At 48.0% G+C, this 70620-nt stretch overlaps 5 protein-coding genes and 2 non-coding genes across 7 annotated transcripts; 2 read left to right on the top strand and 5 right to left on the bottom strand.

The window, feature by feature from the left end:
- Positions 1-31363: 31363 nt before the first annotated feature.
- Positions 31364-31562, top strand: LOC147961849 (U2 spliceosomal RNA). Its single transcript, XR_015612451.1, has one exon. It is a non-coding gene; the product is annotated as a U2 spliceosomal RNA (small nuclear RNA).
- Positions 31563-33281: 1719 nt separating this feature from the next.
- On the bottom strand, positions 33282-37049 carry LOC125530430 (uncharacterized). Its single transcript, XM_087535589.1, has 3 exons — positions 36451-37049; positions 36042-36262; positions 33282-34191 (listed from the first exon to the last, which is right to left on the bottom strand). Exons 1-3 carry the CDS (start codon positions 36914-36916, stop codon positions 33523-33525), a joined length of 1356 nt encoding a protein of 451 aa, XP_087391715.1. The 5' UTR covers positions 36917-37049; the 3' UTR covers positions 33282-33522.
- A 2258-nt stretch (positions 37050-39307) lies between these two features.
- On the top strand, positions 39308-39504 carry LOC125530431 (U2 spliceosomal RNA). Its single transcript, XR_007292922.1, has one exon. It is a non-coding gene; the product is annotated as a U2 spliceosomal RNA (small nuclear RNA).
- Positions 39505-39555: 51 nt separating this feature from the next.
- LOC125530429 (indole-3-glycerol phosphate synthase, chloroplastic) lies at positions 39556-43599 on the bottom strand. The gene is made up of 10 exons (XM_087537603.1): positions 43151-43599; positions 42840-43061; positions 41796-41972; positions 41633-41707; positions 41505-41549; positions 41242-41406; positions 41063-41141; positions 40825-40904; positions 40217-40285; positions 39556-39843 (listed from the first exon to the last, which is right to left on the bottom strand). The coding sequence occupies exons 1-10, from the start codon at positions 43289-43291 to the stop codon at positions 39760-39762; spliced, it is 1137 nt and encodes a 378-aa protein (XP_087393729.1). The 5' UTR covers positions 43292-43599; the 3' UTR covers positions 39556-39759.
- A 3422-nt stretch (positions 43600-47021) lies between these two features.
- On the bottom strand, positions 47022-47677 carry LOC125520644 (uncharacterized). The gene has a single exon (XM_048685606.2). The coding sequence runs from the start codon at positions 47577-47579 to the stop codon at positions 47250-47252; it is 330 nt and encodes a 109-aa protein (XP_048541563.1). The 5' UTR covers positions 47580-47677; the 3' UTR covers positions 47022-47249.
- A 3599-nt stretch (positions 47678-51276) lies between these two features.
- LOC147961850 (uncharacterized) lies at positions 51277-52638 on the bottom strand. Its single transcript, XM_087533967.1, has 2 exons — positions 52103-52638; positions 51277-51479 (listed from the first exon to the last, which is right to left on the bottom strand). Exons 1-2 carry the CDS (start codon positions 52572-52574, stop codon positions 51277-51279), a joined length of 675 nt encoding a protein of 224 aa, XP_087390093.1. The 5' UTR covers positions 52575-52638.
- Positions 52639-57420: 4782 nt separating this feature from the next.
- Positions 57421-58229, bottom strand: LOC125520809 (uncharacterized). The gene has a single exon (XM_048685836.2). It carries the CDS (start codon positions 57964-57966, stop codon positions 57634-57636), a length of 333 nt encoding a protein of 110 aa, XP_048541793.1. The 5' UTR covers positions 57967-58229; the 3' UTR covers positions 57421-57633.
- Positions 58230-70620: the final 12391 nt, after the last annotated feature.

Below are 70620 nucleotides of genomic sequence, written 5' to 3' on the forward strand. Positions count from 1 at the left end.
CGCTGCATCACAGTACGACCCCAGCTACACCTACGGGTATCCGCCAGGCCATCCCTGGCAATGAACCAACTTAGGCCAAAAGCCTAAGCTTGGGGGAGTACGTATTTCCCACCGACATTACATTTATGTTTACACACACTCATTGCTAGATGTCGGTGCTCATAATTTTTCACTGTAATATCCATGCTAGTTTATTTTCCTTTTTCTTGCTTTCTTCTTGTGTGTTTGTTAAACCTTAAAAAAACCAAAAAAATTAGTAGTAACTTTTAGTGAGTTTACTTTTCCTGCTGTAGTAGTAATAATTAAAAGAAAACCCAAAAAGATTTCCTGTTTTTATTTTGCTTGTTGGGAGATTTCCCGTGTAAATAGTTTTTATATATTTTCTTTGGGGGTCAATAGGAGAAGACCATGATTAAATTGTTGATGTGGCTCTTATATGCATTATTGTTGATTTAACCAAGAGCCCATATTGCCCTGTCTTCTCCAGTTTATTGAATGCTCGCAGATTCCAGCTTAGTCCAATGCACGTGCACTCTTATTATTATTCACTTTGTTCGATCGTGCAAATGAAAGGCAATTATGATAATATATGATGGATTGACTGAGATGAGAAAAACTGGTATGAACTCGACCTCTCTTGTTTTTGTAAATATGACGAGTTCATTGTTCTTGATTCAGCTTATTATGAATAAACATGTTTGCTATGACAATTAGAGATCATAGTTGCTCGTGCCATGCTTGATTAGCTATGAGTTATAATGATTTACCTTGCGTACCAACATGCTATTAAAATGGTTGTGATGTGGTATGATGGGGTGGTATCCTCCTTTGAATGATTTAAGTGACTTGACTTGGCACATGTTCACGCATGTAGTTGAAACAAAATCAACATAGCCTTCACGATATTTATGTTCATGGTGGATTATATCCTACTCATGCTTGCATCCAATGTTTATTAATTTTAATGCATGTTCATGACTGTTGTCGCTCCTAGTTGGTCGCTTCCTAGTCTTTTGCTAGCCTTCACTTGTACTAAGCGGGAATACTGCTTGTGCATCCAATCCCTGAAACCCCAAAGTTATTTCATATGGGTCCACTATACCTTCCTATATACGGTATCTACCTGCCGTTCCAAGTAAATTTGTATGTGCCAAACTCTAAACCTTCAAATAAACATTATGTTTTGTATGCTCGAATAGCTCATGTATCAACTAGGGCTGCCCTTATCTTCCATGTTAGGCGGGTTATTCTCAAGAGGAGTGGACTCCGCTCCTCATTCACGAGAAAATGGCTGGTCTCCGGGATGCCCAGTCCCATGCTTTATGCAAACTAAATCAAAATAATTGCAAACAAAACTCCCCCTGGGATTGTTGCTAGTTGGAGACACTCGCTGTTTCGAGCAAGTCAAGGATTGATGCTTGTTGGTGGAGCGGAAGTATAAACTTTACCATTCTGTTTGGGAACCGCCTATAATGTGTGTAGCATGGAAGATATCGCCATCTCTTAGTTGTTATGTTGACAATGAAAGTATGCCACTCAAAATATTATTTATCTCTATTTCAAAACCGAGCTCTGGCACCTCTACAAATCCTTGCTTCCCTCTACGAAGGGCCTATCTATTTACTTTTATGTTGAGTCATCACCCTCTTATTAAAAAGCACTAGATGGAGAGCACAGCTGTCATTTGCATTCATTACTATTAATTTATATTGGGTATGACTATGATTGGATCTCTTTTACCATGAATTACAATGTCTAGTCAGTCCTTGATCTTTAAAGGTGCTCTGCATTTATGTCTTGCGGTCTCAGAAAGGGCTAGCGAGATACCATCCTGTTATGTCATATTATGATTGTTTGGAGAAAGTGTTGACATCCGAGATTTATTATTATGACTCGCTAGTTGATTATGCTATTGATATGAGTAAACATGAGACTTGAGAGTTATTGCAAATGTGGTTAGTCATAATCTTTGCTGAAAATTTGAATGCTGGCTTTACATATTTACAACAACAAGAGCAAACAGAGTTTGTAAAAGTTTTTCTTTATCACTTTCAGTTTATCAACTGAATTGCTTGAGGACAAGCAAAGATTTAAGCTTGGGGGAGTTGATACGTCTCCGTCGTATCTACTTTTCCAAATACTTTGCCCTTGTTTTGGACTCGAACTTGCATGATTTGAATGGAACTAACCCGGACTGACGATGTTTTCAGCAGACTTTCCATGGTGTTATTTATGTGTGGAAACATAAGTTCTCGGAATGACCTGAAACTCCGCGGAACGTCTTTTCAGAAATAATAAAAATCCTTGCCAAAGATGAAGACCAGGGGGCCCACACCCTGTCCACGAGGGTGGGGGGCGCACCCTCCCCCCTAGGGCGCGCCCCCTACCTCGTGGGCCCCCTGGAGCTCCTCCGGCACCAACTCCAACTCTATATATTTGCTTTCGGAGAGAAAAAATCAAGGAGAAGAAATCATCGTGTTTTACAATACGGAGCCGCCGCCAAGCCCTAAAACCTCTCGGGAGGGCTGATTTGGAGTCCGCTCGGGGCTCCGGAGAGGGGGATTCGTCGCCGTCGTCATCATCAACCATCCTCCATCACCAATTTCATGATGCTCACCGCCGTGCGTGAGTAATTCCATCGTAGGCTTGCTGGACAGTGATGGGTTGGATGAGATCTATCATGTAATCGAGTTAGTTTTGTTAGGGTTTGATCCCTAGTATCCACTATGTTCTGAGATTGATGTTGCTATGACTTTGCTATGCTTAATGCTTGTCACTAGGGCCCAAGTGCCATGATTTCAGATCTGAACCTATTATGTTTTCATGAATATATGTGAGTTCTTGATCCTATCTTGCAAGTCTATAGTCACCTACTATGTGTTATAATCCGGCAACCCCGAAGTGACAATAATCGGGACCACTCCCGGTGATGACCATAGTTTGAGGAGTTCATGTATTCACTGTGTGCTAATGCTTTGTTCCGGTTCTCTATTAAAAGGAGACCTTAATATCCCTTAGTTTCCATTAGGACCCCGCTGCCACGGGAGGGTAGGACAAAAGATGTCATGCAAGTTCTTTTCCATAAGCATGTATGACTATATTCGGAATACATGCCTACATTACATTGATGAATTGGAGCTAGTTCTGTGTCACCCTATGTTATGATTGTTACATGATGAACCGCATCCGGCATAATTATACATCATTGATCCAATGCCTACGAGCTTTTCCTATATTGGTTCTCGCTTATTTACTTTTCCGTTGCTACTGTCACAATCACTACAAAACACCAAAAATATTACTTTTGCTTCTGTTACTTTTGTTACCATTACCACTACTATCATATTACTGTGCTACTAAATACTTTGCTGCAGATATTAAGTTATCCAGGTGTGGTTGAATTGACAACTCAACTGCTAATACTTGAGAATATTCTTTGGCTCCCCTTGTGTCGAATCAATAAATTTGGGTCCAATACTCTACCCTCGAAAACTGTTGTGATCCCCTATACTTGTGGGTTATCAGCCACCTTGGTGAGAACCTTGGTCATGGCGCCCTGGCAGAGCCTCCGGGCCTCGTCGGCCAGCGAGGCCGCCCGGTTGGCATGAAGCCGCTCCAAAGCGCCGACGACCCTCTCAAAGAACAGGGTCAGGCTGAAGTTGGCGCTCACGCTCCGCTCCGGGGCGTACCTCATGTCCGGCATCCCCATGGTGGCCAGCTGCGCGGTGGCCTGGTTGGCGACGGTGGCGAGGCGATCGAGCCAGCGGTTCTCGCCCTCCATGTGATCCATGAAGTTGAGGGCCTCGTTCTTCCACAGCTGCTTCTCGGTCTCCAGCTCCTTGGCCAGGGTCCCCTCCTGAGCTTTGGCCTTCGTGAGCATCCCCTCGAGGCCCTCTAGCTTCAGCGTGAGGTCCTTGATGGACTTGGTGGCCTCGGAGAGCTCCCCGGCCATGCTGATGGACGCGCCTTGCGCCTCCATCAGGGTGCCGTTGAGCGTGTTCTTCTCCTGGGACAGCTTCAGGACCTGCTCCTTCAGCCTGTCCCGCTCCACCTCCAGCTCCTTCACCTTGCCGGCATGAACCTGGGCCTGGGCATCGAGCGCCTCTTTGTGCCTCTACTCCAGCTCACTGGTCCGCTGCAAGACAAGCTTCCCCACCTCTTCATCCTTGCCGCGAAGTGTGGCGGCAAGCTTCTCCTCACACACAGCAAGGTCCTCCTCCTGGGAGTTTAGCGCGGCCTGGTGCTGGGTCCGGGCGGCTTCGGCTGCCGCGGCCAAGCCCTCCGCCGTCTCCTGGGCCTTCTCGATGTCAGCCAGCTTCATGGTGAGATCTACGTCATGCTTGGTCAGCTCGCCCTGGGCGGTCTTCAGCTCCTCATGAGCCTGGCAGAACCAGTCCTGCATCTCGGCAACGCGCTTCTGGAGGTCCGCCTCCGCCTTCTCCGCCACCGCCATCCTGGACTTAGCCTTGTCCAGGCGGGTGCGATGGAGCGCCTGGAGCTTCCGGAAGCTGGCGCCCATGGCGTCGAGGAGCCGCTCTTCCTGGGAGCCGTCGCCACCAGCGCTCGGCTCGTCAATGATCTTGAGCCCGGCGGCGGCGAGCACCTCATCGTCAAAAACCTCCCCCTCAACGAGAGCCCTGGTGCTCGACGCACCTGGGAGGTCAACGAAGAGATCGTCGCTCACCTTCAGGTACCTGCCGGAGCCGGAGGCAGCGGAGGAGGAGGTCTGGTCATCAACCACCTCCTCCTCGGCAGCGGCCTGCCCAGCCTCTCTGGCAGGCCCCTTGCTGGACTCCTTGGTGGTAGCCTTGCCGGCCTCCCGGGCAGGCCCTTTGGCGGCGTCCTTCGCGGCGCCCCTGGCAGCCTCCTCAGCAGCGGTCTTCTCGGCCTCCACCGTGGCGTCCTTGGCCACGTCCTCGATGACGGTGTCCAGGTCCTCCCGGTCCGCCGAGAGAGGATCTAGATATCAAGAAGAGGGTGTGGTAGAGCCAAGATCAAAGATTTAAACAGAAGAGAAAAAAGAGCAGGGACGAAGGGTGATGACTTACCAGTGCCAGGCTAGGAAGCAGAAGTCCCCTCCCCGCCAACATTTGGTGCCGAGGCGTAGCGCCAGCGCCCAAGTTCTCCTCCTCCTCCATGTGCGTGGGCTCGGTGCTTGGCGCCCTTACCGGGGACGCCCCTCGGGGCAGCATGGTCGATGGGGGCGGCGTGTTGGGAGTAGCCCTCTATGGCTCCCCCTGCTGCTGCTCTCCTCCTACATACCCGGCAAGGTCAGCACCAAAGCATCATACCCCTGACACATGTCGACGAGGGGAAAGTAATGAACTTACACTGGGGGCTGCGCAGGGGGGCTGCTGTTCGGGCTGCTCAGCACCACCAGTGGCGCCCTTGAAGTACCAGCCGGGGGCTGGCCGCCCGCCGAGGTCTTGACCCTCTTCACCCTCTGGGCCAGCGTCTCCGCGTCCCTGCAAAGACGAAGACAAGTGGCACCGATTGAGGAAACAGGGATGGCGAAAAGAAGAAAGATACTTACTCGTCGTCCACCTCCTCCTCTGTGGATTTCCTCTTCCTCCTCGGGCTGAGGGATCTGAAGACGAAGGTGGCCCCCGTGTCGGCGTCCACCGAAGGAGGGGAGGAGGGCGGAGTCTGCGCACGCTTGGACGAAGAGGAGGCAGATGCCTTCTTCCTCGCCGCCGCGGCCTTCACCACCTTCTTCACCGCCATGGCCCTTGTTTGACGCGCGGACTCCTCCGAGGAATTTGGCCGTCGTGCGGCCCTGACGGGTCGTACCGGCTCGCCAGAAGTGGCCCGCCGCAGGACCCGCCCTCTCCCCGTGGCCGGAGGGTCAACAGCCCCGGCCTCCTCCGACGACGACTCGTCGGCCGCATCCTCAACAAGAGGAGCCTCGGTGTCGGCGTTGCTGGCTTCCCCGGCGGCCGCCGCCCACCGGGCGAGCTCCTCCTCCTCCGCGCCCGTCGCGGCCTTGTCCTCCACACCACCAGCGCTGCCGGCCTCCTTAGCAAGCTGCGCCTCCCTCGCCCTGGCGGCGATGTAGTCCAGTTCCGCCTGGGTGGTGTCCTGGACGAGCAGCCGCTCGGCGTCGGTGTTGACGTATCCCTCGTGCAGAGTGTCGAAGAACTGCTGCATCTCAATGTCCTCCGGCTCCTTCCAGCTAGGGTCAGGGCCATGCACATTGCAATCCGGCATCATGGCGATGATCTCGGTCCGGCGAGAATTATTGCACAGCGGGACCACTCCCGCCGGCAACTTGAACAAGGGCCCCTTGAAGACCTTGCCGGCCTTCCCGGCGGCCCTCACGACCTTGCCTGTCCACTCTACCTCGCTGTCGCGGCCCACATCAAGCTGGAAGAATCGCTGGCAGAAATGGGCATGCCCCATCACTGTGAAATTGTGGTCGAGGCCGGGGCGAAGCCGCATGATGTCGGCGAGGTTCGTAAAGAGCCAAGCCGACCTCCCCTTGTTGTGCAGTGGAGCGATCCGGAGGCAGATAAAATCCGCCCCGATCATCTCGAGGGTGAGCCCGGCCTCGGTGAGCCGAAGGATCCTGGTGGTTTCAGTCGTGAGCTTCCCGTCGTCGGCATCCACGTCGCTCCAATCGCTTCTGCGGACCGGCGGCGCCTGGCGAACTTCGCAGAACGCCGGCGGGTCCTTCTCTTCAATCCAGCACCACCGGCCCCACCATTCTTCCCACCTCTCCTTCATGGCGCCGTCCGGGTACGCTCCCTTGGACCTTGGGATCCAGGTGATGCAACCAGAGATGGCACCTCCCATTTGGATCCAAGGGAAGAAGTAATGGCGGAAGATCGCCGTGTTGGGGTGCACCCCGGCGAAACCTTCACAGAGGTGCGCGAAAAGAGCCTGGCACGCCACCGCATTTGGGGTGAAATCCAAGAGGCGGAAGCCAAAGGTATGCATGATGTCGTTGAAGAAATCGAAGAAGGGAGGACAAAGCCCGCAGGAGAAATAGTCGACAAAGAAGGGGTACCGATTTGGGGCAGCCTCAGCGCAGTTGGCGGGGATGACGCGCGTGGCTGGGTGCCCCGTCTTCTCTCCCCCCGTCTTCACCCCCCACAGGGGCTTGAAGGCTTCCCGAAGCTCGAACACATCAAATGTTGAGGGGAAGATGGCGGACTGCGTCCGCTGCACCGCCAGCGCACTCTCCGGCGGCTCCGTCGCTCCGGCATCCTTGGCCACTCCCTTGCCCTTGGTGGATTTTGGCGCCATGGCGGCTGAGGGAAGGGGCGAGAGGCAGAGGACGGCAGGAACGCAACGACGGCGAGCAAGAGCGAAGCTTAGGGAGGAAGGATAAGGGGGCGGCTCTGAGATTGGAAGAAGGCACGGAAGGGGTAAAGTGAGCAGCGCGCCCGCGGTTATTCCTTTTTACGGGGATGGCGCAGGCCGCCTCCTTTCCCATTAACTGTGACGCATGCGTGCGGAAACCGCCCCACGCATGTCGCCCACGTCACGCGCACCCCTCCACGTCGCGCATTCAACGCGGATCGTGGGACGCGCAGCGCGTGAATAGTTTTACTACGGTAAAATCCGCCCCTCCTACCCGTGCACTGTTCAGGGCCTAGCCCAACAACGTGTGGCACTTATGTGTGGCCCAGGCCCGGGGGCTCCTCTTGGTGTACAAAAGTAGGGGCTCTCTCTTTTGACCCCTTTACTTGTGCACGGGCAGTCAGAGCCACGCACCGCGGCCACACGAAGCAGGGCAAGGGAGGGAAGCCGGAGAGAAACCGAAGCCCAAGACAGCCAAAGCAACGCCAAGGCCAAGGCCACAGAGAGCAGAGGGACGAAGCAGGTTTCCCCGGCAAGACCCTTGTTGGGTCAGCTCGTCCTACACTAGCAGAGCGCGCCACCCTTGAGCCCACGGTCTCCAACACCATCAACCATGTTGGGCCAGGGCTCGGGAGGCACCTCCATGGTGGCATGCAAATCTTTATGAAGACAAGGAGTGTCCAAGATCAAATGAGGATTAAAAGACAACGGTCCTCGGCAAGATCCTTGCCGAGGAGAGCCACAAGACCCCCGGCAAGATCCTTGCCAGGGACGACAGCGCGCCACGGCAAGACCCTTGCTGGGCCACCCCGCAAGGGCCTCGCCAAGGGCGCCAGCAGGGCCACCTCTAGGACCGCACCAACCAAATCTCCACCGCCGTTCGCATGCAGCTGCCAGCCTAACCAGCTGGGCAGGCACCTGCGTGGCAATGTGCAGCTCCCAGGCTAACTCAGCACACACCTGTGTGGCGGCATGCAGATCTTCGTGAAGGCTCCACCACCGCGCCACCTCAGCTGCCTGCCTGCCTACATGGAACCGCACGCATCGCTGGCCAGGGCGCGTGTCGAAGCGAGGAGGAACGGCGACGGACAGGACGGGCCTCGCTACCCGTCCCGATAAAGCAAGCGGACACCTCAGTGGTGCATTAAATGCGTCTTGTCCTGTAATACGAGCGATAAACTCGTAGCACTATGCGCCTTTCCACCTCCTGTGTGCCACTGTGGCAGCCCCTTTCGACTATAAAAGGAGGCCCATGGCATACTGGAGAGGGATTCGGCTCTTGGAAACCATGCATCCACCATAGCTAGTTCGAGAGCTCCAGAACTCTCTGAAATACAGCCACCAAAGCAGGACTAGGGTTTTACGCATCCTCGCGGCCCGAACCTGGGTAAACGACCCGTGTGCTGATTACTACTCCTGCTCTTCTTGCAACCCTGTGCCCCGACAACCGTAGTAGGGATTCTTGTGATCCCATAGGTGTAGTTCCACATCGACAGAATATAGTCGTCCAATATATTGATCTTTATGTCTCAACCATTTCGAGACTCCTCGTCATGTCCGTGATCATATCCAGGACTCCGAACTACCTTCAGTACATCAAAACACATAAACTCATAATACCGATCGTCACTGAACATTAAGCGTGCGGACCCTACAAGTTCGAGAACTATGTAGACATGACCGAGACATGTCTCCGGTCAATAACCAATAGCGGAACCTGGATGCTCATATTGGCTCCCACGTATTCTATGAAGATCTTTATCGGTCAAACAGCATAACAACATATGTTGTTCCCTTTGTCATCGGTATGTTACTTGCCCGAGATTCGATCGTCGGTATCTCAATACCTAGTTAAATCTCGTTATCGGCAAGTCTCTTTACTCGTTTCGTAATGCATCATCCTGCAACTAACTCATTAGTCACATTGCTTGCAAGGCTTATAGTGATGTGCATTACCGAGAGGGCCCAGAGATACCTCTCCAATAATCGGAGTGACAAATCCTAACTCAACAAACACCATCCGAGACACCTGTAGAGCACCTTTATAATCACCCAGTTACATTGTGACGTTTGGTAGCACACAAGGTGTTCCTCCGGCATTCGGGAGTTGCATAATCTCATAGTCATAGGAACATGTATAAGTCATGAAGAAAGCAATAGCAACATACTAAACGATCAAGTGCTAAGCTAACGGAATGGGTCAAGTCAATCACATCATTCTCTAATGATGTGATCCCGTTCATCAAATGACAACTCATGTCTATGGCTAGGAAACTTAACCATCTTTGATTACCGAGCTAGTCAAGTAGAGGCATACTAGTGACACTTTGTTTGTCTATGTATTCACACATGTACTAAGTTTCTGGTTAATACAATTCTAGCATGAATAATAAACATTTATCATGATATAAGGAAACATAAATAACAACTTTATTATTGCCTCTAGGGCATATTTCCTTCACAAGAGGAACCAGATGATGTGCCAGATGATGATCTCAGCCGGGTCATTGTTGATGCAAGGAGACTGTGCAAAACTGAAAAGGAGAAACTAAAGTTCGATCGCATGTTAGAGGATCACAAAAAAGGATTGTACCCCAATTGCGAAGATGGCAACACAAAGCTCGGTACCGTACTGGAATTGCTACAGTGGAAGGCAGAGAATGATGTGCCTGACAAAGGATTTGAGAAGCTACTGAAAATATTGAAGAAGAAGCTTCCAAAGGATAACGAATTGCCCGACAGTACGTACACAGCAAAAAAGGTCGTATGCCCTCTAGGATTGGAGGTGCAGAAGATACATGCATGCCCTAATGACTGCAGCCTCTACCGCGGTGCGTACGAGGATTTGAACGCATGCCCGGTATGCGGTGCATTGCAGTATAATATCAGACGAGATGACCCTGGTGATGTTGACGGCGAGCCCCCCAAGAAGAGGGTTCCTGCCCAGGTGATGTGGTATGCTCCTATAATACCACAGTTGAAACATCTGTTTAGAAACAAAGAGCATGCCAAGTTGATGCGATGGCACAAAGAGGACCGTAAGAAAGATGGGAAGTTGAGAGCACGTGCTGACGGGTCGCAGTGGAGAAAAATCGAGAGAAAGTACCGGGCTGAGTTTGCAGGTGACCCAAGGAACGCATGGTTTGGTTTAAGCGCTGATGGCATTAATCCTTTCGGGGAGCAGAGCAGCAATCACAGCACCTGGCCCGTGACTCTATGTATGTATAACCTTCCTCCTTTGATGTGCATGCAGCGGAAGTTCATTATGATGTCAGTTCTCATCCAAGGCCCTAAGCAACCCGGCAACGACATTGATGTGTACCTAAGGCCATTAGTTGAAGAACTTTTATAGCTGTGGAATGGAAAAGGTGTACGTGTGTGGGATGAGCATAGATAGGAGGAATTTGACCTGCATGCGACGCTGTTTGTAACCATCAATGATTGGCCTGCTCTCAGTAACCTTTCAGGACAGACAAACAAGGGATACCACGCATGCACGCACTTTTTAGATGACACCCAAAGCATATACCTGGACAAATGCAGGAAGAATGTGTACCTGGGACATCGTCGATTTCTTCCGACCAACCATCAATGTCGAAAGAAAGGCAAGCATTTCAAAGGTGAGGCAGATCACCGGAAGAAGCCCGCCATGCGTACTAGTGATCACGTACTTGTTATGGTCAATGATTTATAGGTAATCTTTGGAAAGGGTCCCAGCGGACTATCTGTTTCGAATGATGTTGAGGGACGCGCACCCATGTAGAAGAAGAAATCTATATTTTGGGACCTACCCTACTGGAAAGACCTAGTGGTCCGCTCTTCAATCTACATGATGCACGTGACGAAGAACCTTTGCGTGAACTTGCTAGGCTTCTTGGGCGTGTATGGAAACACAAAAGATACACCGGGGACACGGGAGGACCTGCAACATTGGCACGAAAAAGGCGGCATGCCTCCAAAGCAGTATGAAGGTCCTGCCAGCTACACTCTTACCAAAGAAGAGAAGGAAATCTTCTTTGAATGCCTGCTCAGTATGAAGGTCCCGTCTGGCTTCTCGTCGAATATAAAGGGACTAATAAATATTCCAGAGAAAAAATTCCAGAACCTAAAGTCTCATGACTGCCACGTGATTATGACGTAACTGCTTCCGGTTGCATTGAGGGGGCTTCCACCGGAAAACCTTCGATTAGCCATTGTGAAGCCATGTGCATTCCTCAATGCAATCTCTCAGAAGGTGATCGATCCAGAAATCATACCAAGGCTAAGGAGTGATGTGGCACAATGTCTTGTCAGTTTTGAGCTGGTGTTCCCACCATCCTTCTTCAATATCATGACGCACGTCCTAGTTCATCTAGTCGACGAGATTGTCGTTCTGGGCCCTGTATTTCTACAAAATATGTTCCTAAAGAAATATGTCCGTAACCGCGCTAGGCTAGAAGGAAGCATCTCCATGGGCCTTCAAATAGAGGATGTCATTGGGTTTTGTGTTGACTTCATTCCTGACCTTAAGAAGATTGGTCTTCCTCAATCATGCTATGAGGGGAGACTGACTGGAAAAGGCACGCTAGGAGGGAACTCAATAATATGCAGAGACATGCATTCTTGATCTCAAGCACACTACACAGTTCTACAGAACTCTACCTTGGTGACCCCGTATGTCGATGAACACAAGAACAGTCTGCGCTCCAAACACCTGGCGCAGTGTGACGACTGGATTACATGTGAACACATCAGGACTTTCGGCAGTTGGTTGGAAACACGTCTCAGAGGTGACAACACTGTTTCTGATGAGCTGTACTCATTGTCCAAGGGACCATCTTCGACTGTATTGACTTACAAAGGATACGAGATAAATGGGAATACATTTTACACGATCGCCCAAGATCAAAAGAGCACCAACCAAAACAGTGGTGTCTGCTTTGATGCAGCAACCAAGAGGGGAAAGGACACATATTATGGTTAAATAGTTGACATATGGGAACATGACTACGGACATGATTTTAAGGTCCCTTTGTTTAAGTGCAAATGGGTCAACCTGTCAGGAGGCGGGGTACAGGTAGACCCATAGTATGGAATGACAATAGTGGATCTGAGCAATCTTGGGTACACAGACGAACCATTCGTCCAAGCCAATGATGTCGCGCAGGTTTTCTATGTGAAGGACATGTCTACCAAACCGAGAAAAAGAAAAGATAAGGAAGTGAATACATCATACGATGAGCCAAAGCGCCACATAGTTCTTTCAGGAAAAAGAGACATCGTGGGATTGGGGGGCAAGACAGACATGTCTGAAGATTATGAAAAGTTTTATCAAATTCCTCCCTTCAAAGTCAAGGCTGACCCAAGCACCCTATTAAGCGATGACAAATATCCATGGTTACGGCGCAATAAGCAAAGGACAGAAGCAAATAAAAAGTGAAGACTTTCTCTCCACAACTATTATGATGATTCATTTGATCTAGAATATCACTGCAGTTACATGTGAAGAAATGAAATGCCTTTTGTAACAGACGAGTTTCTGTATGAAACCCTCATACTTTGAAAGAGATTGTCCGTTTTGTACACGAAGTGCATCCAGTTTTTGTCGTAACCCTCTCAACTTTTTAGCACATGCTATGTGGTGAAATGATGATACCATGCCAATTTTCAACCTCTTCAGGGTTCATTTGAAGTGCTTTTCAATTTCAGGGTCATATAGGTCAAAAAAATCAGTAAATGCATGAAAAATAACAAATGAAGTCAGAAAGGGTTGAAAATTGATGGTGCGGCTTTGAATGGTGCATTTTAAACACACAAAAAGTCTGGAGTTCAAAAAAGTTCAAAAAAAATGAAATCCCTTTATAACAGACAGTTTCCGTATGAAACCTTGATACTTCGAAAGAGATTGTCCATTTTGTACACGAAGTGCATCCAGTTTTTGTCGTAACCCTCTCAACTTTTCAGCACATGCTATGTGGGTGAAATGATGATACCATGCCAAATTTCAACCTCTTCAGAGTTCATCTGAAGTGCTTTTCAATTTCAGGGTCATTTAGCTCAAAGAATGAACTAATATAAAAAAAATGAACTAGAAAACTTTTATGAAACTTTAATAGCAAAAATAATAAACTAAAAGAATGAACTAGAAAACTTTAATGAAACTCTAGTAGAAAAAAGAATGAACTAGAAAACTTTAATGAAACTCTAATAGCTAAAGGAATCAACTAAAAAGCTTTTATAAACCTCTAGTATTATTGAAACTAAAATTATATAAAATTTATGCAACTAAAATTATCAAAGTATTTTCTGTTCAAAACATTAAAAGGAAAATGAATTTTCATAAAGAACTTTTTTGTTAGAAACTTTAATAGCAAAAAGAATTATCATAAAGATTTTTTTTGTTAGAAACTAAAATAACAAAAATTGTTTTTGAATATAAAGATAAAACATAGTAATATTAAATAGCAGGAAAAAGAATCACTCCAAAATCTATTTTTATAGTAAAGTTAATCACAAACTAGCGATTCACACAAATTTCAAAGAATTCAAATTTAAACTATTCAAATTTGAAAACTAATGGCACTAACAGAAAGTTTATAATTTTTCTGACCTAAAAGCAAAATAATTAAAAAATAAAGCAAAAAACAAAAGAAAATAAATAATGCAAAAAACAAAACAAAAATACTGGAAAAAATTAAAAAAATTATGCCTACTGGACCACCACGGCCAGAATACGACTAGAAACCCAACCTGCCTATTGGGCCAGGATTCAGGCCCGCAAAAGGCCCAGCAGGCCCACAGGCAGATACAGAGTGGTTAGGCCCGTAAGCCTGCTTTGGAGAGGAGCTCGAAGGCTCAGGCGCACCGTGCCTTATAAACAGGTGCGACACTCTCTCAACTAGCGAGGTGGGACTAAACTCCCACCACGCCGTTGTGCAAGGCCATTCGTCCCGGTTGGTGCCACGAACCGGGACCAATGCCCCCCTTTGGTCCCGGTTGGTGCCACCAACCGGACCAAAGGTCTATGTTTTCCGCCCTTTGGGCTGCTGAAAAGAGACCTTTGGTCCCGGTTCGTGGCACCAACCAGGACTAAAGGGGCATTGGTCCCGGTTGGTGCCACGAACCAGGACCAATGCTCTGGCTATATAAGCCAACACTTAGGATTTTTCAGTCCCAGTTCATCTTCCCCACCCGACGCCGCGCCGATCAGCACGACGCTGCCAGGCTGCCGGACCGCGCCGTCGCCCTCGCCCAGCCCTGCTCCTCGTCGCCGTCGCCGCCGAGCCCTACTCCACCGCGTTGTCGCCGACGTCGTCAAGCTGCTCCACCACGCCGTCGCCGCCGACGCCACCCCGACGCTGCCCGGCCTGCCCCTGCCCACCCCGCCACCCACGCCGCCCTGACGCCGTCCCGGCGCCGCCCGGCCCGCCCCGACACCTCCTCTGTGAGCACCGCGCCCCTGCCCTGCCCCGCCGCCGCCGCCACCATGTTGCTTTTTTTGTTATATATGCTTTCTTTTTATATGTATGTATGTATTTTTTGTATGTATGTATGTATTTTTTAAACTTTTTATATGTATGAAAAAGAGGAAGAAGGAAGAAGGAAGAAGGAAGAAGGGAAGAAAAAGGAGAGGAAAAAGGGGAGAAAAAAGAGAAGAAGAGGAGGAAAAAAATAAGAAGAGAAAGAAGGAGAAGAAGAGAAGAAGAGGAGAGGAAGAAGAGGAGAAAAAAATAAGAAGAGGAGGAAGAAGAAAAAGACAGGAGAAGAAGAAAAAAATAGATTCTTCTTCTCCTGTCTTTTTCTTCTTCTCCTCTTTTTTTTCTTCTTCTTCCCCTTCTTAATTTTTATCGGGAACGAGGGTGTCGAGGATCGCCGAGTGGTCGAGGGTCGGGAACTAGGGTATAGGGTCACCGAGGGTTCGAGGGTCGAGGGTCATCGAGGGGTCGACGGTCGAGGAACACCGAGGGGTCGAGGGTCGCTGAGGGGTCGAGGGTTGAGGGTCGTCGAGGGGTCGAGGATCAAGGAACGCCGAGGGGTCGAGGGTCACCTAGGGTTCAAAGGTCGAGGGTCGTCGAGGGGTCGAGGGTCGAGGATCACCAAGGGGTCGAGAGGTTGCCTTGTGTCAAAGTATTAAAGAAATCCATGGCTTCATCATTAGCCGGAAGTAACCGGGGCGCATGATGGTACGAAGTTCTCCAAAGTTATTTTGGAACGGAGTCCCGGATAGGATAATTCAGCTTTTGGTACGAATTTCAGCAAAGGTCTTCCAAATAGCGATATTCGGAAGGCTCTTGCTGAACTTTGTACCAAAAAGCGAATTATCCTATCTGGGACTCTGTTCCAAAATAACTTTGGAGAACTTTGTACCATCATGCGCCTGTTACTTTCGCCTAATGATGAAACCATGGTTTTGTTCAATCCTTTGACACTAGAAAAACGTGACATGAGGGGGTCGAGGGTCGGGAACTAGGGTAGAGGGTCGTGGATCGCCGAGCGGTCGAGGGTCGTGAACTAGGGTAGAGGGTTGAGGGTCGCCGAGGGGTCGAGGGTCGTCCAAGGGTCGAGGGTCCAGATTTATCAAGAATGCCCCCATTATGGATGTGCACAAGTTGATCCAATTTTTTTTCTGATCTCATCTATATATATATATATATATATATATATATTCTTCTATATGTCACATTGTCTGTCAAAGTATTGAAGAAATCCATGGCTTCATCATTTGCCAGAAGTAACAGGCGCATGATGCTACGAAGCTCTTCAAAGTTGTTTTGGAACTGAGTTCCTGATAGAATAATTAGCCTTTTGGTATGAATTTCAGCAAAGGCCTTCCAAATTGCGATATTCGGAAGGCTCTTGCTGAACTTTGTACCAAAAAGCGAATTATTCTATCAGGAACTCCGTTCCAAAACAACTTTGAAGAGCTTCGTACCATTATGCGCCTGTCATTTCCGGCTAATGATGAAGTCACGGTTTTCTTGAATTCTTTGACACTAGACAACATGACATATAGAAGGGTAGATGAGATCAGGAAAAATATGGACCATTTTCTGCACATCCAGAATGGCGTCATTTTTTTTAAATCCCTTGTCGGTCTGAACATCTGACATTCATGAGAGAGGCGGTCCGGCCCAAACCCTAGAAGTGTTGCCTAGGCCACCCCAAACCCTAGAAGTGTTGTCGAGGCCACCCCAAACCGTAGAAGCGTCGAGCTAGCTAGGACTACGTTTGCATTAATATATCCATCTGTCATGTTTGTATATTGATTGCCATGTTGTAATATTTGCATAAACTATGGAGCACCGAGACATCAAAGCAGAACAGATGTTGGGGGACATAATCCTCGGCAGAGGTGATGTCCTGTCGTTTCTCAACAACACCGATGGTCTGGAAGGAGAGGGTGAAGCAGGCTCCGGTGATCGAACAATGGAGGTGGAAGGACATGATCATGATGGCTCCGGTGACGGAATGCCAGTGGAAGAAGGAGACCGTGATGACTGCTCCGGTGAGCGAATGGAGGAAGGAGCTGTTGCAAAGTACGGCGAGGTATATATATTAATTAAGCATGTGCTGACTAGCTAATTGATGCATTAATTGTTTTGGTATGTACACATATTAACTCTCTTCTTTCTTCTTTTCTAGCCCTCCGGATCGAGCCAAACTTCGGTAACTAGATGAGGCCCGAAGAAAAGGTTGTGCCAGGATGGAAGGTTCACGATCACAGCAATCAAGGGCAATGGCCAACCGATTGAACCCAGCCGGACCAAGGAAGCATTTTCTGCTCAGTGTGGGGTTCTTGTTACGGACATGATCCTGATCAGCATCCACCAATGGAATAAGCCTAAGAGCGAAGACCCTCAAGTGTCTTTTGTCAATGATAGACAGAAAGATGATCTTTGGACCGCACTGAAGGAAAATTTCACCCTACCGCCAGAGGAGGATCCGGATAAGCCAGTTATAGAGCCATTGGTCAAGGCTCATGCTCTTAAGAAGATGGAGGATCTATTCAGGAGGCGGAAGAATGATTTGAAATCAACGTTTGTCAACAAAGGGAAGACTCCAGAATTCACCGGCCGATTTGAGAAGATAAGAGATCACTAGCCCGCATTTGTGGCCCACAAGAAATCGGAGAAGAGTAAGAAGATGTCAGCGACAAACAAGTTAAATATAGCAAAGAAGGAGCATCACCATCGCACGGGGTCAGGTGGCTACCTCAAACCCCGGCCGTTGTGGGACAAGGCTGAGAAGGACCTGCTTGATAAAGGGATCGAACCAGAGACATTGAACTGGCTAGACCGTTCAAGTACTTGGTTCTTCGAGGTTGGGGGGACCTTGGACCCTGAAACAGGGAAGTGCCATTGGACGAAACAACAACTTGAAATAACCGTCAAGAAGCTTCAGACGTATATCGCCGCAGCGCAGCAAGGGACGTTCATTCCCGACAGAGAGAACGACGAGCTCACACAGGCCCTCGGGAATCCTGAGCAACCAGGACGAACATGAGGCACGGCAGGCTCCGTTGCGTGGAAGGTTGGGTTTCCCGGCGCAGGCGGTTACAAAACCCGGGAGAGGAGGAGGAAAGTTGAGCAGACCGAACTGCAGAAGCTGAATGCAAGAGTATGAGCACTATAGGAACAAGAAGTTCAGAGCCATCGACCTATCGGAGCTACCCCAGAAGCTACCCCGCCATCTCAGCGGAGAAGCAGTGTGGCTTCCATCGAGCTCCTTCAGCAGCCTGACTTCTCGGCTCCTAGCTACCCCGTGGATGCTATCACGGAGACTCAAGATTGCCACCTTATGACGCAATGACGGCACCTCAAAGTCAAGGTGGTTGTCGGCTCTGTTGTACCTCCTGAACCCGACGCAACTTTTCACTACCTTTCGATTCCACAAGGCTATGCTGTTGTGATGGTGGATGAAATATCGGAGGGATTTGAGGAGCTCGAGCTTGACCACCCTACCAGTGAAGGGGAGACTCAGATGGGTCTTGCTTTGAAGACTCCATGTCTATGGCAGAAGGAGCTCATCAACCTTCCGAACTGGACGCCTCCTCCTCCTCCTCCGGCGAGTCAGGGCACTCCGCCTCCTCCTGCGGCGAGTGACCAGGGCACTCTGCCTCCTTCTCCGGCTGCTCCACCGTGTGGAGGCACTCTGCCTCCTTCTCCGCCTGCTCCAGCGCGTCCGAGCAGCCCGCCTCCTCCTCCGCCTCATTAGCAAGGGCGAAAGACAGCCGCCGCCGCTCCGGCTACTCCGGTGCGTCGTAGCACTCCGCCTCCTTCTCCGCCTCATAAGCAACAAAGGAAGACAGCCATCGCCGCTCCGGCTGCTCCGGCGTCTAGCAGTACAGCCAGAGGCGGGAGGCAATACAGATACGGTCCATCTCTCAAGCCTCTAGAGAAGTTACTATACGAGATGACCGAGGAGGAAAACGAGAAGATCTATAAAGCCCACGTGAAGGACTTTTTTGCAAAGAAAAATCCACCTCCGGAGGAGAAGATAGATCCGGTGAAATTGAAGCGCACTTTGGATGCCCTGAAGCGACCACCACCGCCTCCGCTGGATGACAACCATGTCCATGCTCTTAAAAAGGCAGTGCAAGAAGCGCGCCGGTCGGGAACTACTTCAAGTGACAAAAGGTTACAAGAACGAAGAAGTGGGAAAAAATTCCCCAGCTCGGCGAACAGGCGAACCAATCGTGCCCCCCCCCCCCCGTTGTGGGTGTCTAGCGATATCGTCGCAAATCTACCGGGGATGCTGCCCGGTACCAATCCTGGTGATTACCTGCCCGACGATGCACATTTTGATAGAATGGAGGTGGACGAACACAAATACCGGTACGGGAAGCCTCTCATCAAACCTTGTCATCCTCCTCTAACAACGATGATGCGAAGATTCCATAAGTGGTACATGGACACCTGCAAGTCTGGGAAGGATATTTTGACGCTGAGAGTAAAAGAGGAACACGACCTCGTTGGAATTGGTCTATTGTCTGTTCCATTTGAGGAGTTCTTCCAGTTTTTCAATCAAAAGGCTCTCGATAAAATAATCGTCACTTGCTACTGTCTGTAAGTACTACTTCTGTAATTAAGTCTCTATAATTATCCTCACTATATTATGCAGATTGAAGATTGTCGAATGCAGAAAAGCACAAATCTATGATATTGGGTTCACTAACACAAATCTCATAGATGAATGGACGGTTAAATTTGATGCCAAAGAAGTCGAGGCCAACTTGCTAAAATCGTTGCTTCAAAATCAAAACAAAGATAAAATACTCTTTCCTTACAACTTCAAGTGAGTGTTACTGTCTTGTGCATATTCGGTTTCCCTTATTAATCGAGGTTATAGTAATGTAACTGATGAATTATGCATGCGTGCGCAGCTTCCACTTTATTCTCCTAGAGATTAAGCTTGAGCAGGGACTACTAACCGTCTTAGACTCAAGACGAAAAGATCCCAAGGAGTATGCGGCCATGACTGAAATGCTCCAGAAGTAAGTTCAATCAATCATTGTCGCACCATATCGACAACTTTGTTCATTTCCTGATATCAAGTAATTATTTTCTTTGTCTCGCAGGGTTTGGAAAGTGTTCACCGCAGAAGCTCCAGGACTGCCAGGGGAGCTGCGATTTACACACCTGAAAGTAAGTACTACTAGCTAGTTCCGCGCATCTCCCATTGATTCTAGCTAGTTTCATCAATACCATTTATAATGCTTGATTATTAGTTTGATTGACCTCTATTTCTCTTAAAGTGGTTGTGGCAGGACGGCGGGAATAATTTTTATGGATACTACATTTGCGAGTACATCTACAATGCGGCTACCTCTAAGCGGGGCTACTCTAAAGAAGACTAGATCAGTGATGGCGCGTGTTGCCGCGCCTGTCTATTTGTACAATAAATATTGCAAAAACATAAAAAAAAATTAGTCGTTAATCGAGAGAAATATCATATGTACAAATGGGTTTTGGTATGACAAAAAAACAATGTACACTTAGTAAATATAGCTAATCAGTATCGTCAAGACTGATAATAAACAGCAACACAAATAAGAAATAAACATGCAACAATATACATATATAGTGCATCAACCAAATCTTCTCTGTTTGTGAATCTTGAATTTGGTTAGTTGATTCTGAGTGCTCAAAGTCTCCCACGGTTCACTGGCTACACCCAACAAAAATGACTGTCAGGACCCCGATTCTAAGTCACACCGATCTAGCCTGTAACACCTCATATCACTTTACGGCCTCACGCACGGTATTCCCACGGGTGTCACCTTACCATGGCCCGGGACCGTTTGCGCCTTTTGGCTCACGTATATGATAGTGTCGCTAGCATCCATATGACAGAGAACCCGGGCCGACATGACTAGTCGTGAACCCAAAGTGGCACTAACTTACGGGGACAGGCATACATGAATCAACATCGAGCATGTCGGTCAGCAGCGTGTGAATCCGGGCTGTAGCAACTGGGCTAACAGGACTCCAGGAACCCGGGCTGTAGCAGGCTAGCAGGACTCCGGATGTCACTGCGTGACATTTCCCCGAAGGGACAGACACAGGAACAAAGTGAATCACATGCCGGCCAGTCAAGTGTTCCAGAGCAGTAATGCTGGGCTAGCAGGACTCCGGTGAACCAGGCTGTAGCGGACTACTATGGCTCATGAAAGCACAAGACTACATTTCCCCATAAGAGAGGCTACCAAGAATAAACAACTAGGTTGTCGGATCCCACACATACCAAGCATTTCAATCATACACACAATATGCTCGATATGTGCAAAATACAACATGGCATCACAACATAACTCTACGACTCAAGTATTTATTCATTAGGCTCCGAGGAGCGAGATATTACAAACATAGGTCTCATGACCCAACATTCAGAGCATACAAGTCAAAGCACACGCGGAAGCTTAACATGTCTGAGTACAGACATCTACAAATGAAAAAGGCTAAGAAGCCTGACTGTCTACAAGATCCTGCCGAGGGCACAATATCGTAGCTGAGGTATCAAGCTAAACGTCGAGGTCCACGTGGAACTACTAGCGAGACTAACATCTCTCTGCAAAACATAAATTAAGCAAACGTGAGTACAAATGTACCCAGCAAGACTTACATCAGAACTAACTACATATGCATCAGTATCAATAAGGGGTGGTGGAGTTTGACTGCAGCAAGCCAGCTTTGACTCAGTGGCTAACTTGAACTACGACTGCTAGTAACTCTTTTGAGGTGGCGCACACGAGTCCACAAATTCACCATACCAATACACCACTATGGATCTGCTCCCGTCTCCCTGCGAGAACGCCATCCATAGCACTCACACTTATCTTGCGCATTTTAGAGTATCCACTTTCACTTGTCTATGAACTATGCAAGGGGTCCAAGTTTCCATATCCAAGGAATCTGGCTATTCGAATAGATAATGATAACCCTGCTGGGGTGTACTTCTTCACACACGCTCTCACCACTTATCGCCCTGTACACGTCATGTACCTCGGCAACCTTCAAGCGGAAGCCGGGCGAGGGAGTCGGCCACGACCTGACTAACCAACAAGTCTCTAGTCCAGGTTTATCGCCTATTCGGGTTCCATCCGCAAGGAGATCCGGCCGGGGTGTCGCTCACGGCCCCAAACGATGTGAGCAGGGTTCCCAAGCCCACCATCCGGGTGCCACTTGGTACACCGTGCCACTGTGCCTAGTCTGTCCCAAGCCCACCTGTACCGGGTGCCACTTGGTAGACTACTAACACTACCTACAAACACCAGAGACTAGTTGCAACTCCTGGACAGATATCGAGTTGATTAATAAGCCGAGAGGGGCCGAGTTACCGGAACCCAATGTGTGGTACTAACTGTTCATGGATCACAAACACAGAACTCAGTTCGTGAGGACGGCTGCAATGAGACAACCCACCATGTACTCCTACATGGCCTCTCACCGCTACCTTTACCAAATCGTGTTCACACACTTAGCTCACACACAGTAGGACATGTTCAACACCATTCCAATTCATCCCCGATGAATCAGACCTAACTCAACTCTAAGCAGTAGCAGGCATGACAAACAAGCATGAATGAGTAGGCACATCAGGGCTCAAACAACTCCTACTCATGCTAGTGGGTTTCATCTATTTACTGTGGCAATGACAGGTCATGCAGAGGAAAGGGGTTCAACTACCGCAGCATGTAACAGTTGAATCGCTGTTGTGCTAATGCAGTAAAAGAGAGCAGGAGCGAGAGAGTGGGATTGTATTGGAATGAACAAGGGGGTTTTGCTTGCCTGGCACTTCTGAACATAGTATAGTTCTTCATCGGTGTCATCGATCACATCGTCGGAACCACGTCTATCGAGAGGGGACAAACACCGGCAACTGAGAAAGAACACAATCAATGCTATGCCACAATATGATGCATGATCATGACATGGCAATATGCTGTGATTTGAGCTAATGCATCTAGCTATGATTTAAATGAAGTTGGTTTGAATACATGATTCAAATTCCAACTCCATATATCATTATTTAAATGCCTTTTATTTGTTTTGTCTAAAACAGAGGACAAACATTGTTCAAACATGCATGAAAATGGTACCGATGGATTCCTTGAATTTTTCTGATAATTTTCCATATATAATTTATTTAATTCTGAGCTACGGTTGATTTTCTATGATTTTTAGAAGTTTGGGGTATTTTCTGAAATTTATAAATCATTTCTGATTTCTTTTAATTCCAGAAAACTTCACTGCGTCAGCACTGCGTCATCATGACGTTAGCAGGTCAACAGGGCGCAGTCCAGGTCAAACCTGATGTGTGGGGTCCACACGTCAGTGTAATAGGGCAAGAACAGAGGCTGACTAGTGGGGCCAAGTCAACGCTGAGGTGGCGGGTCAAAGCATTAGCTTAACTAAAGTAGGGAATAACCCCGTGGTTAAGTATGAGGTGGGGCCCGGCTGTCTGTGACTCTTGGGTTTGATTAAGAGGTGGTTAACGCCTAATTAACCTGGCCACGTTAGCACGGCCGGGGTTAGTCCGTCAGCGACCATCCAGCGCGGCGGAGGCACACCGGAAACGCGCTACGGGTGTCGGCTGCACGTGCCGAGGGCACCAGGGCGTAGCCCTTGCTCGCCCGCATCCAAAGGAGCAGGTGGGAGGTCGTGGGGTGACCGGAGCTCGCGGCGGCGGCCGGAGTTCGGTTGCGTGCGGGGTCGCGTTGTGGTGCACGGGGAGGACGGCGGCGGGGTGATATGTGCTACGGGGAGCGTGCTGAGCACGATGGAGTGCTCGGACACGGGCTGCAGTGCGCATGGCCTCGTCTGCACCATCGCCGGCGGCGAAGAGCTCACGGCTTCGGTGGGAACGGCGGCTAGAGGGTGAACTAGGCGACGGGGTATGGGGAAAACGGTGCAGAGGCTCACCGCGGTTGTTCTGGTGCTATTGGAGAGACAAGGGAGACACGGGGTCCGGCGAAATGTCGGCGGGGATCTCCGGTACCCGAGGACGGAGACGGCGGCGTTGGCAAGGCTCCGGAGCGTTCGGCGTTGCGTAGCTCAGCGAGGAGGTCGAGGACGACGCGGCGGAGCTTCTAGGCTCAGCGGCAGGGCGAGGGGTGGTCGGTGGCCTTGGGTACGGCGAACGGCGGTGACGGTGGTGAGAGGGAGAAAGAGCAGAGGAGGGGGATGAGCTCGAGAGAGAGTGAGAGGGGGTCAGCGGGATCGTGAAGACACGGGGAAAATCGTCCACGCGTCCAGGGGCTCGTCGGCAAGCAGGAGGTGGCGCAGAGCGCGTGGGCGCGCACGGCGGCCACACGCCCTCCTACCCACTGGCAAGAGGTTGAAGACGGTGGAGGGCCTGGTGGGCTGGGACAGCAGTGCCAGGCCAGGTGGGCTGCAGGTAAGCCAGGTGGGTTTTTCCTCTCTGTTTTTTTTCTAATCTGTTCTGTTTTCTGTTTTGCAGGTTTGTTTTGAATTTGGTTTTGAAACCAATTCAATTTTGTTGCTTCTGGAAATATTTTTAGAAGCTAAAAGAATTAAACCAAAGCTCCATAAAATATTTCAGAATTATTGGACCTATATTTATTTAATAGTAGATATAAATCCAATTCAAATAGTTATTGATTTAATTCAAATGCCCAAAATAAATGTTTTTGAGACACCAAAAATATTAGTTTGGATTTTACCTCTTGCCAATATTTCCAAAAGATAGCAAGAACATTTTCTTGGACTTATTTGAAGCAATTTTATCTTGATCATTTTCAAAAGGATTCTGAGGCTTTGAAAATTCCCCAATTCAAATTTCATTTGAATTTAAACATGATGCAACAACCAAGCTAGTCCAAGGCCAAGGTAAAGCTAGGGATGTGACAACTCACCCCCACTAAAACAAGAATCTCGTCCCAAGATTCAAGCGTAGGGTAACATGGAAGGGGGAACGCAAACTAACACAATCTTCACGATCCAGGTTGCGCCTCATAAGAACGTTGATCCGATCACGATCTTGTCTCGACGTCATGCTCTGAGAACTTCATCCAACACGACGATGACAGAAAGAAATTCTACGGAACTGATCTCCTCAAAGATCGAGCAACTGACGATCAGCTCACAGAACGAGACATAGCAACATCTCTCGAGATGAGACACGAAGCATACATCTAGAGGGATGGAGTGAAACAAATGACGAAGGTTCAAGTTGGTAGGCAACAATTCGATGCTTAAATAGATGGTGAGGGGGGGTTCAAGGTAGCGAGGAGTTAAGTTGCCCATGATACCATAACGGAACACCTCGGGGAAGGTGACTCGTAGAATTATTCCCTTAAGTGGCAAAAGGAATTACTTTTGATACTGAGATCATTGAAACTCTCTATACCAGCCTAAGGAAAATCACAATTGATCAATTGAATGAATTCGAAAGAATGGCATACTTAGTTTGGAGAGGAAACTAGAGTTATAGGACACTCGGCAACGGAAGGCACATTCCAATTGATACCGAGGATATAACCCAATGACTGAGCGTGCTCTCAAGAACTTGAGCATTTCCGTATTCATTAAGGTTTTACCAACATCCGTGCCAAGGATCCTGGCAACACATCATACTACCATGATAAACGGTGATGGAGGATGCAGATGCAAAGGAGGACATCACTTTCTCAGATTTTTCCGTAGTAATGTCAAAGAAGCAAATCTGGATGATCGACCGAGAGACATTTAGCACTCCGCTTCTAATGTTCTCCTTGATGTACTAGGTACCACGGTCAATGCTTAAAAGCATCAACATGGCCATCAAGTAAAGGTCAGACTTCGGGAGCACAGGAATCCATAAGGAATAACTATGGAAGTAAATCCTGCGAGATCCTTATGGGGAGGTGGCCAACTTCCTCAATCAAGATACTACAATAATAGGTCTTCCGGCTGGTGCGTTGGCCACGAGATCCACTTTACCGGGTTACAGAGAGACCAATATTATAGTTCTCAGGAAACGTTCCAACCATCATATCTGCCTGAGATTCAGATCTAGTTGGTGTCAGAATATTCCAGACTCATCCAGTCTAGAGAGAAAAATGAAAGTTTGCAACACAAATCGACGAGATGACATTGCGAGATTCTTGGGAAATGGACTATGGTAGTAAGCTCCAAAACATGAGCTGGTTCTGCTAACACATGTGAACATGTTGTCCCAGACAAGCATGACCACGTAGTAGTCTTATAATAAAAACACTACCGAGTTCAGGTGGGGAACCATCAACAAGGATATCGAAGTCCTTGCATAAGTCTTGCTCTTAAGAAGAGACTTCTTCTCCTTGAACAAATCAATCAGTGGCTTGGTGTGCTAGGGATACGTATAGAATGAAGATGATCAGTCTATCAGACCATAGAATACTTCGCACGTACATGACTGACTTGGGACGATTCCAAAGGAAACAAAAACAATCTTTCTCGAATTCACGGCGGCAACTTGCACCTAATGCACGTGAACTTGGAGAAAGTCACTTCTTACACCAAACATGTATTTCATGAACGGGACATGAAGATAATGCTTACAAAAGTTTCCAACACTATCTTGATATCCAACAAAATCATGGAGAAGACAAGGATGTTGTCGATGGGCTCAACAACAATTCATCTAGGTTTCCATATAAATGGAATTCCACAATCATATGAACAAGGTGATAGCATTGGTCATACCCGAAAGATATAATGGTGTATGCTCGAGGGACAACCGCAAGTAAGACAACATTTAGAACATCGTTGGTTCTGATTTGATTTGACGATAGCCCACACTCAAATCAAGGTTTGGACAAGATAATAGATTCAACAGCTGATCACGGGGATCAGTCGATGAAGATATCATCTTTATTCAACACACACACACACACACACACAAGGATATCCCTTAGTGATGAACTAAGTTGGACAAGATTTCATCTTCCAACTCTCCAAGTTGTTGTTTATCTTAACCAACTAGCTCAGGGTATCCAACACAGATTCTTGGAGAATGGGTGGTTTGGAGGAAAACCAACATGATCACGAACTCAACATAGCGGTCAGGTGACAACCTGGTAATACTTCCGAGAAGATATTCGGAAAATCACGAACCACCGATATGTTGTTAAGCTCGAGAACAATCTTGCTTTTCAGGCAAGACGATATGATCAAGGAGCGGGGGATTGTCACAATCCTAACTCCTTGGTCGATGAGTGCACCCGGAAATATGGACTAGGTAGCATGATCAATCTTAGGATGATGATTCAATAACCAGCACGCTAAGATTGAGAGTATTGATTTCGCACATCACAGTACACTTTTCGGCATTCCGGTTACAGTAACACGGAACCGAGGAATGAACAATGATGGCAAGAAGTATTACTGCATCAGGAATTTATAGGAGGTGGTGCAATTCTCATGACACTCCTGACAGAAAGATGGTAACACTCCAAGGTAGAACAGACTAGAAGCTAGATTAGCATTCTTAATCTGCGGAATACAATTGCTTTGACCCAATCCTAGATATGGATGAGGTGCTAAAGTTTGTTTCTCCTAGTCATTTTGTAGTAGAATAGCTTAACGGACCACACGAATGATAGGCATCGATGAACAAATGCACGCATACTCTTAACTATCAATTGATAGACGAAGGTCAGAAGACAACTAAAGAGGGACAACTCAAGGAACATATAACTTTCCGAGTTGTGGGTTCATGGATTAGCATGTCGAGCAAAGTTCAACATGTTTCTTCCAGATAACCCATGCAGAAGGTAGAATTGGCAGAGTCACAATAAGAATGGAGAACTCATCAAGAGCACTTTGTTGTGATCTTTTGGTTTCAACAAACTTCTTCCATAAATGGGTCATAGTATTTGGAAGAAGGAAATACCACGGACCTCGAGGACTAATGCAAAGGTTACTAATAACCTAAAGGAACTAGCAAACACTATCAACATGAAGTAAGTGGGGTGAATCTCGGGTTCAAGAACCCAGGAATAGAATGCCTACCAAATAAGTGGCATCACGGGATGCTTTCAAGAATGGTGGCCAGAATCATCACACTAGGAATACGAAACATGGCTAGATTACTAGGTGATCCTCTATGACACCTAGGGTCATAATAATAGCTCCAACATAATGTCGAGGCAACAGAGTACCTCAACTCACCGATTAGTGTGGTTAAACTGACCCCAAAAAAAACATCGGGAACGGAAAGAAGGGATTTGCAAATGCATCAGACTATTTAGAAACCTGGGATGACTCGGACAGCATAACGGCTATAAATGCTCAAAAATATTTGAGACATCCTACAAAAATGGTGGCATAGCCACTCAACATCACAGTATCAAGGTTCTGAGGCCAGCTATGAACACACGGAAGTAGTAGGAACTGAACTAAGGCTTAAATCAACATTCCTAGGCAACTACGGTTTAGTAACACGTCATCCTGAGAGATAGAAGAGAAGCCTAGTTCTTAACCCCGTAGAAAAGATAAGATGACTCAGATCAGAAGGTCATGAGGATAAGGAGTAAAAAGAGCCTTACGTTCCCTTCCACAATCAATTCCCTTATATAACTAAAGCATTTCTAGACACAACTTCGACCAGTTTGGCTTGATAAACCTACAGGCAGTCAGGCTCTGATACCAAAGCTGTCACGACCCCGATTCTAAGTCACACTGATCTAGCATGTAACACCTCATATCACTTTGCGGCCTCACGCACGGTATTCCCACGGGTGTCGCCTTACCATGGCCCGGGACCGTTTGCGCCTTTTGGCTCACGTATATGATAGTGTCGCTAGCATCCATATGACAGAGAACCCGGGCCGACATGACTAGTCCTGAACCCAAAGTGGCACTAACTTACGGGGACAGGCATACATGAATCAACATCGAGCATGTCAGTCAGCAGCGTGTGAATCCGGGCTATAGCAACTGGGCTAACAGGACTTCGGGAACCCGGGCTGTAGCAGGCTAGCAGGACTCCGGATGTCACCGCGTGACATTTCCCCGAAGGGACAAACATAGGAACGAAGTGAATCACATGTCGGCCAGTCAAGTGTTCCGGAGCAGTAGTGCTGGGCTAGCAGGACTCCGGTGAACCGGGCTGTAGCAGACTACTGTGGCTCATGGAAGCACAAGACTACATTTCCCCATAAGAGAGGCTACCAAGAATAAACAACTAGGTTGTTGGATTCCACACATACCAAGCATTTCAATCATACACACAATATGCTCGATATGTGTAAATACAACATGGCATCACAACATAACTCTACGACTCAAGTATTTATTCATTAGGCTCCGAGGAGCGAGATATTACAAACATAGGTCTCATGACCCAACATTCAAAGCATACAAGTCAAAGCACACGCGGAAGCTTAACATGTCTGAGCACAGACATCTACAAATGAAAAAGGTTGAGAAGCCTGACTATCTACAAGATCCTGCCGAGGGCACAAGATCGTAGCTGAGGTATCAAGCTAAACGTCAAGGTCCACGTGGAACTACTAGCAAGACTGACATCTCTCTGCAAAACATAAATTAAGCAAACGTGAGTACAATTGTATCCAGCAAGACTTGTTGATTTTCTAGGGATTGGTTGAGAAGTCCCCGATCTACACTTCCACCAAGAGAAATTTGATTCTCCCACTAATCCCTTGCGGATCTTGTGACTCTTGGGTGTTTGAGCACCGTACCCTAGACGGTTGAGGTCACCGCGGAGCCATATTCCATTGTGGTGAAACTTTGTGGTGTCGTTGGGAGCCTCTAATTAAGTTGTGGAGATTGCCCCAACCTTGTTTGTAAAGGTTCGGTCGCCGCCTCGAAGGGCACCAATAGTGGAATCACGGCATCTTGCATTGTGTGAGGGCTTGAGGAGAATACGGTGGCCCTAGTGGCTTCTTGGGGAGCATTGTGCCTCCACACCGCTTCAACGGGGACGTACTTCCTCTCAAAGGGAAGGAACTTCAGTAACACACCCTCGTCTCCACCGGCTCCACTCTTGGTTATCTCTCACCTTTACTTATGCAAGCATATATAGTATTGTATCCCTTGCTTGCTTGTGTGCTTGTTGTTGTTGCATCATATAGGTTGCTCACTTAGTTGCATATCTAGACAACCTACTTTGATGCAAACTTTAATTTGGTAAAGAAAAGCTAAAAATTGTTAGTTGCCTATTCACCCCTCCCTCCTCTAGTCAACTATATCGATCATTTCAGTTAGTCATATGTCAAGTGTGTGATGAGCTAGGCGACAAACATTGAATGTTTATCGTTATTTTAGATGAATGTCGATGTTTGAATTTTGATTTAGGAATTCAACAAAAGAAAAGTAGAGACAAACATAGGGAACACCCTTGGGTACCATGATAAAATATTTTCCTCCTTTTTTGTCCAGACATTCCCATCAGGGTGGGAGCTAGCAAAAAATGAGGCAAAATGATATATATATATATATATATATATATATATATATATATATATATATTCAAACCGAAGCCCACTCCAAAAATCCCCTTCATATAGTGGTCCGAGGCAGGAGGGAGGGAAGGCAGTGTCCCCCCTTACTTGAACATAGCTCTGCTAGTGCGGTTGTTCTGATCTTGAGCTCATGTGAATAGTAAAAAATAAAAAACATTAAAAAAACTGAAATTTTTTGTGCAAAACATTGGAGCATCAATTTTGTTTGTGTTGCCGCGTTTTCCACTAATGTCATCCGGTGATTAAGTTTTCCACTAATGTCATCCCGTGATTAAATTTTCCACTAATGTTTGGCACACAGAAACCAGAATTTTCTTTGCCGTATATAATTTAAGATAATGGATTTATTTGGGTTGTGCACTTGTACTTGATTTGTTTGTTTGAGTTTCATTTCTCCCACGCTAGATGAATTAGGGTGCTACTCATCCCCGTGGTGCATCGTCTATCATCATCGGTGGGTGTGTGGAGGTGCGTCTCCGATGGATCCGTCCTTAGTGGATTGCTCGGATCTGGTCGTAGTTCGTATACGTTCATGTGTCTTCAGGTTAGCTACTTCCAATCTATGCTATTTTTCAACGGCAACGGTTGCTGTTCTGGTGCGTTGGTTCTATGAGGCATTATCACGATGATTTCCCGACTGTCTACTGCAACATGTTTTGTCAGACTCCGACGAGGGGAGGGAGGCGATGACGGCGGCGCGCCTTCTGCTCGCTTCAGTGCTTGTAGTCGTAGCTACATGGTTTAGGGATCTGAATAAAAAATCTATTTTTTTTATGTTCGTACTGTCATGACCGAAGATGAATAGATTAAATTTTTTTTAAGGGTGCTACCCGTCGGTACGTTGAGCTGCAAAACCTCCTGTCAGATTTCGTATTACTGCAACGAACAGTCGTTGGTACGGGAGGGAAGGCTGCAAATCCCCTAATTCTATACGCCTGTGGACAGCAGCTACCTTGTTAATGGGCTTCTCGGCCCAGGCTCGCGCGTCCCTCTGGTTGTTTGGTCGAATGTACCCAGCCTTCGACTCGTGGGTGGAATAGTCCCGCATCGCTCTCGCACACGGGCAGAGGCGGTTCGCAGATCAATAAAACCAGGGACAGGGGCAACCTCCAAATCATACCTTCTCGGCCTTTCGGCCAAGATCAAGTGTAGTATCTGTTCTTATCAATTTAATATTTAATACGTGGATCTTCAGATCCATCCTATGATATTAATTCAATTTTTTATAGAGGAGGGCCCATCACAGCAGCTAGCTGCTAGGGCCCTCGAGCGTCGTCATGGTCTCGCACTATAGCCTTGAACTGATGCACCCCAACCAAATCAAAATCAAATAAATTATGTTGTTGTGATTGAGAAATTTAGTACTGTATTCAATTATGTTCTTGTGATATCCGTTTGGCTGAGTTGTTTATAAGGTTGCATGTTTTGTCAACAATATATGCATGCAACTGGTAGATCATAAATTTACTCCCCATAAATAAAGAATATGTTTATTTCCCACATGCTACCTCTCTCTCAATTTACAGGGCGTGCGCGTGTACCTAGGTCGTCAATTTGACCAACCTAATACAAGTCATATATTATAAAAAAATATATCACTATAAACTTCAGATGGTCTATTTTCAAACACTATAATTTTTGTGTTATATAGTTTATATTAGGGTGATAAAATTGACAACCTAAGTATACGCACAGGACTTGTAAACTGAAACGGAAGGAGTAAAAAAGATCAAATTTTGTTGCTCATCCAAAAGAAAAGGAGACAATTATTATTCATCATGCGGTGGTATGGCAGCTACTACTACTACTAGTCTACCAAGTCAGATCTAGTTGTTTCAGTGCACCATTTCTTTCCCGAAGAGCCCAGCGATGGCTCGCCCAGGGTCTGCTTGCTTCACCAAGGATTCTCCTACCAAAACCTACTCCCTCCGTTCTAAATTAGTTCACTTGAATTTTTCTAAATACGGATGTATCTATACTTGTTTAGTGTCTAGATACATCCGTGTTTAGATAAGTATGGGTCAAGTAATTTGGAACGGAGAGAGTACATCATAAACATGAACGTTTATATAAGATAAGTCAATCACGATTCAAAGGCGTTCAAACCATCAAAGCAACTAGACAGGCAAAGAAAGACGTCCTTTCGGTAAATGTATCATTTATATATGCCAAGAAATATCACGGCTATTTGATAGTTTCTAGAATATATTTTATAGGCCAAAGAAAAAACTGATGCTCATTGAAAGGGAAAAGCATAGCCTTGGAGAAAGTGGCAGACATATGTGCAAACAGCAGACTGATATTAACTATTGAGTGATTCGATATATCTGCACATTTTTCTTATCACACAGGAAATATTTCATCAATCCAAAAGCAAACGGATAACTTACAGCAGAAGCTCCGGCATTCTGTACATAAGCAACATCATCTGGGTTGAACAGGCCCGATTCACCGACAACCTGAGAACATAGAGGTAAGGAAAAGGGTGAGTAAAAAAAGCTAAGGACAAGCATTTGAGATCATAAAGTCAAATGGCCCTTGCCAATTCAAGGAATTTGCGATCTAAGTCCAAAAAATGAAGCGGATATATGTCAACTTTGAGGGCATGCAACAACATCTTGCAACAATGATAGAGCTTCAGATAATACCAAAGCTTAACATGTAAAAGAGAATTGTGTAGAGTTCCATGTGTGTGAAATAATTTGTTCCTGGTTTACTTCACTGTAAATTTTCTTTCCAAATATGTTAAGGCAGTAATCCAAGTGACATAAAGATTATTGGTTCAATAGACTGAAAAGTACGTCTTTTAAGGACTTTCATGCCGTATGGCAGTTAATTACTGTATGTCGGTAACCATTCAGCGATCTTCCAGTTAGAGCACAAATATTAAGAGACTAACTAATGTTTTTCTTCAGTCAAAATACATACATGCATATAAGTAGAAAAGAAGTCACACATTAGCATGGGACAGTACCAATATTCCTTTCTCCCTGGTGGCATGTTCGAAGTATCCACTATAAATGTCTCTGCATCATAAATATTTTTTGACATAATAAGAAAAACAATCCATCCACCAGATAAGGGAAAATTCTTGACTCAGAGAAGAAATGCAAATGTGATTGAGTCAAAGTTTCTAGTATATGTTTACTCAATTACTAGACAAAATGAGCAACAGCCTCCACAGATGATTAATTAGTTACATGTTCCATGACATAAATAAAAGGACAACGTCAGGCTATGTCAGACAATCTCCAGCACCAAAGAGCCTCCCTTGATCAACTGGTTGGAAGTAGACCACCAACCGGTGGGTGCTTCAGGATACGAGACCAGGCGACGGTGATTTCCAGCTTACACATGCCGCCAAGATCAATGGTACCACGGCTTCGACCTGCATCCAGAGGCGCAAAGGACGCCTTACCCTCTGCCAGAACCTTGTCATGGTCACCACCACCTCGACTCACCACGCCACGGACTATCAGTTGCCCAAACCTCTCAACAGACACAACACGGCGCGACAGCTGAATTGTGCCATCAGCAACAATAACAGGCGCCTTCTCTTCTCTAGAGTCGAGCAGCATGACATTCATGTCACCCACACTGCCGATACAGGCAGTAAGCTGGCCTCGGGACCCTTCTGGCCATGACCCCTTGACGATCTGCGCGGCGATGGTGGCCTCAACAGAAGACACAACGAGGCCACATGTTAACTCCAATGTACTAAGCTTGCTGGTGTAGAGACTGCTACTCACGCAGGAACGGAGCATACACTCTCCAAAGCTTACGCATAAATTGAGCTTTTCACAGCATAAGAAGCGCTCAAATACAAGGCTTAGATCAGTGTCCTCAAATTCTGTCCTTCCCTTCACATTCAGCATGGCATCAAAGTACACATACCCACTATAGAGCACAACACGGGTAGGACCTACCAGTACCAAATATGGATCCTGCATACAACACAATTGGTTAAGTTGACGTCCAAAATGGCATAGACTATAATCTTGTTCAGATTTGTTCTAAACTAGCAAATGGAAGACTATGATATAGAAAGTAAGATCGATTGTCATGCATTCTAATATGTGATGTGGTCTCCATGGTGATTCATTATATGGCATCTACAGCCTCCCTCCGTTCCATAATGTAAGACATTTTTAACACTACACTAATGTTAAAAAAAGGCTTACATTATGGGACGGAGGGAGTAGAAATTAATATTCATTCAATCCTCATAGTTAACCATTTAGAGCATCTACAGCCGGGCGCCCCAAACCTGCCTCAAACGCCCGGGCTGACTAGCACCTCAGGGTCCCTCATATCCAGCCCAAATATGGGGCGGATGCCCAGGCGTGTCTGCCATGTCAGATCCGGCCCACACTGGCCCACCCAACCCCACATATATTCGTCCCGATCCCCTCCTAGACCAAACCCTAGCCACTCTACTCCACACCCCTCCACTCCACTCCGCCACCCAAGCTCTCGTCCGGCGATCTCCGGCCTTCTCCACCATGCTGGGCAGCGGATCTAACTCTGACCAGTCTGGATCCGTTGACTAGGGTGTCGTCCCATGCGGGTTGGAGGCAATGGCCGTCCGCATTACACTCCGCCGCTCCCGGGAGGACAGCGCCCGGCCAATGGCAGGATCTGTTTGGCGCGACTCCATAGCATCGGTGCATCGGGCACTCGGATCCTTCGGGGCTGGATCATCACGGTCACAGGAGCCTTCAAATCTCCCCTTCCATATCACCGGTCCGGCAGAGTGCGAGTCCCACCGGGACTAGTGTGCCCGCCGTGGGAAGGAGAGGATGAGGGCAGACAAGGCCCGCCTTGCTGCCGACATGGCGGCGGCAGAGGCAGCTGATGCAGCGGCATGGGCGGCCGCAGAGGAACGAGCGCACCCTCGCTCGAGAGCAGAATTGAGTGGTCCGTGCCATGGCCGGACTGCCACCCAAGAAGGAGAGGGTGGACAGCGACGGGTCGGACAGCTTCGGCAACGAGCAGATCCGGCTAAATCCGTACTGCGTCTTCGACCGGTACTTCCGCAAGAAGGACGGCAATGGCGCCGGGAAGGACAAGGGCAATCATGGATGATCTTCTCCACCATAGCCAAACATGCCAAATTTTGGTAGTCGAATGGCATGTTGTGGCGTAGTAGTCGGACAATGTGTGTAATGCATCGTTTACGTAGTTGCATGAGTTTGTATGGATTTGAGGTATGCTAATTGAGGTGTCCGATTGTGAGAAGGGAAATTTGAGGCTTGACCGGTTAGTGTCCACGAACACGCCCGGGCGCGTCCTCGGGCGTTTGAGGGGTCGGTTTTGCCAAGTCTGCATGTAGATGCTCTTACGTTGAACTTCTATATGACCAGCACTTTTACATAATTTCCTCAGGTTTGTTCGGTTCACAACAGATTGAGTTGTCTATATTGTTCTGGACTAAGCAGTACAAATGGAAATTTTACACTTGAGAAGCATGGTATTTGCCAAAAAGCAATAAAGTTAGATAGTCACATGTCAAGTACTGTAACACAATATACTCCCTCTGGAAAGAAATATAAGAGCATTTAGATAATTAAAATAGTGATCCAAACGCTCTTATATTTCCTTACAGAGGGGGTACCCTCTAAAAGCTCATTAACAAAGGCATCTGATTCAATTAAACCGGTCAGAGTTGCCTCAATGGGCATAACAATAACATGATCTCTATGTATGGGGTAAAAAAGAAGATAGGTAGGTGCGCAGAGGATAATTAACAGAAAACATTGCACTATGCTCAGCAGCAAGGACCAAACAAAAGAACCTGTTCAGTGAGGGTTTGGCAGTTGTCTCTCGTGCGGTTAAAGATAACATTGCGACTGTAATCCAGCTTGTCACGCACAGCAACCATACCAAACACATCCAGCGGCCACTGCAAATCCCCATCTAACCCCGCTACCTTGACGGTAAAGATCTGTGCAGTAAGCCTGTGATTGGTGTCATCAGGCATTGGGTTGTCGGTGAAACACATGGGAGGGATACGCGCTGCAGACAAGTGAATTTAGTTAAAGATTACGGACAATCCTAATGACATATATGCACGATTCGACAGAATTGTACCACAGTTCTAATCCTAATTAAATCTGTGTATGTATGTATGTATGTATCTACTATGATTGATTGACGATAGAGAGCTTTACAAGCATGGAGGAACATGATTCAATCGCACTTACTGTTACGCTCGAAGTCGAAGCTCTCGAAGTCCTCCCTTTTTGCCAGTTTCATTTCCAGTTCCTCGCGGCCAAGGTCATAATCCAGCTGCCACTTATCCTTGCTGGGGTCGGTAGCTTCCTCCGGCGATGGTGGCGCCCGGGCTTGCTCCGCCACGTATCTCCGCGCGGCCGCGAGCTCCTCCTCCTTCCTGCTGCTCCTCCACTCCGTATCTTCCTGCAGCAGCGCCGCCCGCCTCTCCTCGGTGAGCTCCTCCGGCACGACCGGCGGCGCGCCGGGGTTCGCCTGGTTCAGCCTCGCCACCGCATGCTTCAGCCTCGCCTCGTCGAACAGCTGGTCGAACGAATCCATCAGCCACGGCACCACCTTCGCCGTCTTGGTAGCCCCCGCCGCCTTCTTCCGCCCCGGCTCCTCCGCCTCGGCCTCGGATTCTCGCTTCGTCGCCGCCGTGTCCAGGCCCATCTCCATCACAGCTGCTTGCCAAGATCGATCGGAGAGAGAGATGGTGCGGAGATGAATCGATCGGAGAAAGGGTGCGCAGATGAAACCCTAGATCTAGCCAGTGAACGAGCTGCGTGCGTTTCGAGTCGAGCGAATTCGATCTGGGGCAGATTTTGGTCGTAAGTTAGACTGTGCCCTTTTTGCAAAGACAAGTACTTCCTCTGTCCCAAAATTCTTGTTTTACATTTATCTAAGTACAAATGTATCAAGTCAGTTTTTAGTATTAGGTATATCCAAATCCATATCTAGACAAATCTAAGACAAGAATTTTGAGACGGAGGAGTACAGATTAACCTGCACTGCACAACACACACCCATAGAAAATACTTATGTACAATATGTTCATTTTTCTGGCCCAAACACGAAAGGTTCGTATTTTTTAAAATATTTATGTACAATATGTTCATTTTTCTAGCCCAAACACAAAAGGTTCATATGATTTTTAACCAAACTTTTGATTTAAGATTCGTTTTGGCTCAACTCGTTGTGGGGCCTTGGGTGTAAGAGATCGAGGAGATGCTCAAATCGCTGGTGGAATTCAAGGTGTCTTAATGTCGCCGCGCATAAAATGGCAAAAGTAGGCATAGGAGAGGGACGGTGTGAGATTTGGCTGGGGATTACCCCAGACTTTGTTTTAGATGTAATTTGGGATGAGGTTTAAATTTTGTTTAAGTAAAGCGGCAAGTTTACCCTGAAAAAACTTGGATTTTCTAAGAAAATGCTCAGGATTGTGAGCAAACGCACATAGTTCCGGCCCATGTAGGGCTATGCGCATATTGCGTCTGAAATTTTGTCCACTCCGTTTTTCAATTGATTTTTTCATTTTTCTTCTTTTTTTCTGTTAAAGTTTCTAATGTTTAAGCAAAAAATTATGATCTTTTGTGAATTCACAAAAATGTAAGCAGAATGTAAAAACATACACGAATTTAAACGTTTGTAAACTTAAAAATTGTTCATGAATAAAGAAAATGTATTCATGAATTCTCAAAAATATGTATGAATTTTATAAATGGTCCCCAATTTAAGAAAAGACTTTGTAAATTATAAAAATGTTCATAATTTTGAAGAAATTATTTGTGAATATAAAAACATATTCACAAATATAATTTATGTTCCAAAATTATAAAAAATGTCCATAAATTAAAAATATATTCACAAAATCAAATAAAAAATAAAAAAACATAAACATAAACATAACAGAAAAATGAAAAAATGAAAATGAAAAAGAAGATCTGGAAGAGAGACAAACCGAGCATAACATTCCCAAGACCGGAAGGACTGTCGTACATGGCCGGTACAATAGCGCCCCTAGCGGTCCGCGTTTGCTCAAGCGCCTTTATGGTATGCATGAAATACGAATTGACACAATAACCCTAGGGAGAAAATTTGAATTAGCTCCACGACCGAAGAACGGCTAGGCAATGTGCGCTACCCTCGATTGAAATCACGATGTCGGAGCCCTATACTGACCGCGCGGGGTGTCGCCGCGTGCGCCACCCACATCAATATGTCTGTTTTCCCCACCAACACCCATTTGACGAACGAGACCGCCAGTTATAAGCATTGGTATTTGTTCAGTCTTCGTACCACCCACAACATCAACTATCAATCGCTGATGTACATCATACTGTCTTAGCCTTGCACGTAATTCTTGACATACCCGCCCATAATAGAACAAGAAAAAACAAATTAAGCAGCGACAGGCCAGTGCACGGGCGCCCTGCTAGTTTTTTTTAGCATCATCAATTTAGTTCCTCATAAAATAGACATATCGTTTACAATTTGGGGAAGAATAAAGTCAGGGGTATTAGAATCCCAGAATTCGGACGAGCTAGAAATAGAAGAGTGTTTATCTAAACTATCGGGAACCGAATTAGTTTCTCTGCAACAGAAGCAGCAGTCCAACACTTGCAAAGTCCAAAGCGAGATGAATGCAATCAGCTGGGACGGCCACATCAGGACCCATATATTCAGTTTCTTTTTAGGGGTACCCATATATTCAATTGATCGGTGCTAGTGCTGATGTAGATAGTGTGGACTGGACCTGACACTGGTTGCGAGACTCTGTCACGGTGAGCATAACTAGCCTTTTTGTCTCTTCTTTCACCGGGTACATATACATAAGATGATGGATTTATTTGGGTACGTATTAGTTTACTTCAGATTGATTGCTGGAATAAAAGGCCCATCCACGCCTCCTCGTTAATAGGCTTCTCGGCCCAGGCTCGCGCGTCCCTCTGGTTGGGCGAACGGACGCAGCCTTCGACTCGTGGGTGGAATAGTCCCGCATCGCTCTCGCACACGGGCAGAGGCGGTTCACAGATCAATAAAACCAGGGGCAGGGGCAACATCCAAAGCATACCTTTCTCGGCCTCTCGGCTAAGATCAAGTGTAGTATCTGTTTTTATCAGTTTAATATCTGACACGTGAATCTTTAGATCCATCGTATGATATTAATTTAATTTTTTGTGGGGAAGGGCCCACCATAGCAGCTAGCTGCTGGGGCCCTCAAGCGTCGCCATGGTCTTGCATTGGACTGAATAGGCCCACTATAGCCTTGGACTGAAGCACCCCAACCAAACCAAAAATCAAAAAGATTTATGGACTTGTGACGGAGAATTGTAGTCGTCATTGGATTAATTTGGTTACATTTATTCCCCATCAGAAAGAATATGTTTATTTCCCGCATAAAAAAGATCAAATCTTATTTGCTAATCCAAAAGAAAATAATGAGACCACTATTATTCATTATGCGGTGGTCTGGCAGCTAATACTACTAATCTACCATCAGCAGGTTTGATCTTGCTGTTTCAGTGCACCAGTTCTTTGCCGAAGAGCCCAGCGATGGCTTGCCCAGGGTCTGCTTGCTTCACCAAGGATTCTCCTACCAAAACCTACATCATCGACGGGAAAGTTTATTTAAGTCAAACATGATTCAAGAAGGCATTCGAAGAATCAACAGAGCTAGACGAGCAAGGAAAGCCATCCTTTTGGTAAACACATCATTTCATACCCCAAGAAATGCCGCGGCTGTTTGATAGTTTCTATAGCATATATTTTGTAGGCCAAAACTGAGGTACATTGAAACTTCAAAGGAAGAAAAAGAAAGACATAGGCGTGGAGAAACTGGCAGACGTGTGTACACAGCACACAACTAGAGAGGGGGAAAAGCAAATGAGATAGACTACTGAGTGATTCAATATATATGCACAATTTTTTTGTCACACAGAATTTCTGTATCAATCCACAAGCAAACAGATAACTTACAGCGGAGACTCCAGCATTCTGCACATAAGCAACATCATCTGGGGTGAATAGCCCTGATTCGCCAACAACCTGGAAAAAAAAGGTTGGGAGAAAAGGTTAGCAAAGAAAGCTCATGACAAGCATTTGAGATCATAGAATCAAAAGGACCTTGCCAATTCATGGAATTTGCGATCAAAGTCCAAAAATGAACAGGTATGTCCGACTTTGAGGTGCATGCAAACATTCAGCATCTCGCAACAATGATAGAACTTCAGATAATACCAAAGTTTAACATGACAAAGAGAATTGTGTAGAGTTCCATGTGTGTAAAATAATTTGTTCCTGGTTTACTTTCACTGTAAATTTTGTTTTAAACTATGTTAAGACAGTAATCAAAGTGAATTCAAGTTTATGGGTTCAACAGGCTGAAAAATGTGTCTTTTAAGGACTTTCATGGTGTATGGCATTTAATTACTGTATGTCTGTAACCATTCAGGGATGACTAGCCATTAGAGCACACATATAAGGGACTAAGTGATGTTTTTCTTCAGTCAAAACACATACATGCATGAGATCTCTACATGCATATAAGACCACAAAAAAATTCACAAATTAGCATGGGACAGTACCAATATTCCCTTCTCCCTGATGGCATCACCATGCTTCTCCAGCAACGTCTTCGTGTTCGAAGTATCCACTATAAATGTCTCTGCATCATAAATAATTCTTGATATAATAAGAAAAATGATACATTCACCAGATAAGGGATAATTCTTGACTCAGAGAAATGCAAATGTGATGTGTCAAAGTTTGTAGCATATGTTTACTCAATTACTAGACAAAGTGAGCACTAGAAGAAGCTCATACCAAGGCTGCGGTTGTTGATGCCAATAAGCTGAACACCATTTATCGCGAGGACACGCTCCATCTCTCTTTCATCATGAACCTAAAATAAAAACAAAAGCTTAGTTGTATGCAGACTATAAAGATCACATTTGAGAAATAATAATTACTGTTCATTTGAGAAATTGAAACATATGTCAAACCTCAATAAGAGCTGTCAATCCCAACTCCTTGCATATCCGAAGAAAGTATTTTATGTCGAGATCAGTTAGCACAGCAGCAATTAACAGAACTGCATCAGCACCCATCGCACGGGCATAATAGATCTGCCATTTATCAACGACGAACTCTTTGCACAGAAGGGGGCACTGCATTTACAACAAATATAACAGTATGTTGAGAAAAAATGGTGACCCGGAAAAATCCTCTTCACATTTAACGAACATATATATCTATTTGTCAGTACCTTCACTCCTGCTTTGCGCACCTTCTGAAGATTCTCAAAACTTCCCTATAGAATTAAATACATTTAGTTTGCCCAGTAAATACAACACCTACCATCCTCAGAAACAGATACACTTTTAAACAACGAACCTGGAAGTACTTCTCATCAGTCAAGATGCTCAAGCACGCAGCTCCATGCTTTTCATAAGCTTGAGCAATTTCAACCTACAACATTTTTTAGCATTAGTTATTTCACTAATAATCTTTGAAATCACTAGAGCTGATGGCAACTATGAATGAAACCAGAACTCACAGGATCGAAGTTCTCCCTGAGTACGCCCCTACTTGGTGATGCCTTCTTGACCTCAGCGATCAATGCTGGCACCCCATTACGCTTGTGGGCTGCTGCCAGCGCACCATAGAAGTCTCGTGTAGGAGGAGCCTTCCCTGCAGACTCAATCACCTCGTTCAGAGGACTCCTTGCAAGCCCCTGTACAAGATGAATAGCACCCATCATATATATGACGCCATACCCACTAACATAAGAAGAAACATACACAAGTATATGTCATTTGCCACTTCACATTCAGACTACACAGATTGTGGAATAGAAAGGAGCCTCCAATCAGTAATCCGTGGGATGTAGAAAAGCCAGACTACACATATACATCTGTGTTATAGGTGGAGAATTGTCAGTGGTTTCAATTAAGGCTATGTATTTGTGTATAGGTTCATCACAAAATAAGTGAAATTCCTGTTGTGCTCCAGACAAAAGGATTTCAACCAAGTGCTCCCTTTAAAATTCTGAGAATGGACATGCTCCCTCTGTTTTTATTTACTCCACATATTAGCTTTGGCTGAAGTCAAACTTTATAAGGTTTGACCAAATTTGTAAAAACCAATATGAACATTTACAGTATCAAATTTATATGATGTTTAAATATATACAATGATGAATTCAATGGTATTGATTTGGTGGTGTTTATGTTAATATATTTTTCTACAAACTTGTTGAAAGTATATAAAGTTTGGCTTTAGACAAACCTAATATGGGAAGTAAATAAAAATGGAGGGAGTGCATATTTCAAATCGTGAGATGATTATCATTGCAGTTAAGCAAGACCAAATCCAGATATATAAGTATGACAGGCAAAGCAATAAGAACTTTCCTAAACGCAGAGCAACCTTAACTGGTGACACAAATGTGCACTGTACCATACCTGGGCAAAATGATCATCGATTGTAGCTAAGCAAGACCAAATCCAAATATAAGTACTATGACAGACAGAGCAATAAGAACTTTCCTAATCGCAGAGCAACCTTAACAGGTGACAGAAATGTATGGACTGTATCATACCTGGGCCACTTCGATCTCCTTGTCCCAGATGATCTTCTCGAGGATGTTGCGGGGGGCGCCCATCTCGGCCTCGATTTCCGCCATGGAGGCGGCGGGGCGGCAGTGGCGGCGGATGCGGATCCCCTGGCAGGCCGCGATGTCGTTGACGGACTTGCCGCTCTCCCACTGCTCCAGCTCCACCGCGTTGAGCATCTGGTCCCGCTCCAGCGCCTCCATGGTGTCCTGAGACGAGAAAATCGAATCCTGTTAGTACTATGAGAGACAGCAGATCGAGCCGACATATTAAAAAAAAACAGAGCAGGCCGCGGTACCCTGGGGCCGCAGCGGAGGGGGCGGGCGCGGGCGGGGAAGGCGGCGAGGGCGACGAGCCCCCGCGACGGAGGAGGGTAGCGGGCGACGGGGGAGGGGGAGGGGGAGGCCCTGAGCGCAGGCGAGGCGAGGAGGGCTTGCATCGCGCGCGAGGAGCAGCGGCGGCGGCGGTAGGTGGGGTCTGGCGGGAGTTGGTGGGGGTTGGTCGCCTCGCCGATGTTGGGTTGCTTCGTCGCAGGGGACGGAAGCTGGCTTTATATAAAGCGCGGCGGGGGCGGGGGCGGGGGCGGGGGAGGTGGCGGCGGGGCGGGGGGCAGCAACGGTCCGGGGCGGGCGTCTCCGACGGCGACGGGCTCAACCCAGTCACAGTGACGGGATGAGGAACAGCGCGGCACTATTTCCACGTGCCTGGTCGATCCCACGCTCGCGTCCCGTCCCGTCCGCCGTCCTCTCGCGTTCTTGCGCCACCCTCCGCGATTCCGGTTCCCAACAAAGATTCCATTTAAACCACCGTTTTGTTTCTTCCGGTGCACACCTTGCTTCGCTTCTCCTCCTCGCACCAACAACCCATTCCTTCTTTTTTCTCTCTCAAAAAAAAAAACAACCCATTCCTTCTAACTACTCAAGTTCAGGGTGTGATTTCCAAAAGTCGACCAAGGCCGTTGCGTCCAAGTTGATCGGGGCTTGTGCTTCCGTGTCACTGGGCAAACACGCAACATAAAAAGTTTGTGCGCGTGCGTGCGGTGGCACTCGCATATTATCTGACCAGCTATGTACAAAGTGCTTCTAGTTCTGTACCCCTTATCAAAGCATAAAGGACGGAGAAACAAAAAAACGTCTTGGCCGCTGGACCATGGTGAGCTAATGGTCTAAATCGTTTCAATGTTTAGCAGTAAACGTGTTTACAGTGATGTAATTACCGACAAACAGCCACTGGTTGTAAACATGTTTATACTCACCGTCATCTCATGGAGTTTTCCGCGTAATTAATATCATGTCAAATATCAACATGAAATTGTGTGTGTGTGTGTGTGTGTGTGTGTGTGTGTGTGTGTGTGTGTGTGTGTGTGTGGACTTGCATGTTGCCTGACCAACTATGTAGAAATTGCTTGCCCTTAGAAAGGGTGTAGAATCAAAACCATCTCGACCACCGAGACATGCTGATCTGATGGTCTAAACCGTTCCAATGTTTAGCACCAAACGTATTTTAACGCTCTAATTACCCACCCCAACCACATGTTATAAACATGTTTTAACTAAATGGCATCTTGTGAAATTTCCCATGAAATTAATATCCTGCCAATTATCATCACGGAATTAATATTTTACCTTATATCAACATGCAATTCATATCGTACCAAATATCAAAGTGTAATTAACATTGTGCCTAATATCAGTGTGCATTGCATATACACCATTGCTAGTAGCAGAAAGTTATAAAAAAAGATTTTCTTTTTTAGGGAATGTAATTAAGGACTTCTATGCCAAGCTAGGTTTAGTTGGACTTGGATGGCGAGATGCCCATGAGACCATGACACAAGAGACAACGGAGTCAAAACTAGACAAGCATCGTCTAGGGTCCATTCATTTGTTTCCTATTTATGTGTCTGGAATGAAGAGTATGTCTACATATCGCTTGTTGCGAGTTGGACACCCCGCTCGCCTACATTGTTCCCGCCTATGGGACACGCTCGGCATGACTATCAGATGCAAACTTGTCCCTACAAGCAGCATAGACACGCAAAATGTGCAAACTTTTCCTTTTGCTGTTTTTCATTCTTTCCCCCATTTTCTTCTTTGTCACGTTGCGTATTAAGAAAGTGTTCATCATGTAAATTAAAAAACATTCAACATGTAGTACTAGAATATTTATTATGTATTAGAAATAGTTGTGGTGAATTATAAATGTTCATCATGTACTTAAAAAAATCATTGTGTTTTTTAAAAACAATTCATGGTGTCATTACGAAAATGCTCAATGTCTATTTGAAAAAATGTTTAACATGTGTTTAAAAATTGTTCATCGTGTATTTAAAAAAATTGATGTGCATTTAAAAAATATACAACATGTACTTAAAAATGTTCAACGTGCATCTGAATTTGTTTAGCATGTTTTTAGAAAATGTTAACGTCCATATAAAAATTGTTTAAAAACAGTCAACACACATTAAAAAAAATCAACATATATTAAAAAATCAGTGTGTATTATAAAAATGATCAGTGTGTACACATTAAAAAAATCAACATATATTAAAAAATCAGTGTGTATTATAAAAATGATCAGTGTGTACTAAAAAAATGTTTAACATGTATTGAAAAACTGAACATGCAGTTGGGAAAACGAAAACAAAAAATGACCATACAATGGAAAAAATGGTCATGTAGTTCTAAAAAAATGTCCATGACATATAATAAAATATACGTACACTAACACCGAGCAGATTAAAAAGATCATATATTCTAAAATGAAAGAAATAGAGAAAAGTAGACGGCTGACTACAACAGCTAAAACGGGCCAGCCCACAATTCCCAACTCTGTAGGCCAGGCTACCATAGGTCTCGCAGTAAGCGAGGTTTAACCTAGCATGGCAGAAGCGAATCCTATTTCACGGGTAACCCGCAAACTTGCACCCATGAAGAGAACGCCCTGCTATATGAGCTGGCACATTCCGGATTTCCTCCCAATCGATCTTGGGGAGCGTGCCCCATACCGGATATTTATATATTTTTTCTGCCTTTTTCTTCCATTTGGTTGTTTTGTTTATTTTCTTCTTTTCTTTTTATATTTCTATTTTTTAGTTTCATGAATATTTTGTAAATTTAAAAATAATTGAAATGTGGGAACACTTTTGAAATGATTAAGAATTTTTTGAAATTTGGAACATTTTTTCATATTCGAAAAACCATTTTCAAATTCACGGATATTTTCTAAATTCAAGATTTTCTAAAACATTTTCTGTAATTCGAAAGATTGTTTGGAATGAAGAACATTTTTCAAATCTATGCTAAAATCAAGGATTTTTTAAAGTTTTGAACATTTTCTTTGATATTTATAAAAGATGGGAACATTTTTCGATTTCATGAATATCTTTTGAAAATCATGAACATTTTAAAACCCGGGAACGATTTCCAAGTTCATGAGCATTTTAAACCCCATGAGCTCGACTGCGTGGTCATGGCACTCGGCGTCGCTTAACGAGGGCCAGTTAGGATGAGCAGATAGAGGAGGGAGTGGGAGAGGAAGTGCGGCGCGAGGCGGTGCTCACCGGTGGCGTCATGAGGCGAGTCAACGGCAGCGGAGCAGAGGAGATCCTCGGCGGCGGCAAACAGGCCGCCAGGCCAGCTAGCCTTTCTCTCTGTGTGAGAACAACGAGAAAGGAGGAAGAAGAAGTGAGTCGGGGATGGATAAGGTGGCTTGTCATCCTGTGTCTCGCACGCTCGCAATGACCAGTTCCTAGTGCGAGCGAAGGTAAAACATGGCGTGGCAAGCAGTTATGCTTCAAGATTCATGCAGCTGATCTAACGGCAACCAACGCGTTAGCTGGGAACTGCCTAAAAACTGCTACTCTGCATGAAAAAAAAAACTTGTCTCGATCCTCTGCGCTCTCGCTATCCTCGAAACCGGCCGCAGAGCACACGGAATCCACGCGGGCGCGGGGCCTCTCTAATCCAAATCCCAACATGTCACCATCACGCATGTGGACAGTATGCATTGCAATCCGCACGGAACAGCGGAGGTGATTTTTGACTGTTCGCTACGCGCAGCCCGCACGGCGGATGGCGACGGCAGATGATCCCACCCGCCCAAGGGTAAACTTCGTCGCAATCGCCGGATCAAACCAATTCTTCATCTTATTGCATTGAGAACCGACGGAACATTAAAATTGGTTGATTGATTCCTACTATATGTAATGTATACATGATGCTACTGGTACACTGTTACTACCACACCGCTGCGATTTGCACGCCCGTATAAACTGCTTTCACATACTCGCAGCGTTCATACAATTTCACTTGGAGAAGAAGAAGAAGAAGCAGAGAGACAAAAGCTACAGAAGCAGTAAAGGACGGCCGCTAGCTACCACGATTCGATTCCCGACTTCAGGCGATGGCGACGGCTCGGGAGGCCGGCGCCGGCGAGGGCGGCAGGCGCGAGCTGAAGTTCCGGTGCCGGAAGGCTGCGTCCTCTGCTTCCGCGCCGTCGTCGCTGCCGCCGTCGTCGAAGTTGAGCGCGTAGCTGAGCGGGTCGTACCTGAACTCCCCCGCGGCCGCCACACGCCTCCTCCACCTGGTCCTGACCCCGCTTTGCGGCCTCTCCCCGCCGCTGCCTGGCGAGGACGGCGAGCAGAAGCAGCCGCAGACGGTGGTCCGCAGCTTGTGGCGCAGCGACGGCGGCGAGTAGGGCGAAGTGGAGGACTCCACGGCGTCCATGGAGTCTGCCTTGGTGCGTGTGTGCTTCAGCTGGAGTAGAAGCTAGAGATGGATGTGGGTTGTGACAGTGTGCTCTGCTGCTGGAGAAGGAAGGCGGAGTTGGGCGGGACTAAATAGGAGGGGCAGAAAAAAGACGGATAAGGACAGCCGGCCACGGCGTGAAGGGCAAGAGACGCGGGGAAGCAACCAACCAAAGCTGCTATCGCCGTAGCGCACGCGTGCCGTTAGACGTGAGGGTGTTCTCGGGATTTCGCACGTCTCTGGGCTTCGGAGCCGTTGGGGCGGGAGGGAGGAGGGCGATGGCAACGGTCGGTCTTCGTGCAAGCTGTCACAGTGTGTGCCGAGAGAGACAGCTGACCGTGGCAGCAACGGTAACAGCGGTAGCTTAGCTGCAAATGGAACTCAGACCTTCGTTCAGTGCACTTGAAGGCTTTGATTGTCTTTTGTTTACCGTGTATGATTGGCCGTTGTTGTCTTTCAAGTGTCAAACAGCTGCTACTCTTATTTTTATCCCTCAAAGAGACAGTTGGCACTTTTCCCTCTTTTGGAGATCAACATCTGATGCTCACGCGGACGTACGCCGTAGCTCCATTCACGTACTGCGTTCGCATCATACAGAAAAAGAGCATGATAAAAAGCATTGACACGGCCGAATCGATGGATGTGAAGGCCGACCGAATCGGATGCCAAACCTCCCGGCCGGGTGAAAGGTCTCCTGTCGTGCGGCCCGCGCTGACAGACGGACGGAGAGGATCGAGGCATTTTAATTCCCGTGACGGTGACGGCGACGGCGACTCTGCTCGAGTGAGCGCTCGTTCAAAACCCCGCGGAGCCTCCCGTCTCCGTGCACCCTGGGTTTGGTTCCACTGCCGTCGACGCAGGCCGCGGAGGCGATCAACACAACACGCACGAAACATCCCGTGCGTGTTCCATGCGCCCAATGCACATCTCATACACTAGTACAGTACTAGAGCAGGATAGGGCCAACTTCAGGCTTGAGCACGTGAATGTTTCAGCTTGCGTGCTGCCATCCATCAGAGGGGCCTCAACTGATCTGATCGATCCGGAGATGGTGCTGTGCCCATTAAATCAATCGCTCCATGCTCTTGCAAAGGTCGGAGGCTCGGACAATATATCAGAGGAGATATCAGGTGATACGGGAGCTTCTGTGCTCCCATGCTACGATGCGAGCTAAACAATTGAATCTAACATCCAACAATCAGCTGAGGAGCCCAGATACATTTGCAAATAGTCCTCAAAAAAACTTCATAAACCCAGGTCCACATCCCCTGAAGCTGACCGTTGGATGTGAGATCCAATGGTCGAGTTGGCATCGTAGCATGGTAGCACAACAGCTACCGTATCACCTGATATTTTCCTCCAATATGTCAAACTCAACCTTTTTTTAACCCTCAGCAGAAATTTTTCTAATCAGGCAAGTTAGATCGTCACAGATTGAGAAGGGTAATTTGAACACTCCCATTACATTAGCCTAGATTTGATCATAACCTCTCTGGCCGCCAACGAGAGCGTTCAAATGTTGTGTCCAAGTCAACTGGTTTTCGAAAGAGTAACCTACACATGAATAGATTGTTGCAACCCATCTAAAAAGCGAGTAACATAGTGCAAAGCAACATGGGCTATCTCACAGGCAGATAACTTATCATATAATTTAGATAATCACTCAACATAATCTTCTAATGTACTTGTCTGGGTAATATGAAACATTATTTGAATGAGTACCAATGTTGATTGCAACCGAGAAGGGGCTGACATGATTTAGACCATGTGGCTTTGGGAGAACAGTGTTGCACAGATTCAAGCCAACCGGCGGCAGGTCCTTCAAACCAAGAAGAAGCTAGTGGAATCCACTGCTGAGGAGGTGAGTTCCATTGCTAGAAGTAGCCATCCCAATGATTTTTCCACAAACAAGAATTTGTACAATCAAAACGTTGAAGCTCAACACGCGGAGCAGTGACAAATTGATCAAAACTCTCTCTATGTAAGGAATCCGGATGGGGAGAATTTCTTTTTTGGGGGGGGGGGGGGTAAGTTGGCTCACGGGCACCTTTGATCGGAGTAGGAATATAAGCATATACCTCCCGTTGGTGATCCTTACCAAATCCAGTGGCGGCGGCGGGAGCCTCCGAGGCCGCGGCGGCAGGTGCCTCCATGCCAGCCGGATCTCCTCGAGCTTCAACATCGCCATCGATGTGGATCTCGCCAATATCGACACTAAAATCATCACGAACTCCTTCTAGCTTGGCGAAGAGTCCATCCAATTTAGTAGAACTTCCATCGAACATCTTGCTGACTTCCCTAATGGTCGTTGTGCGCTGATACTCAAACTTGCGATCAATGTCGTCTTCGAAGCCACTCGAAAGCATATCATAGATGCGCCTCCCTTCTGTTGTCGACTCCTCCATCGCCTCTTGTCGCCGGTGAACCTTGCACGGGTGTAATCGCTGTGGCCCCGCAGCGCTTGGAGTCCAGGACACAACTCTGAATACCATATTGTTAACACTACTAGTTGAGCTATGGGGTCATGACCATGTTGGATTGAATTCGAGCTTGGATTTGCATTTGAGAGCAATTTTGTCCAGCCTTCCTCACCTCTGTTCTAAGATTACAAGCCGGTCGAATGGCCTTTCTTCTCCTCCAACTTCTCATCTCTACGGCTAGCTAGTTTATAACAGGTAAACAATTACAGGGTTAATTGATCCATTCGCGGCCTGCAAGCCAGGCTGATGGCCGAACAACTCTCTTGGGCTGGGCCACCTGCCCATTTCCTTCATTTTGGATCCTCGTTGGCGGTTGGAGACCTGACAATGCAATCCGGTGGGAGGGAGGTTTATGGAACAACGGAGATGATATATATCGTGCATGTACAACGACCGGCCGAACTCTACTTGGGGTGAACACGGAACAGGGGTGGAGGCTGAGGCTGGTCGTATAGTCTCGTTTGAATGCAACCGCGGCTCGCCCCTGTATTTCAGTAAGAAAAGGACGTGCAGAGGAAGATTTTTCTTCGAGCGAAAGCTCCATCCGTGACAAACTGCACGAGCGGATAGTCCTTGAGATTTGTTTCATGTATGTGTGTGTGTGGTTGGTTCGATATTTTTGACTGGCTTATCCTTTGCAAACCCACACGGTGGAATGGTGGATGGCGACGGGCGGCGGGAGATGATTCCATCCACACCACCAAGCGAAAGGTAAACTTGGTTCACATTTCATCATCCAACACAAATCCTGACGAAGCCAAATTCTTCGTCTCGTGAACGTGAACATGTATCTGTTGCCTAGCATTGAGAATGGATGGGACAAAGGGAGTAATGTACTTGTCTAGGTAATATGAAACATTATGTGAATGAGTACCTGACGTTGATTGCAACCGAACCTGCTCTGAAGAAGCTAATGTGATTTAAACCATGTGGTTTTGGGAGCACGGTGTTGCACAGATTCAAGCTAACGGGCAGGTCCTTCAAACTGAGAAGAAGCTAGTGAAATCCACTGCCGAGGAGGTGAGTTCCATTGGTAGAAGTACCCATCACAACGATTTTGCCACAGACAAGAATTTGTACCATCGAAACGAGGAAGTTCAACATGCGGAGCAGTGGCAAATTGACCAGAACTCTCTCTATACAAGGAATCCATATGGGGAGTTCTTTTTTGGGGGAGGGGGGGGGGGCACCCTTGATCAGCTCGCCCCCATGCCGGCCAGATCTCCTCGAGCTTCAGTATAGCCATCGATGCGGATCTGGCCAATATCGACATCGAGATCATCATGAACTCCTTCTAGCTTGGCGAAGATTCCATCCAATTTAGCAGAACTTCCACTGAAGCCACTCCGAAGCAGATCATAGATGTGCCTCCTTTCTGTCGTCAACTCCTCCATTGCCTCTTGTCACATGCAAACCTTGTGCAGGTGTAGTGGCTATGGCCCTGCAGCACTAGGACTCCAGGACGCGACTCTGAATACCATATATATTAGTAACACTACTACTTGAGCTATGGGGTCATGGTCATGTTGGATTGAGTTTGAGCTAGGGTTTGCATTTCAGAGGAATTCTGTCCAACCTCCCTCACCTCTGTTCTAAGATTACAAGCCGGCCGAATGGCCATTCTTCTCCGCCAACTTCTCATCTCTACGGCTAGCTAGTTTAATAGGTAAACAATTACAGGGTCAATCGATCCATTCGCGGCCTACAAGCCAGGCAAATGGCCGAACAACTCTCTTGGGCCGGGCCACCTGCCCATTTCCTTCATTTTGAATCCTCGTTCGCGGTTGGAGACCTGACAATGCAATCCGATGGGAGGAAGGTTTACGGAACAACGGAGATGATACCGTGCATGTACAACGACCGGCCGAACTCAACTTGGGGTGAACACGGAACAGGGGTGAAGGCTGAGGCTGGTCGTATAGTCTCGTTTGAATGCAACCGCGGCTCGCCCCTGTATTTCAGTAAGAAAAGGACGTGTAGAGGAAGATTTTTCTTCGGGCGAAAGCTCCACCCGTGACAAACTGCACGAGCGGATAGTCCTTGAGATTCGTTTCGCGTGTGTGTGTGGTTGGTTCGATATTTTTGACTGGCTTATCCTTTGCAAATCACCGTCGTCGCTGCTGCCGTCGTCGAAGTTGAGAGCGTAGCTGAGCGGGTCATAGCGGAATTCCTCCGTGGCGGTCACGCGTCGCCTCCACCTGCTCGTGCCGCCCCCGGCGTGCGGCCTCTCCCCGCCGCTGCCTGGTGAGGAGGGGGAGCCGAAGCAGACGCAGATGGTGGTACGCAGCTTGTGGCGCAGCGAGGGCGGCGAGTAGGGCGAGGAGGAGGAGGAGGACTCCACCGCGTCCATGGAGACTGCCTGGCTTGAGCTTGAGGTTGTAGGAGCTGGAGATGTGGGGAGAAGAGATTTGCTGTGTGAGCGAGGAGGTGGGGGTTGGCAATGGCTATGGCTGGATGGAGAAGGAAGGCCGTCACACACAAGAGAAGAGAACATGCATGACAGAAAGCACACGGCCGGATCGATGGATGTGAAGGCCGGCCAGATCACGAATGGGATGCCAAACCTCCCGGCCGGGTGAAAGGTTGTGTATCGTACGGCCCACGCCGACGGACGGCTCCTCGATCAAAGCATGCAGAGAAAACACATCCTGCCTCCGTCTCCGTGCAAGCGCCGTTGGTTTGGTTCCCCTGCCCTGCCCTGCCCTCGACGCAGCCTGCCCGCAGATGGGACCAACACAAACAGAAGACGCACGAGAGACGAGAGACATCCCGTGCGTGTTCCACGCGCACAATGCACATCTCTTACGGTACAGAGCTTCACTAGGGTAGCGCTAGGTAGGTTCAGGCTTGAGCACGTGAAAAACTGCTTCCAGCTCGCGTAGGCACGTACGTGGTGGCGCCACCATTCATTTCGATCTCATCTCATCATGATGATAAGGATCGATTCGTCACACCATTTATCAACAAAACAAAACAAAGCGTCCCTCCCTTCCCTTGAGAGACAATCTACTACGGGTATTACAAATAAATTAACCACCCAGCAGTCCACGGCAAAACCACACGCGATAGGATGGGAATGGTAACCATCCACCCATGGTGCATCACATACTAAACCTTTTTTTTTTAACTCCTCCACCCTTGGTGGTTATCTAATGCCCTAGTTAACTTAGGCTTTCTTGGTGCCCCACGTACGTACGGGTCACGTCAACACCATTTCATTCATGTATAACAATCCTGCATACCATTTTTTAGGCAAAGACAAAACAGGGATAACCAGGTAGGCCCTAGCGGAGCCCCGTGACACAAGTGCCAACAATCTTCTCCTCTCACTGTCATAGCCGAAACAAGCTTCTCAAAACTGTGCCATGTTTTGCGCCCTCATCTTACAACACACGGTATCACAACTGCTGTTTAAAACTTCAAATTCCAGAGTGACGCTCTTAATTTCGGCAGGGAACAGCCACACCCACACGGCCACACCAACTGAATCCCGATCCAGACGCAGCAAAGCAACAACAACATAGTTCTCACAGATATGAGCCATGAGCAGCCCTGACAAGTAGACGAGGCGAGCCATGTTAGAGCATTACTAGTAGTACCCCTAAACCCTCAAACCCTCATAAATAATCGCTTTTTTTGCGGGTTGCAACAAAAAAAACGCAAAGACTAGAACCTCTAGACCCTCAAACCCTCAAAAAAAAGTAAGAGTCCAACCCTCAAACCAATTTCGAACCGTAGAAGTGAGGGTTGGAGGGGGGCGCTCGACCCCAACCCGCACTCCCTTCCCCTGTCGCGCGGGAGGAAAGTTTCCCGTCCCCAACCTCCCGCTTCCTCCCTCCCAAGCCGCCGGCCGTCGCCCGCCACCAATCCGGCCGGGCCCCCGCCTCCCTTCGACGCCGCAGCCGTCCCGCCCCTGCGCCACGCTCCCCGCCGCCGGATCCGCCCTTCCCCGCCTCCCCTCGACGCCCCCCGCCTCCCGCCCCGGCGCCCCGCCCCCCGCCTGCATCAGCCGTCGGCCCCGCCCCCCAGTCGCCTCCCTTCCCCAGCCGCCTCCCGCCCCCAGAGGCCAGAGGCAGGCCGGCCTCCTTGAGCCGCCGCGCCAGACGCCCCCGCCTCCCGCCCCCAACCCGCAGGTATGCTTCCTGTTCTTCCTTTTTGTTTTATTTTTTTCCTTTTTGATTCATTGTTGGCACTCACAATTTATTGTTTGTTGTATTGTGTAGATGGAGGTGAACAACAACGACATGGACTCGTTGTCCGATTCGTCGGGTTGGTCGTCATCCGACGATTCGGACATCGACGAGTTGTTGCAAGACAACGACGTCGAGATGATGAGCCTCCTCATCGACGTGCAATCCTTTGAAAACCGCGTGAAGCTGATGGATCAGAGGAGAGGGTCGAAGATGGGGCGAGTCACCATCTACCGGAACCGCGCTCTCGGACATGAGCATTTGATGGAAGACTACTTCGCGGAGGTACCTACATACCCTCCTCGTCTCTTCCGCAGAAGGTACCGAATGCGGCGTAGTTTGTTTGTGAAGATTGTCAACGATTGTGAGGCCACCTCCTATTACTTTAAACGTCGTAGATCCGCCGCCGGTATCATGGGGTTTAGTGCACATCAAAAGATATCGGCGGCAATGCGGGTAGTCGCTTATGGCATACCCGCGGATTATACCGACGAGTATCTTCGCATTGGGCAAGATACAACCACGGAGTCAGTCCGTAGGTTTGCCAAGTTGGTCATTCGGCTGTACGGTGAGCAGTATCTTCGGGCACCAAACGAGGAAGATACAAAGAGATTAATGAAAATGAATGAAAAAAGGGGATGGCCGGGGATGCTAGGTAGTCTTGACTGCATGCATTGGAGGTGGAAAAATTGCCCAAAGGCATGGCACGGAATGTATTGCGGTAAAAGCCGTGATGCTACCATTGTGCTTGAGGCCGTAGCATCTCAGGACACATGGATTTGGCATGCATTCTTTGGGTTGCCGGGAACACTCAATGATATCAATATCCTCAATAGATCTCCTTTGTTCAAAAGATTAATTTCTGGGGATGCTCCAGCTTGCAACTACAAAATCATGGACAATGAGTACTCAATGGGATACTATCTCACCGATGGCATCTATCCCGAATGGGCAACTCTTGTGAAGCCCATCAAGAAGAAAAATGGGGTGCCCTTAACAAGAAAAGAGGCTCATTTCACCAAGGCACAAGAGGCAGCCCGCAAGGATATTGAGAGAGCTTTCGGTGTTTTGCAAGCAAGGTTTGCCATAGTTCGTGGTCCAGCTCGGTTTTGGGACAAAAAAACCTTGATGAACATCATGAAATGTTGTGTGATTCTACACAACATGATCCTAGAGGATGAAAGAGGGTTAAACCTTCCTTGTTTCTATGACAATGTTGGTACCTGTGTGCAACCGGAAAGAAATCCTTCTCGCATACACGCTTTTCTTCAAGCACATCGTGAGATTGAGGATGCAACCACTCATGGTCGGCTCCGGGATGATCTAATAGAGCACCACTGGCAGTTGGATGGGCGGCGCATTGGTCCATGATGTATCTTTGTTTTACTTTTCTATGTCCTATTTGATTCGAACAATTATGTAATTTGCTCAAACATTGTTTTAATAATTTGAATGATTATTGTTTTATTCGGTGTTGTAATAATAACTAGAATGATTATTGTTTTATGTCTAATGTGATGGAATTTATGATATGTCATATGATGAAATGTATGATATATGAAATGGAAGTTTTAAAGGTTGGGGTTGAGGCAAAGACTAGAACCCTCAAATCCAACCCTTAAAGCAGTTTAAGGGTTGGGTTTGAGGGTTCTAGTCTTTGTCCCTATTTTTCAACCTTTAAAAATGTCAAAAAGTGGCACTTCTCAACCCTTAAAACTGCTACAAGGGTTTGAGGATTTAGGGGTTCTACTAGTAATGCTCTTACACCAAGTGAGCCAACTGTATATTAAAACCATGCCTTCTTGTAGGTGAGGCGACCACATCTGCACGCACCAAGTCCATGCGACCGAAACCACAACTGCTTCGACCTCTGACGACGAGGGTGTTTATCTGACAATGACTGTGACCCATCGACTCTGTGCAACACAAGGCAGGAGTTAGTCCGGCATGCAGAAGGACTTTTAGTCCAGATTGTACACATTCTGTAGCTCAAAAAACAAGCAAGATGGGACGGGTTACAGGCAGAAGCAGGACATCATTTGTGTCCCATTGGTAATGTTGATCTTAGCTGAATTTGAAATGATGTAACTGTAACACTCAACTTTTATGTGCTTAGCGCCATAACTTGCGCAATGCACATTGGATCAATAGCCAGGTAGAGCCATGTATTTCAGCTTAACATTGGTAATGTTGATCTCAGCTTAACATAACAGCTCTCCTAAACGACAGCTAAGTTGTTTCAAGAGTTTTTTTACGGTACATCATACTACCTCTGGAACCGAGTAATATTGAATCATCTCAGCCGTTAATTAGCGGGGTACTTTCGTGTGTTTCCTAAAATTGATATCATCGCTTGTGTGCATCGGCCGCGGCCGACGGCTTGATCAATCGCCTGATCACATACGTACTAGTAGTAGTACATCATGACACGATCAATCCACGTATTGTACATGATGATTTCCTCGGCCAAAAAGACCTCCTGTCCAAATTCAGCGCACGCTAGAAGGGACGCCGAGCCTCCACCATTGTCAGATGTCTCAGATCCAGAAAAGCACCATCACCAAAGAGGCTTTGTAAGTCGATAAACATGCCCACCGCAAAGCAGTGCGACACATGTCATTGTGGCATGTCGACCGGGAAACGCCCCGTGCTACCTTGGACCCAGACCCGTGGCATCCTATCGACGAGGTAGAAATCAACTTGGGGTGAATACAAAACATGAGTGAAAGCCGAGGCCGGTCGTAGTTTGAATGCAACCGCGATTTGCCCCTGTTTTTCTGAAAGAAAGGGAAGTGCAGAGGAAGATTTTTCTTAGCGCGAAAGCTCCACCCGTGAGCCGTGACAAACTGCACGACCTGGTTCTTCTTCGGAGTCGTTTGCTGTGTGTGTGGTTGGTTGGATATTTTTGACTGTTCAGTACTCGCTAATCCTTTGCAGCACCCTTTTACCCACGTAGAACTGTTTGTACATGGTTGGATACGCGCAGCCCACAGGGTGGATGGCGACGGCCGACGGGAGATGATTCCACCCACCACCAACCCATGGTGAACTTCCTTCACATCACAGTTCATCATCCAAAAGAAATTCCCGACCAAACCAATTCCTCATCTCCGTGTACACGTATCTGTTGGCTCGCATTGAGAATAGATGGAACACTAAAATTGGACTGACTGATTCTTATATGTATATAAGTACATGATGCCATTGCTACTCCTCGCCTCGGTACGTTTCCCCGGCCGTATAAATAAACTGCTTTTACAGATGCAGTGATCCAGTCTCGCTCGGAGGAGAAGAGAAAACAAACAGAGAGACGGAAGCTAAAAGAAAAGTTAAAAGGGACGATCGCCACTACGGTTCAGGACTTCAGGCGATGGCGACGGCTCGGGAGGCCGGCACCGGCGAGGGAGGCAGGCGCGAGTTGAAGTTTCTGTGCCGGAAGGCGGCGTCCTCTGCGTCGGCGTCGCCGTCGTCGCAGCCGCCATCATCGAAGTTGAGCGCGTAGCTGAGCGGGTCGTACCTGAACTCCCCTGCGGCCGCCACGCGCCGCCTCCACCTGGCCCTGCCGCCCCCGGTGTGCGGCCTCTCCCCGCTGCTTCCCGGCGACGACGGGGAGCCGAAGCAGCCGCAGACGGTGGTCCGCAGCTTGTGGCGCAGCGATGGCGGCGAGTAAGGCGACGAAGACTGGACAGCGTCCATGGAGGCTGGCAGCCTTGGTACTGATGTGCTTGAGCTTGTAGGAGATGGAGATGTGGAGAGAACAGGCAGTCTCCTGTGTGAGCGAGGAGTGAGGAGGTGGGGATTGGCAATGGCTGGAATGGATGGAGAAGGAAGGTCGGGGACTAAATAGGGAGAAGAGAAAAGGACGGACAAGGATAGAGGGCGGCGACGGCGTGAAGGGCGAGGTACGCGCACGCCAACGCGGGGAAGCAAAGCAGCCGCTATCGCCGTAGCGCGCGCGAGCTGTTAGACAGACGTGAGGGTGTTTGGGAGATTTCGCGGGTCTGGTGGCTACGGAGCCGTTGGGGCGGGAGGTGGGCGATGGCAACGGTCGGTCCTCTCCTCGTGCAAGCTGTCGCGCGCACACAAGACGCTGACCGGTTGTAACGGTCACAACAGTGGAAGCTCAGAGCATCTAAAGCCGGTAAGGTCAGAGCCGGCCTCCTAAACTCGCCTCAAACGCCCGAGCAGCTGACCGGTGACAACAATCCGATCGAAACGGGCTTCAAACGCTTGGACTGACCGGCACCCTATTCAGCCTAAATATGGGGCAGATATGAGGCGGGATGTAGGACTCATCAGCCTGGCCTCACCATAAATTGCATCAAATCCATCAAACCCTTCCTCCTTCGCCGCCATCCTTCTACCTTTCCCGTGCCCGAGCCTCGCCGTCCGCCACCCTTGTTCTCCATTCTCACCATCGGTCCCGATCCACCGTCATAGATGTCGTCCAGCCCGTCTCTGACCGCCGCGATGGAGACTGCGTCCGCCTCGTCCCTTCCTCGACTCCGTCGTGCAAGGCAGACAACGTCGCCCGGAAGATGCGGCGACATCGACAGCGAGAGAGGGAAGCGGCGGCGGCGGCACAGGGAGGTGCGGACATGGATGAGTAGTTGCCCCCTCCCCTGCACCCTTTCCATCCAAGCGCCGAACCGGATTACGCCGTTAGACCACGTTGGCACAGAGGAGGATCCAACGGCCGCCTGGGCCATTCCGGAGAGCTTTTCGCCCACGCAGATGCCGACGGTGGACGTATGCCACTCGTTGCAGCTCGTTCGGCGAGGATGAGCACAGGCACCGGCGGCGTCCGGGTTGCCCATGCCTTGTTCGATGGAATGGTAGAACAAGAGTCGGTATGTTGTTGCTTCTGTCCGAGTGTAGGAGGTACGAGGCGGCGAGGGCGGCAGCGGAGCAGGCGGAGCATGGTCTCGGAGCTGGCGGCATGGATGGCATCCGACTAGTGATCTGACAAGCGAGTCATCCGTCACGCTTGGACATGGATTTCATTTTAGCATGTCTAGTTTGTTGAACTACGATTTGCTTTGCTTTGTTTTGAACTGTTGAATTTAGACAATTTGTACTGTATAATCGACGTGCATGGATTTGAGGATCCGTATTTGAGGTATGCGGATGTGCGGCACAAGATATGAGGGACCGCCGGCGCTACCACGGACCCGTCGGATTTGCCAAGTCGGGTTGTAGATGCTCAAAGCTTGGGTATGTACATGCATGATTATTGGCTTTTCATCTGTGATGACAAAATGTTAAGCATGATCGGCCGTTGTGGCTAGTACGATCGTGTCAAGCGTCAATCCAATACTCTTTTTTCTCTTTCGGGATCAACATCTGAAACTCACGCGGACGTACGACATACTTAGCTCCATTAATTAATTATTAATTACGTTCTCATCAGGCGGCAGAAGAGAAGAGGCTATACGAAAAGCACACGGCGGGCCGAAAGGAAGTGGAAAAAGGGATTCCGTCTTTTTTTGTACGGGCAGAAATGCATAAGAAATCGATGGACGCGAACGCCGGCGGAATCGGATGCTAAAACTTCCGGCCGGGTGAAAGGTTCCGTATCGTACGATCCGATCTGACGGACGGAGAGGATCGAGGCGTTTTAATTCCCGTGACGGCGAGTGAGCGCTCTGCTCGGTCAAAGCGCGCACCTCGATCGCCGGAGCAGAAAAATGTCCTTTCCGTCTCCGTACTGCTGGAATTTAGTCCATTTTGAATAGCCCAATAACTATTTCAGAAATTTCTAATAAATTCTAGAGGCCCACTTAGCTCATTTGTGCAAGGCAAAGAATACTACTAAAGTTTAGTCCCATATTGCTAGTTTAGTGGGAGTTGGACCTCCTTATAAGGAAGGTTCTTTCCCCACTTGTATGAGCATGAGAACAACAAGAGGGATATCCACGCGCACTCCTCCGCCGCCGCCCGCCTCGGCACGATGCGCCGCGGGTTACGGGAATGAGCCGAGCCGATGTCTAAATTTTTGCCACGCACTACGGGTATACGAGAGGTCACTCGGGAGCTAGAAAGTTTTTGCTGTAGCGTACGAACGCTGCACCCTTCGGCTGCTGTCTGTTCGTTTCATCTCCCGCATTCTCTTCAGCTCCCGGCACAGCCTCTCGCCTCCTTCTCTTGCGCCTATAAAAGGGAGGTCGCTCCTCTCAGAGAGACGCATCAGAACTTCTCCTTCCTCTCGCCACCAGTTCCAATCTCTGAGCTGCTGCTGTCTTCCTCATCCCGGTTTGCGGCGTGCATCGCAGGTCGGGATAGTAGGCCTCTGAAACCGCACCTCTTTGAGTCCTGTACGGGAGAAGGGTGATAAGGTTTTTGGGGAGCGCTCCGCGCGACTACTGACTGACTCCTTCGTCACGGACGCCCCGGACTCCGACGACTACTTCCCCGACGTCGACAACCTCCTCGACGACATGGCTGGCGAGGACACCGACCCCAAGTCTAGTGCTACTGTTGCTGCTGTCCTGTATGTGTTCTTCTTTCTGTTAGATATCCCGCCACAGTTTCTCGTACTACTACTTGCCCTAAATATGTTAGGTTCTACCTCATATATGCAACTAGTTCTACTGTCTGCTATAGATATGATAAGCTACGGTTCATATATGCAGAAGCTATTTTCCTTCTCTCTGTCAGAACGTATGACTTGTTTTATCTCTATTATATTAGTCATGCTTTATCTAGTATTTCTTTTAATAAAATTATTCGGTAAATTGTTCATATTTCCAATACGTACAACCGCAAGCGCCGTTGGTTTTCTGCTCGTGAAGGTTTTCTGCTCGCGCGGTGGCGCTATCCATTCATTTTCCTGCAGATGATCTGTGCTCAGCTCATCTCATCTCATCAGCCTTCCACCACTGTTAGTGCTATGCCCATTTAATCAATCACTCCATGCTCTTGCAAAGCAGGAGCATTATTTTTTAATAAGCTCGGCCTCAGCCATGCTTGTTTTTCAGGCTTGGGAGACCTAGTGGTATGCCCAGTTGCCTATGATCTTATCTATCTATCTACCTATCGGCTGGGATAAGAATCGTTTCCTTAGTCACACCATCAACAAAGCCTACTATTGCTTTTGTAAAGAAATATAAGAACATTTAGCCCTGAGAAAAAGCATTTAGATCACTACTTTAATGATCTAAACACTCTTATATTTTTTTACAAATGAAGTACTAATCTAATGGTACTCCAGAAAATAAATAGAAAATCAACGAGCGGTCCACGACAAAACCACACGCGAGAGGAATGGCATCGACCTCACATGCTAAATCTTTCTTTAATTCCTACTTGCATATCTAATCACGCGCTTTAGTTAACTTAGGCTTTCTAACAACGGGCCACGTCAACACGACGACACCATACACTGATGTATAATAATCCTGCATACCATTGGCAAAGACACAACAGGGATAAGGCCGTCTAATATAACCAGATAGGCCCTAGTGGAGCCCTGTCAGACAAGTGTCAACAATTCACTCAATGTCACTGCCAAAACAAGTAGCTTCTAAAAACTGTACCATGTTTTGCACCCTCATCTTACAAGCACTGTATCACAAACTGTTGTTTAAATTCCAGAGCCACATTCTTAGTTTCGGCAGGGAAAAGCCACACCCACACGATCCATGTTACACCGACTGAATCCCGGGTCCAGACAACTACAACATGAGAGGAACAACAAAAACAACAACAACACAGTCTACACAGGCATGAGCCAGCCAGCCAAAACTGTAGATTAAAATTGTCTTCTTGTAGGGGAGGCAACAACATCTGCACACGCCAGGTTCAGGCGACGGAGATCGCAACCTGTTCATCTGACAATGAGTCGGATCCATCGACTCTGTGCAACACAAGGCATGAGTTAGTCAGGCGATGCAGAACAACTTTCAGCTTCGATTCTACATATTCGGTAGTTTAAAAAACAAGCTAGCTGGGACAGATTACAGTGGGGGCTATACTGTATATACAGAGTATTACAGGCAGAAGTAGAACAACATTTGTGTCCCATTGGTAATATTGATCTCAGATCGATTTGAAATTTTGTAACTGTAAACGCTGAACTTTTTTGTGTTCAGCGTCATAACTTGCTCAATACACCTTGGATCCATAGCCAGGTAGATGCATGTATAATCTTAACATAACAGTTCTCCTAAACAACAGCTAAGCTATTTTTCAATCGGTGCAGAGTCAATTTTTTGTCTGTTAGATTTGGCGGCGTCTGCCCAAAAAACTGACCCGATTTTGAGAGGTCGAGCTGCTGGTAGGGGAAGGACAAAAGCGTCCGGCACCGGCAAAGGAGGTCAGTCTCCACTCCCGATTTGATCTACTTTTCTGTCAGTAAGGTGTGCCACTGTTGTCTTAATTTCGTGCACGGGAGCTCCATGGTTGGAGGGAGTTGAGATCTGTGGGTTTCATCAGTATGTAACTTCGCTTCATCTGCATCCAGTTTGCATTTAGTCTGTCTTTTTTGCGAAAGTTTTCAGTTAATTTTTGAAACCCGTTTTGCAACTCTCTGGCATCCATTCTTTTTAGGAACCTTGCCTTTTACATCGTCGATTTCTTGTCTATCCTTCATTCCAGAATCTCCAAGATGGCTGGCGCGTATATGCTCAAGTTCGGTATGTGAAATAGCCCGAGTGAAATCTGTATATGACATGTCTGTTTCCTGGCAAACATGAACTTGATGGATGATTTTGAGACTCCTCTGCAAGTTTTTGTTAGGAAACGTAGTAGAAATTCAAAATTTTCTACGCATGACCAAGATCAATCTATGAAGTAATTTAGCAACGAGGGGAAGGAAAGTGCATCTACATACCCTTGTAGATCGCTAAGCGGAAGCGTTCAAGTGAACGGGGTTGATGGAGTCGTACTCGTCGTGATTCAAATCACCGATGATCCCAGTGCCGAACGGACGGCACCTCCGTATTCAACACACGTACAGCCCGGTGACGTCTCCTACGCCTTGATCCAGCAAGGGGAGAAGGAAAGGTTGGGGAAGACTCCATCCAGCAGCAGCACGACAGCGTGGTGGTGGTAGAGGAGCGTGGTACTCCAGCAGGGCTTCGCCAAGCACCGCAAGAGACGAGGAGGGAGAGGGGTAGGGCTGCGCCAAGAAGGAGATTGAATCGTGTCTATGGCAGCCCAAAACCTCAAGTATATATAGGGGGAGGGGAGGGGCTGTGCCCCCACCTAGGTTTCCATCCCTAGGGGTGGCGGCCAGCCCTAGATCCCATCTAGGGGGGGCGGCCAAGGGGGGAGAGAGGGGGGCGCACCACTAGGTGGGCCTTAGGCCCATCTGAGCCTAGGGTTTGCCCCCTTCCACTCTCCCTTACGCCTTGGGCCTTAGTGGGGGGGCGCACCAGCCCACCAGGGGCTGATCCCCTCCCACACTTGGCCCATGCAGCCCTCTGGGGCTGGTGGCCCCACTTGGTGGACCCCCGGGACCCTCCCGGTGGTCCCGGTACATTACCGATAAAACTGAAACTTTTCCGGCGACCAAAACAGGACTTCCCATATATAAATCTTTACCTCCGGACCATTCCGGAACTCCTCGTGACGCCCGGCATCTCATCTGGGACTCCGAACAACATTCGGTAGCCACGTATATCTATTCCCTATAACCCTAGCGTCATCGAACCTTAAGTGTGTAGACCCTACGGGTTCGGGAGACATGCAGACATGACCGAGATAACTCTCCGGTCAATAACCAACAGCGGGATCTGGATACCCATGTTGGCTCCCACATGTTCCACGATGATCTCATCGGATGAACCACGATGTCAAGGACTTAATCAATCCCGTATGCAATTCCCTTTGTCTAGCGGTACGATACTTGCCCGAGATTCGATCGTCGGTATCCCGATACCTTGTTCAATCTCGTTACCGGCAAGTCTCTTTACTCATTTCGTAACACATCATCCCGTGATCAACTCCTTGGTCACATTGTGCACATTATGATGATGTCCTACCGAGTGGGCCCAGAGATACCTCTCCGTTTACACGGAGTGACAAATCCCAGTCTCGATTCGTGCCAACCCAACAGACACTTTCGAAGATACCTGTAGTGTACCTTTATAGCCACCCAGTTACGTTGTGACGTTTGGCACACCCAAAGCACTCCTACGGTATCCGGGAGTTGCACAATCTCATGGTCTAAGGAAATGATACTTGACATTAGAAAAGCTTTAACATACAAACTACACGATCTTGTGCTAGGCTTAGGATTGGGTCTTGTCACTGGTAGAAAAAGGGCCTATAGTCCCGGTTCGTAAGGGCCTTTAGTCCCGGTTTCGGAACCGGGACTAAAGTGTCGGTACTAATACCTCCCACCTTTAGTCCCGGTTCAATCCAGAACCGGGACTAAAGGCCCTCCACGTGGGTAGTGCGCAGAGCCCAGTCAGGAGACCCTTTGGTCCCGGTTGGTGCCACCAACCGGGACCAAAGGGTCTCCTGACTGGGCTCTGCGCACTACCCACGTGGAGACCCTTTGGTCCCGGTTGGTGGCACCAACCGGGACCAATAGGCATCCACGCGTCGGCACTTCTGTGGCTGGGGTTTTTGTTTTTTTTTTTGAAAGGGGGGGGGTTGGGGGTTTTGGGGGGTTAATTTAGGTGTTTCATATATTGTGTTAGCTAGTTATAATTAATAGAGAGAAGTGTCCTCTGTTATGTCCGTGCTTGGTCGACGCTACGTACTATACATACGTATATAGAGAGGACTAGACACGCTAGCTAGCTAGTAAGCAAACGAAGAAAACAGAAGATCGTCATGAACATATATGCATATATACAGAGAGAAGTGATATCGACCACCTCTCCTTCTCCGAGAGATTGGTCGAACAACAAGTTCTCGTATATCTATCTGACACTACCGGCTACATATATACAATAATTATCTCTTATAAATATAATCATACGGACTCAGGGTCCACATAGAATTCTCCGTCTTCAGGGATCACGTGGTCAAGAAAGAATGCCGCCAATTCCTCTTGAATTGCTCGCATGCGAGCTGGTGCTAGGAGTTCATCCCGCTTCCGAAACATCTAATTTGAAGAAGGGGGTCAATACATATATATATATATATATATATATATATAAATGAATGAAACTCAACACAAATGATGGTAATAAAATAAAATTGTGAATGTTGTTATTTACGTACTTCATATTGTTCGTTAGAGTACCTGTCGTGGTTCCGACTCTGACAGTTATGTAGGGGGGTGAGTATGGAGAGGCTAGATCCTAGCTATTGGGAAGTTGTTACACGCGAGGTTTACGAGTTCAGGCCCTTCTCGGAGGAAGTAATAGCCCTACGTCTCGGAGCCCGGAGGCGGTCGACTGGATTATGCGTGTATGGATTACAGGGGTGCGAACCCTCCATACTGAGGAGGGGGGTGGCTTATATAGAGTTCGCCGGCCCCCTCCTGCCCTCAGTAATGCAGGGTTTAAGGTACATTTAAGATTGGGCGTTACTGGTAACGCCTCTAATAAAGTGCTATGATGACCATGAAGACTACTTAACAGCTGACCGTTTGTCTACGGAATGACTGTAGGTCTCCTGGCAGTCGAGTGATTAGCTTCTTGGTCGAGTGGTAGCTTCTTGGTCGAGTGGTAGCTTCTCGGTCGAGTGTCTTGAACCTGTCGAGTGGAGTACCTTCAAGTCGATTGATAGGTGATTTCTTCTAGGGATGTCCTTGGGTAGGGCTCTTTGGACGGGTCCGTGCCCCTACCCTAGGTATATAGCTTCATCATTAGCCCCTGAATGGATCGAGGTTAGAGTCGGGAAAGAGTTGGGGATCCTTTCCGACTGGTTCTTTGGGGCTGTATGAGTGCCTCGTTTAGGGTCAGTTGTCACGGATGACGTCATCAACCTCTTTCAGTCGCCTTGATCCATTCCAGGCCCTTCGTCGAGTGAACATCTTTGCTTGCGACATGCGGAGTGTTGGTGCGAGCGGGATACTCTGTTTTTGGCAAGTGGTTCTGCGGCCCGCGGATCTCACAGGATTCGGATTTTGGGAAGCGCGCGGGACGGGAGCAGCCGCAGTAATCGGAAGTGATAAAGCGGAAACTCCTCGATCCTCGCGTCGCCTTTTTTGCCACGTACTGCGCGCGCGTCTGCTGCGGGATTTGACTGGACTGCCTGGGCCTACCAGTCAGCCACTCGGGAGCGGCCCCTTATAAGTTGCCGGCTCGGGGTTTCCAAGCCGTGCGCTCCTCTTCTTCTTCCTTCCTCCTCTCTCCCTTCGCCAGCCCTCCCGTGACCTTCGGCCGGACCCTAGCGCCGTTAGCCCGTGTGAGACCTCGCCGACAACGATGGTGAAGGGCAAGACCACTGCTTTGGAGCGCGCGAAGAAGGTGGCGGCGGCGGGGAAAGGAAAGAGGTCTACACGAGGCGGATCTTCCTCCCGGACCGCCCTGCCCAAGGGTTGGATTCAGGGCGACTGGATGCCATCGGTGCTCCGGCAGGAAGATCTCGACGACATGGTCGAGGGAGGAGCCATTCCCCACGAGGCTGCGCGTCTCCCGGGGGGGAGATCGAACCTCAACCCCGCGACGGTGAGTGCGTGCTCCTCGCCACCCACATCGACCGAGGGTTTTCTCTGCCTCCCCATCCATTCTTCCGGAGCTTCTTGAATTTCTTCGGAGCGCAGCTCCATCACTTTACCCCCAACTCCATAGTCTATCTTGCCGCGTTCATTTCCATGTGCGAGGCCTTCCTGGGTTGCCGTCCGCATTGGGGGCTTTTCAAGCATATTTTTACTTGCCGCTCTCAGTCGGTTAAAAAGGCCAAGTCGAGTGATGAGAAGACGCAAGTGATCCAGCTGTGCGGGGGCCTGGCGATCCAGATGAGGGGGAAGAGCTGTTTCCCCTCTATCACCTTCCCGGAGTCGGTCCGCGGCTGGCAGTCGACCTGGTTCTACTGCCAGGACCAGGCGACCCCCGGACAGTCGACTGGTCTTCCTCCTTTTTCCCTCGACCGAGCCGAGAAGCCTGTCTCTCTGAAAGTCACGCCGGAGGAAAGGGCCCAAGTCAAGGTATTGGCGGGTCGAGTGGTTGAGCTTGTCCGTGAGGGGGTGACTGGGATGGACCTGTTAGAGGTCTTTCTCCGGAGGCGCATCCAACCGCTCCAGGCGCGAGACCACCCGATGTGGCTGTATTCTGGCCTCGACGACACCACTCGGATCCACCCGGAGGAGGTCACCGACGAGATGCTGGAGGGGTGGTTGTCAAGCATCACGGGGAACAAAGACAACCCCCGAGGAGCCAGAAGGGTAATTCCACTCGACAACTCATATGAAGTGGATCAGGTATGTCTTTGTGTCGGATATCTGGCCTTCTGTATTGGTCTTCTTTGGGTAAGTCGATTGACTTTCGTCCTGTCTGTTGTCTTCCAGGCGACCACTGAGATGTACTCGACGCCCAACGGGGCACAAGGGTCGACTGAGGAAGGTGAGGGGAGCGGAGGCGAGAGCGGGGACGACCAGGGCGAGTGGGAGTCCGACGGTGAGGGAGAGGAAGGCGACGACATCTTCTCCAGCGAAGAGGAGGAGGAGGCTGAACCCTCCCGCCCGGAGGGGCGATCCAAGCTCACCCACGATCCAGTGCAGGAACGTGGCAAGGTGACTGCTCCTGTTGGGCAGTCGTCGAAACGCCCTCGGACTTCTTCTCCTCCGCCGACCGGGAAGGCTCCCAAGCACCCACGAGCGACGCCATCCAAGCCGCCCAAGGCCTTGCCCAAGATGAAGATAGCTGTTCCCACCATTTCCGGGTAACAATAACACTTGCTTTCCTTTGTCGACTGTGGACGGATCCTTGGTCGATTCACTAGGCCAACTGACTAACTTTCGAGATTTGCAGTGGTGCAACTTCTGAGGTCTCCGCCAGGAACGACGACCAAGAGATGGAGGACGCTGTCACCTCCAACCCTGGTACGATCACTGACGTCCTACTTTCAAGTCGACTGAAACTTTATCGCGACTCTGGTCGATTGAATGTTTTCCTTGCAGCTCCTCCTCATGTTATTGACCTCCCGGACGACGACGACAACGAACCACTGAGGGTGAAGAGGAAGAAGAAGGCGTTGGCTGGCAAGACTCCACAATCCACTCCGGCGCCTGAGGCCGTAGTTCGGGACGATGGCGAACCCACTCGGGCTTCCGTGACTTTCGCTGTTCCTCTGACGAGTGTGCGGCCTTCAGCGTCGACTGCGGATCCGTCTTCGCTTTTTGCTGCGTACCCCGTCCCTGAGGACCAAGCGGCTGCTGCGAAGGAGGCTATACGCCAGGCTGGAATCATGATGGAACAGGTGAAAGTGGCTCGGGAGGCTTGCCAGGCGGCTTATGACGCAAGCTCGGCTCTTCAGAGCAATGTCCAGGTCAGTCGACTTCAACACTTGGTCTGTTTCGATGTGTCCTTTGAAGAATCTCTTTTCTGAAGATCTTTAAGTTTGTACACCCACTGGGTGTGTTTGCCAATTCTTGGACGAGTGGGGGCACGCTAAGTGCACCCACTGGGTGTAGTCCCCGAGACTACGGTGGACTGCTGGCAGTCGACTGTAGTCTTTAAATTGAGTCCTTGTAGTTGAGTTTCTTCGCTCTATCTGATCGGGTCATGTCGAATGGAACGGTATCCTATCGACTGCGGGCAGTCGACGTCTTTCTCTCTTTTTTTTTACTGTGGGGGCACGCTGAGTGCACCCACTGGGTGTAGTCCCCGAGGCTACTGTCGAATGTTTCGCTTCGGCTGTAGTCTTAGAAGCTCCATTATTGTCTCTTAGCTGCTCGGAAGCAACTTGTCTTGGACTCGACTTCAGGGGTCGGTCGAGTGGGATAGGAACCGGTGGGGGCACGCTAAGTGCACCCACTGGGTGTAGTCCCCGAGACTATGGTGGACTGCTGGCAGTCGACCGTAGTCTTAGTATTTATTGCCTTTGTTGCTTTTTTTTACTGAAATTGTAACTCCTTCCCTTTGACTTCAGAGATCTTGTGATCTTGGAACCCGCTTGGCTGACTTGGAGAAGCAGCAAATTCAAATGAACCTTGATCTGGAGCTGGCCAGGACAGAGTTGCAGAAGGTCAGAGACGGCGCCGCAGGTAAGACGCCTTTGTCGACTGGTTAGTTTTTAGGCTTGAGTATTTTTTCGCTTCCTCCGACTCAATCATCATTTTTTTGCAGAAAAACTAAAAGAAGCTCTGGCGAAGAAGGATCAGGACTTGGCTGCTGCCCGTAAGGAGGCTGATGACAAGACCGCTCTGGCCGCACAGAAGCTGGCTTCGGTCGACCAATTAGAAGGAGAGAATACCAAGTTGAAGACCGCTCTGAATGAAGCCAACAGGGAGTGTTCGCGTTGGAAGAAGGAGAACCTCACCCTGAATGAGAAGATGGAAGGCATTGCTCGCAGGAGGGACGACCTGGAGAGCTACTTGAGGAGCCTTGCCAAGAAGTTGTACATCAAGCTCGAAGGTGCATACTCAGTTCTGACTGGTTTTTTTTGTGTCGACTCAGTTTTACGAGATTTGACTTATCCCTGGGTCGTGTATGCAGAACTTTGCCAGAACTTTGAAGAGGAGACTGGGCGGATCGAAATAGGTTTGGATCCAATCAACTCTCCGATGAAAGATGAAGCTGCCAAGAACCTGCTCCGATTGGAATCTCGTGTTGACGGCGTCGTGGATTACTTGGCTCGACTGAAGGTTGCCATGACGCGGATCGACCCGACGCTTTGGCCAGAGTCTACGCTCCAGAATGATCTCGAGTCTCTGATGACTCGACTCAACGGAATCCCTGACCGAGTGCAGGAGTGGAAGAAGTCTTCAGCTCGGTGTGGCGCTGACGTGGCTCTGTCTCTGGTCCGCGTCCATTGCAAGGAGGTGCGGGAGGAGAAGCTGGCCGCCATCCAAGTCGCCAACACGAGGAAGCACAACTTCCAGGACTTCATGGAGACATTTATTGCTGCTGCTACCCGTATCGCAGACGGGATCGACTTGGATGAGTTTGTCGCCCCTGCCAGTCCTCCTCCTCCCGAGGAATGAAAAAACTTGCCTCGGAATGCCGAGTGTATTTTGTAATCCGTTAAACTTTGCCTTAAATTTGCCTCGGAATGCCGAGTGGAAGTGTAACAGTTAAACTCTGCCGAGCCGGGAGGCTCGAGTACTTTGATCTGAGGTCTCTGGGACCTTTTAGGCTTTATTTGACCTTGATTTGTCGTTGAATCTCTTTGTGGATGACCCGTCGAGTGGAATTTGGTCTTCACTCGAAATAACTTTGTGTCTGAGGTGCAGCTCCGAAGGAGAAGGTAGTAGTCGATCTACACCATGTTACTGCAGAGTGGGATGGA

Source organism: Triticum urartu, chromosome 7A (assembly GCF_056163025.1).
Source record: "Triticum urartu cultivar PI428250 chromosome 7A, HENAU_Tu73, whole genome shotgun sequence".
Classification (NCBI taxonomy): domain Eukaryota; kingdom Viridiplantae; phylum Streptophyta; class Magnoliopsida; order Poales; family Poaceae; genus Triticum; species Triticum urartu.

Excerpts from the sequence above, each read along its gene's own strand:
- LOC125530430 (XM_087535589.1), bottom strand. The coding sequence starts at position 36,916 with ATGGAGATGGGCCTGGACACGGCGGCGACGAAGCGAGAATCCGAGGCC. Across the intron at positions 36,263-36,450 it reads CTTCGACTTCGAGCGTAACA|CGCGTATCCCTCCCATGTGT; the intron begins GTAAGTGCGATT and ends ACTTGTCTGCAG. Across the intron at positions 34,192-36,041 it reads GCCAAACCCTCACTGAACAG|GATCCATATTTGGTACTGGT; the intron begins GTTCTTTTGTTT and ends TGTTGTATGCAG.
- LOC125530429 (XM_087537603.1), bottom strand. The coding sequence starts at position 43,291 with ATGCAAGCCCTCCTCGCCTCGCCTGCGCTCAGGGCCTCCCCCTCCCCC. Across the intron at positions 40,905-41,062 it reads CATCAACAACCGCAGCCTTG|AGACATTTATAGTGGATACT; the intron begins GTATGAGCTTCT and ends TTTATGATGCAG. Across the intron at positions 40,286-40,824 it reads TCAGGGAGAAGGGAATATTG|GTTGTTGGCGAATCAGGGCT; the intron begins GTACTGTCCCAT and ends TTTTTTTTCCAG.
- LOC125520644 (XM_048685606.2), bottom strand. The coding sequence starts at position 47,579 with ATGGACGCCGTGGAGTCCTCCACTTCGCCCTACTCGCCGCCGTCGCTG.
- LOC147961850 (XM_087533967.1), bottom strand. The coding sequence starts at position 52,574 with ATGTTCTCTTCTCTTGTGTGTGACGGCCTTCCTTCTCCATCCAGCCAT. Across the intron at positions 51,480-52,102 it reads AAGGACTATCCGCTCGTGCA|AGGCAATGGAGGAGTTGACG; the intron begins GTTTGTCACGGG and ends GCATGTGACAAG.
- LOC125520809 (XM_048685836.2), bottom strand. The coding sequence starts at position 57,966 with ATGGACGCTGTCCAGTCTTCGTCGCCTTACTCGCCGCCATCGCTGCGC.